Raw genomic sequence first — 72,089 nt, forward strand, 5'->3', positions numbered from 1 at the left:
GGACCATTGGAACTGCGAAGTGAACTAGATAGTTCCATATAGTTCCTTTGGCACAACTCTACCCCCAACTGGACCACCAGACCTTGAAACGTGGATTTTTTTAAGAATATTTTTTCATGGACCACCAGACTTTGAAAGTTGGATTTTTTTTAAGAATATTTTTTCATGAACCACCAGTCCTTGAAACGTGGATTTTTTAAGAACATTTTTTCATGGACCACCAGACCTTGAAACGTGGATTTTTTAAGAATATGTTTTCATGGACCACCAGACCTTGAAACGTGGATTTTTTCAGAATGTTTTTTTCATGAACCACCAGACCTTGAAACGTGGATTTTTTCAGAATGTTTTTTTCATGAACCACCAGACCTTGAAACGTGGATTTTTTAACAAATATTTGTTTATGGAAGTGTGGAGTTTTTTAAGAATATTTTTCATGGACCACCAGACCTTGAAACTTGGATTTTTTAAAGAATATTTTTTCATGGACCTCCAGACTTTGAAACGTGGATTTTTTTAAGAATATTTTTTTCATGGACCTTGAAACGTGGGTTTTTTAAAGAATATTTGTTCATGGACCACCAGACCTTGAAGCGTAGATTTTTTAAGAATATTTTTTCATGGACCACCAGACCTTGAAGCGTAGATTTTTTAAGAATATTTTTTCATGGACCACCAGACCTTGAAGCGTAGATTTTTTAAGAATATTTTTCACGGACCACCAGACCTTGAAACCTGGATTTTTTAAAAATATTTTTTCATGGACTACCAGACCAAGAAACGTGGACTTTTTTAAGAATATTTTTTCATGGACCACCAGATCTTGAAACGTGGATTTTTTAAAGATTATTTTTTCATGGACCACCAGATCTTGAAACGTGGATTTTTTAAGAATATTTTTTCATGGACCGCCAGACCTTGAAACGTGGATTTTTTAACAAATATTTGTTTATGGACCACCAGACCTTGAAACGTGGATTTTTTTAAGAATATTTTTTCATGGGCCACCAGACCTTCAAACGTAGATTTTTTAAGAATATTTTTCCATGGACCACCAGACCTTGAAACGTGGATTTTTTCAGAATATATTTTTTCATGGACCACCAGACCTTCAAACGTAGATTTTTTAAGAATATTTTTCCATGGACCACCAGACCTTGAAACGTGGATTTTTTCAGAATATATTTTTTCATGGACCACCAGACCTTGAAACGTGGATTTTTTTAAGAATATTTGTTCATGGACCACCAGACCTTGAAACGTGGATTTTTTCAAGAATATTTTTTCATGGACCACCAGACCTTGAAACCTGGATTTTTTTTAAGAATATTTTTTCATGGACCACCGGACCTTGAGACGTGGATTTTTTAAGGATATTTTTTCATTGAGCACCAGACCTTGAAATGTGGATTTTTTAAGAATATTTTTTCATGGACCACCAGACCTTGAAACGTGGATTTTTTTCAGAATATTTTTTCATGGACCACCGGACCTTGAAACGTGGATTTTTTAAGAATATTTTTTCATGGACCACCCGACCTTGAAACGTGGATTTTTTCAAGAATATTTTTTCATGGACCACCAGATCTGGAAACGTGGATTTTTAAATAATATTTTTTCATGAACCACCAGACCTTGAAACGTTGATTTTTTCAGAATATTTTTTCATGGACCACCAGACCTTGAAACGTGCATACTGCGTGAACACAACTCCCAGTGAATCGTCGTCATAAGAATACTCGACTCCCCCGCAGTTCCCAAAACAGCAACCGCACACGCAGAACTTAACACCAACCGCTGTTGTTCCAATCCCTGGAAATGCATCCTTTTTCCAATTTAATTGCAATGGACTCCGGGATAAGATCGAGGAAATAGTGGATTTCATGAGTCGGAAGAATATCATGGTTGCGGCAGTGCAGGAAACCAAGCTCAACAACTGTAGCTTACAGCGTTATGATGGTTACAACGTACTGAGGAAGCATCGTACCAAAAGTAGAGGTAAGGGATTACCTTTCCTATTGCACGAATGCAGATCTGTCTCGATTGAGCCTGGCTCTAATTACCCGTACATGGAATGCATGGGTGCAGCAGTCAGCTGTGGAACTGCCGAAGATACATAAGGCTGATAAATAACTGTACTCTAGCACTACATATGTTTACATTTACGAAATCCACTCGATTTCAACTGTCAATTCCATTGCTCAAACGTCAAATGGAATCCACTCGATTTCAGATGAGTTTTCATTTGACGTATACGCAAAGGAGTTGACAGTTGAAATCGAGTGGATTTCGTAAATGTAAACATAAGCTTTGTTCCCGTACTTTTTAATATTAAAACTCGTAAAAGAGAGAAATATTTGCTCTGTTCCGGAACCTGCAAGAAGCTACTATTTTTTACTACGATAACATTTTTTCCATTATGTTATCGAAAAAAATAGTAAAAATTAGTAGATTCTTGCAGTACTGGAACAGACCAATTGTTGTCATACAAAAGTTTTTTCAAAAAGTTCGGGAACGCAAATATGGAAAAAACGTCAAAAAAGCTGGATCAAATGTCAAAGTCGGCGCATCAGCCAATCAGACGCCGGCATCCATGTTAATATTAGCTCTGTTCCTTTACGTTCAAGAATCTTCAAGTTTTACAACTTTTTACTCGAAAAGCGTTCCTTTTCTTTTGACACAATACAATTCATATGGGAGCAGTTTTAAACTTTTACTACTTTTGCCGGTTTTACCATTTTCAGAAGTAAAGGAACAGACCAATTTTTTACACGCTCAAATTTGTCGAGTAAAAAGTTTTTAAAGAGAGCGTCATTCAGCGCCATTTTTGTTTAAAGAGAAGAGAACATTTTACAACTTTTTTGTGTACGGAAACGGGGTTTCGGGTAAAATGTGTAAAAGTCGTAAAAATTTTAAAAACTTTTTAGTTCTGGAACCAACATTAGTCCGCTTTTAGAAGGTCATAACCGTCTGGTGTTGGGAGACTTAAATGTTCATCATGAGTTGTGGCATTCGTTGCTCAGAAACCGGCTCTGAATCGTTCGATTGCAAGTTCTTTAATTTTTATACAAATACATGCATACATACACCGAAAAGGAATAAACAACAAAAGATTAGCTCTGTTCCAGAACTAAAAAGTTTTTAGAATTTTTACCACTTTTACACATTTTGCGTTCCCGTACACAAAATTTATATGAAAATCGTTTACAACTTTTACCACTTTATAAAGTTCGGGAACAGGCCAATTATTTTAAACAACAACAAAATACATATGTACATAGGTATGGTGTAATTAAATTTTTAAAATTTTACATTTTTATTTTAAATTTTTAAATTAAAACAATTTAAAGTTTAAAAATAATAAAATACTAAATTTTTTTTTTTCAAAATAGTCAGGCTTAATCCCATAGTCGTTGTTTTAATATTTTATAAAAACAACTTTAATTTATTGGTGGGAAAAAATTGGCGATGTTTACCAAGGGGTAAGGCAGGGAATACTATAGTTTAGATCTCGCCACAGATCTTCATCAGTTCCCTTATTTCTTGTTTTTCAAAAAGAAACTTTTTATACCCAAGTGTCAATTGCTAGCTCAAATAGATACGTGCGCAAAGAAACACTCTGATCGAGAATTTCTTTGGCACTACCTAAACTCTAGCAACTTCACTTGTAAACAAAACCAAATTTTTCCCACTGCTATGCGTTCGTCGATTCTCGACGAAAAAGCACATAACTACTTTGTTGGTATTGCATACTACAGCAATAAACAACATTTTGACGGTGCCCGGTCTCACAATTAGGAGGGTTGGCGTTTTTTGTTTGCTGTCTACTGGTAAACACAACTAGTTACCACCCAATCTAATCGCAATGCTATATACTGGTGAATTTAACATGGGGATGTCATTGGAGGGAGTATATTGTCCCTACACTGCATTACCAGTAACCAACCAATTCGATAGTCTTTGAAAAGTCGATTGTCTCTTCATTGCATTACCCGTAACCAGTCAATTACAGATAGATAGTCTTCGGAAAGCCACTTGTCCCTTCATTGCGTTATCAGTAACCAGTTAATTTGGTAGTCAGAAATACAGTGGCTGTCAAAATTAATTGGAATGTGAACAAAAAATGCAAAAAACTATTGACCTTTCAAATGAATATGTATGTTGATGTTATAAATACACAAAAAAAAGAAATTTTACTGTTTTCCAAATTTTAACAAAACCTTAAAATTATTTAATTTTTAAAAGCCATATGGATTAGAATAAAGGCCTCGACACATAAGAAGCATGGCATTCTTGCGTAAGTCATATCTGATAAAAGACTAAAGACCAAGTTCGACCTAATAAAAAGATTTCAGAATCACATTTGAATTAGGTCGAACTTGGTCTTTAGTCATTTACCAGATATGACTTAAGCAAGAATGCCATGCTTCTTATGTGTCGAGGCCTTGAAGCTGAAAACAGATACAACGTTTGAATAAAGTTTTGTGTCGTTTTGGCCGTTTTTACACTGTTGGGCATGATGCCGAAAAATTCAAATTTATTTGAAATATATGCCGGCAAACACATCACATCGTGGTGCAATGGTATGCACACCCGCCTTGCACACATAAGGTCGTGGGTTCGATTCCCCGGCCAGGCAACATCAAAACACTTTTCGACGGTGGCAAAATACCCCTCAGTAATGTTAGCGACATTTCCTGAGTATTTCAGCCATGTAAAACTTCTCTACAATAGTGGTGTTTTAGACACGCCGTTCGGACTCGGCGATAAACTGTAGGTCCCATATCATTGAGCTAATATGAATCGGGGTGCACTCATTGATATGAGAGAAGTCTCCCTTGCCCCTTATGGGATGTTTGTGGAACACAAAAAAAAAACACATCAACGCCGGACTTTGATGTCGACGTCGCCCTGTTGTTGTTGTTTTTTTTTTGTCAACGCCCAACGCAAAACTTTACTCAAACGATGTATGTGCTTTCAGCTTAAGGTAGAAACACAATGAAATACGCCGCTTTTTTCACGCTCAGTTTTATGTAAAGGATTAAAGGCCAAGGGTGTCACCGTGGTGCAATGGTATGCACACCCGCCTTGCACGCTAATGGTCGTGGGTTCGATTCCCCGGCCAGACAACATCACACATTTTTCAACGGTGGCAAAATACCCCTCAGTAATGTTGGCGACATTTCCTGAGTATTGCAGCCATGTAAAACTTCTCTAAAAGTGGTGTCTTAAGACACGCCGTTCGGACTCGGCGATAAACTGTAGGTCCCATATCAATGAGCTAATATGAACCGGGGTGCACTCATTGATATGAGAGAAGTCTCCCTTGTCCCTTCCGGGATGTTTGTGGAACAATTAAAGGCCAAGTACTACCTAATTCATTTGAATTAGGTAGTACTTGGCCCTTAATCTTTTACTTTAAACTGAGCGTGAAAAGGCGGCTTATTTCATTGTGTTTCTTCCTTAAAGGCTTATTTTTTAAAGTACGTTTTTGTGGTTTTAAATAAAAGAAATGATGAACTTATAGTATTTCTTTACTAAAATACTATATGCCGACTACTGGAACATGTCATGCCGACCATTGGGAAATGGTGCCGACTATTGGCAAAAAAGCACTATTTCACTAAATTCGCATTTTTCTCATCTTTTATAAGAAATAACTCAAAAATTTTTTATTTCAACGAAAAGTAAACAAAATTTCGAAGCAGTTAAGGGGTGAGTACATAAGCTGCCTTGCCTGCTTACCTTGCTTGCTTCTGATAAAAGAATAAAAAAGAAAAGGGCAACCCAGCTCGAAATTTGCTCGGCCTTCTTTATTCTTTTATTTTTATTATGTCAGAAATGAAGCAGGAAAGCAAGGCAATCAGGCAAGGCAGCTTATGCACACAGGCCTTTAAGCTTTTGTTCATAGCAATTGGAAAAATTTACTCGGAATGGTGAATGATTAAAATTATGCCAAGTTTACACTTGCGCTACAAAATCCACTGGATTTCACGAAATCCTGAAATACACCCCGGTGTTTACACTTATTTTTTGTTGATTTCAAACATATCACAATGATCAAGGTAGATGCATATGAGCAGCTGATCGAACATGAATTTTCAAAACAAGTTGTTGTAAATTGAATTAATCATCAAAAATATACGACAATATAGAACTTTACAACTTTATTTGGAAAATAATAGTAAAATTATCTAAATATATACCGTATTAATTGTGTATAGTACTAACAAATGAAGAAATAAAAAAATGATTTTATCGTTAAGATATCATAATAATAAATTTTGATAGATAAAAGTTGTGCTCAGAACGTGTACAATATTAGTAATTGCAGTAGTTTTCCCGTTTAGTGCTAAAAATGCGTTCCCGTACTTCGAAATCTAGCAAGACTTGAACTTCTCTTTAAACAAAAAAATATGCCCTCTTCTCCTGTTTTCTGACATACAATTTTGGCCTAGTAGAAACTAGTGCTAAGTTTACATTTACGAAATCCACTCGATTTCATCTGTCAATTCCATAGCTCAAATGTCAAATGAAATCTCATCTGAAATCCATTGGATTTCATTTGACGTTTAACCTATGGATTTGACAGATGAAATCGAGTGGATTTCGTAAATGTAAACATAGCATAGCAGCAAGCATGTTCATTGGCATCAGAGAACTGCGTAAGTAGCTGATTTTGACACTCATAAGCTACATGCAAAAAAACAAGCGTATGTGCGGCTTGCTACTCTAAAAAATAAATGCAAGTGTTGCTTGCCATTCTCAAAATATGTACGAGTGTGGCTAGCCACTCAAAAAATAAGTTATTTAAAAATGGATATTTTTTGACACTTGCGTATGCTTTGCCAAGTAGTTTTAAATACGCAATTACATTTTCTGTTTTACTTTCTTGCTCATCGCACATCAAGTGTTGTTTTCAACCCTTGTAATTCAACCGTTTGTCTTATGTTCTCCGAGAGAGTGAGAGCAAAACTAATTTTCTAACACTGATTTTCAAAGGTTAGAAGAGCATTCGAAAGCACGCATAACATTCCAAGCAAATAAAGAAAATCACACACAAACGAAACAACAAAAAATAAAATTAGAAATGTTTATTTTTTGTAATGTTGTGTGTGTGCTTCCACTTGATAAGTCACTTGGCAAACTATCTACGATTGCGAGTTTTGTAACAGTGCAAAATATGATGAATACTTGTTTTACTTATTACGCACAAGCAACGGTCTTGATGCGTCGCAAGTATTTTTGGTGGTGGTGGAAAAAATACAGAGTGCAAGAAAACACACGCATTAAAAAAGCAAAAGGCCCAAAAAACTTGTGCGTGCACAATTGGCTTACGGGGACAAGTACCTCATTGATGATCTCTGATTGGCATCTAATATGATAGCTGAAAAGTTGATTTTGACATGTATGCTGGAGTTTTTGCAATTTCCGTAATTTTTCCGTCCCCGTATTTTTTAAGAAATTTGTATGGGGAAGCAGTTTTTAACAATTTGCTCTTTTTTTCTAACATTACCATTAAAAAAGTATGGGAAAAAATATCGTTGTAACAAAGGAATTTAATACTTTTTTTCGCATTGTTTACAAATTTTGATACTAAAATTTTTTTGTGCAGCAATTGATCATCTACCTTGTTTATTATGATACGTGAAAAGTGTTGCAACCAAGATCTATTTAACAGGTCACGTAAGTAGCACAAATACAACACTGTTTTTGCCAAAAATTCTTCAATATGTCAAAATGTTTGTTTACGTTTTCATACAATTTATTCACAATAACAAAAAATTTGACAGATTGAAACCAATCATCTGGTCATTTTACGCCACCTTATTATTTCATCATGGTTGCAACTTTTGGTACTTTTTTAGGCAAAAACAGGGTTGTATATCATGTGTACGGTGATTTCGATGTTGATTTCGCTGAAATCACGAAATGAGATGATTTCATTTTTGTATGATAAATCATGATAAATTTCATGATAAATCACGAAACGCCTTCGAAACCACGAAACGACGCCGAATGTAAACCAAGCATTAGGCATTTCCTTAAAGTGCCGACTATTGGTGCACTTACCCTATATTATAGCACATTTACATTTACGAAATCGAGTGCATTTCAACTGTCAATTTCTTTGTGTATACGTTAAAAGAAATCTCATATGAAATCCATTGGATTTCATTTGACGTTTAAGCAGTAGAATTGACAGTTGAAAAAGTGGGGTTCGTAAATGTAAACCTAGTCCCGGGCCACACTAGAGTAATTTCAATGAAATTTTGACATGAAACTTTGCATTTTTCGGGAAAAATGCATAATTTCAAGAAACACGGTTTCATGAGTTCTGCAATTTTGCTTTGTTGCAATATTCGTATGAAACAAACCGACCGTTTTATTTTACATTTTCTTTTACTTTCATGTCAAAATGTCAGTGAAATTACTCTTAGTGTATTCTAAGATGGGAAAAGTCAATTCAAGGCGAATTTAACAAGGTGATCCAATAGTTGACGTTAGGTTGTAGTCTTCATTTGCTGTCAAATTTTTTTTTTTGCGCGAAATATCCACAAAAGTTAGAAGAAAACGTTAAAATATTATTCGCGAAGCTTAAACAAAGATGTTGTACACAGATATTTTTTATAGAAGCGAAATATTTGTTATTTATTTTTGATTAAAAATATGTTTTGACAGCAAATGAAGACATAGGTTGCTATTATTGTATCACCTTCTTTCTTACACCATGAGTCAATTGTGAAAAATTGACTATGGGTGGAGTTAACTTCTGTTGTTACGATATCATAACAACATTCTGAAATACATGTATTTTGTTTTTTTTTTTTTTTAAAACGCACACGAAAAGTTAAGGGGTGTTTACACTATCTATGAATGTCATATGAGATGTCAAATTTGCTACCTGTGAATGTTGTACACATATGGCCTGTTCCTTTACTTTTGAAAGTGGTAAAACCGGCAAAAGTAGCAAAAGTTGTAAACTGCTCCCATATGAATTGTAGGTGTCTGAAGTAAAGGAACGCTTTTCGAGTAAGAAGTGGTAAAACTTGAAGATTCTTGCACGTAAAGGAACAGAGCTATAGTGTAACCGCTATAAAAATTTTCATCTATCAAAATGATGTGGCAACTCATATGTAAATTTTTCATTTAGGGAGCGCTCTATTCGGCCACGTATTTTCGTATGCAGTTGAAAAACTAATTGTTAGAAGAAAACAATTTTACCAAAAAATTGAGGAAATAGGTAAAGAAAACGAACATGTGAGTGCAGCGTTGTCAGTATTGGGGATTTTTCCCCAAATTGGGGAATTTTTATTTGAAATGGGGAAAAAAATTTCGAATTGGGGAATTGGGAAAATGTTAAGGAAATCTGAAAAATATTTGGGGATTTTTGGGGAATTTCTTTTTTGACTAATTACTACACATTAGGTCTGTACGATAACCCAAAAGTTTGTGCAAATTTGCACAAACTTTTACAAAATGCTGTTCGATAACAAACTTGCAAAGTAAAAGAGAGAGAATTTGGAGACAATTGTAAGAGAATATTGGAGAGTTTTGGAGACTTTTGTTTACAAGTTTTTGCAAGGAAAATTTTTCTTGTAAGAATTTGCAAGTTTGATCAGCTGATTTAAATTCGAATGTTTTGTGGCGGACTTCTTGGCAAAAACATAATATATATAGATTTTAAAAAAGGAAAAATTATTAAATAAATTATGGAAAACGGTAATATAATGGTCTGTTCCAAGAATCTACTAATTTTTACTATTTTTTCCGATAACATAAAGGAAAAAATGTTTTCGTAGTAAAAAATAGTAGCTTCTTGCAGGTTCTGGAACAGAGCATATGTAAAATAACTTATTTTGTAGTTTCTGGTGACTATTTTTTTATTTTAAAGGTATCAAATCTCAGCAAAAAGCAGTGCATCCATGGAGTAGGAGAAACACAATATAGACGGCCAGGTATTTCCAACGATATCAATAAATATGTATGCCAAACATCGCACTGCGTTCCAGTATGTTTTATATTTGTGCATTGCAAAGGGAATTATAGTGGTAGCAACACTAAGGGCCTCGTCACATAAGAGGCAGAAATGCTCTCAGCCAGAAACCCAGGCTTCTTATGTACCGAGGCCTTAACACGATAGCCGGGTGGAACTCAGTTCCGGATCATTGGCGCAAGTCAAGTCAACGGGTTTGCCTGCAAAAGTCAATCGACCACTATCAAATAAGAACGTGGAAGGAGAGCCACTATATTTTAAGGCACAAGCTACAACACCATTGGATTTTCGTGTCTTGGATTTCCGTGTTGCCCTATCTGACAAACTATTGTCATAATCCAATCCGCATTTTCGCACTCAGAACAAGATGTAGGAAAGGCCAGAGAAGGAGAGAGGAGTATTTTCACATCTGTTGACACAAAATCAAATAATATAGCTGTTAAGTGTGTACAAGATTTTATGGATCGAAGAAGAATTTTAAATGGAAAATAAAAAAAACAAAAATGGTACCGACGCAGAAAATTATGAAAAAATTACCGCTGATAGTGCTTTTTATCCCGATTCCAACCATGTATTGCTTTTGTTGCGAAAATGCATACAGTCAAAACTGATCGTGTGTACTAGAGCTGGCAAACCATCGATATTCCCAACATTAGATATTTTCGATATAATGTTTTAAAATATCGATTGCTATCGATATTATCGTTAAGTTGTCATCACCATTAATTTAGAGATGAAAATGGCGGAAATGTCAACGATTTTCTTGAAATTTTGCAAAAGTAGTTCACAGAAATGTAAAGGAGAATAAACAACTGTTTTTATTTTATAAAAAAAAATACAATTTACTTTACCGAAAATGTGTACGTGTGACTACGGACTTACTTTCTTACACACACATAACCGAAAAGCAACGAAATTTCTATTTATTTCAATGAATTTCAGGTTAGGGGTTTTTATTTCGATAATATCGATAGGCAAAACTATCTATCGATATTGAATTTTTATATAATAATCGATATTATCGATAGTGCCATCGATTTTTTGCCAGCTCTAGTGTGTACCCTAAAGCTATCAAACCATCGATATTCCCAACATTAGATATTTTCGATATAATGTTTTAAAATATCGATTGCTATCGATATTATCGTTAAGTTGCCATCGCCATTAACATAGTGGAATAATAAGGTGTTGTGTTGATTAAAGCTGGGTACACATTGTCAGTTTTGAATGTCGATATTTCACAATTATCGATAACTGTCAAACCGTCCAGCAACCACAAAACATTTTGTGGTTGCATGATGAATGACAAAAATGAACGGCCACACTAGCAAGCAACAACGAAGCTGTCATTCAAAACTGACAATGTGTGCCCAGCTTAACGTTTGGTGTGGTAAATGACCCGATGTAACACTTTTGCTCTGTTCCAGAACCTGCAAGAAGCTACTAATTTTTACTACGATAACAGTTTTTCCTTTATGTTATCGAAAAAAATTGTAAAAATTAGTAGATTCTTGCAGTACTGGAACAGACCACTTGTTATTCCGCCATGGTCATTAATTTGGAGATGAAAATGGCGGAAATGTCAATGATTTTTTTTTTTTTTGAAATTATGCAAAAGTAGTTCACAGAAATGTAAAGGAGAATAAACAACTGCTTTCATTTTATAAAGAATGTAAAAAAATACATTTTTTATTCCGATAATATCGATAGGAAAAACTATCTATCGATATTGATATTTTTAAATAATAATCGATATTATCGAAAGTGCCATCGATTTTTTGCCAGCTCTAGTGTACCCCGCATAGTCGAAGGTCACATTATGTCCAATTTACATTAGCAACTTTTTCGTCATTTAGAGCTGTTTCGTCATTTATTTGCTAAAACAGGCAACATTTTGCGTCATTTACCATACAAAAATAAATGACGATAGCTACGTCATTTATTCTAAACAACGCACGAAAACACCATACTTTTATACGCAACCCTGCTTTTTCGTCATAAACTACCAAAAAATGCAACTGTTTTAAGATGTCTTTTTTGTTTGTTTGTGTGTGTTGTAGAAAAACAAAAATACTCAAACGCTGACAAAAGTGAAAATAAATGTTTAAAAAAACTTGCAAAAATTATGTTTTTTTTTGTTTTTAGAATTAATTTAAGTTATTTGATACACATTTGTGTTGTGAAATTCATATTATTCTGAATAAATATATTGTGTGAGTGTGTTTGTGTTATTGTATATGTGTGTATGTGCGATTGTGTGCGTAAGCAAATGACGCAAAAAAACAGATGTAAATGCACTTCATTTGATTCTAGGATTTCGTAAAACGAAATAATTTAATGTGCATATGTAAATTGGACTTAAACAACGCACGAAAACACCATACTTTTATACGCAACCCTGCTTTTTCGTCATAAACTACCAAAAAATGCAACTGTTTTAAGATGTCTTTGTTTGTTTGTGTGTGTTGTGCTTCTGAAAAAAGTCAAAAGCAATTATGGACCATAGATCTGTTAGCTTTTTGACCTTCAATGTCAGATCTCTTGTCGACAGAAGTCGGCAAATTGACCTATATAATACCCTATCACAAAATAATATCGATATTGCCTTCGTACAAGAGTGCCACTTGAGAAGGAACAGAAAAATTAAAATTCCTGGTTATCATTTCATATATGACTATTCATCAGTTGGTGTTGCAGTTGTCATTAAAACTTCTTTCATATACAATCGGGTGATTCCTGAAAACCTGGGATTTTTAACGTCTTTAGTACAGATTGATATAAAATCCAACAACGAACTTAAAAAGTATATTGTTGGATCTGTATATGTGCCATGTAACTATAACACACAACATTTTGAGTCCGACTTAAATAACCTCGGCAGTCTTCTTGAAAATTACGACGGTTTCATCATTGGAGGCGATCTGAACTCACGTAGCCCAGACTGGGGGGACTCAGTTGAAAATTCTAATGGCAGAGTTTTGAAAAAATGGCTAGATGACAATATCTTAAATGTAAATAGGATCTGTGATTCTTCGCCGTCATATCCCAATGGTCCTTCATATCTGGATCACTTTATTGTCAGTTCAAACCTGGTACACAGTAATCTGGAAAACTGTAGAATATCGTCGTTACCCAGTTTCTCAGATCATTTTCCAATTAAACTTATTATGGATTTTAGACGACTTGAGTTTATTTTAAAGCCACCTCGAATCTGTACCTCGTATAAAAATACAAATTGGGAAAATTTTCAACGCGACATAGATCTAGAAATGGAGAGATTAATGCCTTCTAGCAGTGCTAACTTAAGCAACCAGCAGATTGATGGCTTAATACATGAGTTCAATGCCTCTTTCTCCACACTTCACGCAAATCATTCAACCACTATTGAAATAAAAGACTCCAAATTTCCTCTGTCCGAACGAACGAAGAAATTATACAAAATGAAGCACCAGTGGCAAAAGGAGCTAAAAAAAATCTTCCACAGAACCGGAAACAGACTTAGCCGTGAGTATGCTATCTTATCTAAGCAAATACAATTACTTAAGATAATCATAAAAGAGTCGGTCAACATAGAGCAAGCACAACATTTTGGTAGCAGACTAGAAAACATAAAACCAGGCCCGACTGCATTTAAAGAAATATATCGCATTTCTGGCAAGAAGAAATCTCCATTTTGTCAAAGAATAGTTCATAACAACGGGATAGTTACCAATTCTAACGAAATTGTTGAGTTATTTCAAAATCATTACTCTTCTGTTTTTCAACAATCAGCCCCCCAGCAGCATATAGCTGATTTGGACCTAAGGGTACTCGCTGTCACTAGATCTGTGCCTCAGCATATTTACTTCTTCAACGGTGACTTTGATGCCTACAGTAACCCTGACAACTATCACTTCACAAATGCCAACAAAGTCAGAAACATTATCCAAAACATCAACAACAAAAAGTCGTGTGGATTAGATGGTATATCTAATTATATTATCAGAAAACTTCCCGAAACATGCATTAAGTTTCTGACAATATTGTTCAACAACTGTATCAATAACGGCTACTTTCCAACAGAATGGAAAGCAGCTAAGATCATTCCAATCAAAAAGAGAAGTGATAGCGAAACTATGTCCGATTTTCGGCCGATTTCACTGCTGTCTAATATCGGTAAAATTTTGGAGAGAGTTTTAAAGGAGAAGATTGAAAATGGTTTCATAATTGACCCCATATCTAATTTTCAATTTGGGATTAAACAATCACACTCAACGCAACATGCACTCCTTAAGTTTCATCACGATATCACTACTAACTTAAGAAGCCAAAAATGTACAGTAGCTATATCATTAGATATAGAAAAAGCGTTTGACTCTGTATGTCATAGTGGTATCTTATACAAACTAGTAGAACTGGGAACAGACCCATACATTGTAAAACTGATACAGAGCTACCTGAATAATAGAACATTTACTGTACAAATTCAACATGAATCCTCTTCAACTGGTTCTGTGAACAGTGGGGTCCCACAAGGAAGCGTACTGGCACCATACCTCTTTAATCTATTTCTCAACGATTTCCCACATGTTGTACAAAACTCTCAGGCTATATTATATGCAGACGATTGTTTAATATATGCCCATGATAGTTCCCCTGCAGTAGCATTAAATAAAGCTGCATACCACCTAAGAGTGATTAATGACTACTATAAGACCTGGAATATTAAAATCAACGCCTCTAAATCGAAAGCCATTTGTATTAGGAATGCATCAGGAAAATGTCCCAGATACGTAGTTCCTCAAAGCAAAAGACTGCAACTCCTGCTTGATGGAGTAGAAATTCCATTCCACAATGACATTAAATACCTGGGTATCCAGTTCGACAAACTCTTAAAGTTTAATACCCATGGACGTTCTGCGTTACAAAAGGCAAAGCGTCTCGCTGGAGCTTTTTCTTACCTCTTCAACAACCAATATTTGCCACAAAAAACAAAGCTTCTTATTTATAAAGTGGCAATAAGACCTGTTTTACTGTACGGATTCCCAATCTGGTCCACTATTTCCCCCATAGTGGCCAAAGAATTGGAAATCTTTGAAAGGAAAATCATCAGAAAGTGCATAAGCAAACATTATGAACATCATCACAAGAAGTACTCCAATAATTTCGTCTATGAAACATCTGGAGTTCAGCCACTATGTAATTATGCATTTTATCATCAGAAACAGTTCATAGAAAGATTGGATACACATGAGAATGATTTGCTAAAAGAAATCTTTGAATCCGAAAAACTTTTGCGTTGGTCTGGATCGGCATATATATCACCTGTTGGAATCATAAATGAAGATCTTGACAACGGTCCAGAAACTTACACCCTACCTGATTTTTTTAAAAAAACGATGCCCGGTACAAACCGAGGATAACCAACTATAAAAGTTAACAATTTACATTAAAATGCATCATTTATTTAAAAACAAGCTCAATTTCAAGTACCTGAGCATTCGCTTAAATTACTTTACACTAACTTACTGTGATATTAATAATTTACTCTACTTAAATTTTAACTTAATGTTAAATTCATACTTCTGTTGTCTATTGCATTAACAGATCGTTGTTATTTAATTGTTTAAGTATTGATTAGTTTTAAGTTATTTATTTGTTTTAACAGTCGTAATAGCGCTGTACGTTATAGTAAAGGCAGCGAGCAAGCCTTGTATGAATCTTCAGCTTCAAAAAAAACCAAGTGTTGTATACACACTCAATTGTGCATAGTAGCATACTTCTGTGATATAGTGTATTAGAATAAGACAATTATAATTCATAGTCCCAATTTACATTAGGCGAGTTTACTTGCGGCAATTGTCAGTTTGTAGGTGAAAGAGGGTGCTGAGAGGCAAAGGGTTACCATATGCCTCACCTCTCTTTCCTACAAAATGACAATTGCCGCAAGTAAACTCGCCCAATGTAAATTAGGACTAAGGTTATATGTTACCATTCGATCTGCATTACAGTTTGTCATTTAGAAAAAGAAGAAGACTCGAATAAAAAATACTACTACTACTACTTGTGTGTGTTGTAGAAAAACACAAATACTCAACGCTGACAAAAGTGAAAATAAATGTTTAAAAAACTTGCAAAAATTATGTTTTTTTTGTTTTTAGAATTAATTTAAGTTATTTGATACACATTTGTGTTGTGAAATTCCTATTATTCTGAATAAATATATTGTGTGCGTGTGTTTGTGTTATTGTATATGTGTGTATGTGCGATTGTGTGCGTAAGCAAATGACGCAAAAAAACAGATGTAAATGCACTTCATTTGATTCTAGGATTTCGTAAAACGAAATAATTTAATGTGCATATGTAAATTGGACTTTAGAGTGGTTTTCGTGAAACTTTTAGGTATTTATAGATCGAGTTCCCCACTACAGCAACTTTATGATATCACTCTTGGCCTGTTCCCGTACTTTATAAAGTGGTAAAAGTCGTAAACGATTTTCATATAAATTTTGTGTACGGGAACGCAAAATGTGTAAAAGTGGTAAAAATTGTAAAAACTTTTTAGTTCTGGAACAGAGCTTCTACTGTGAAACTCGACCTAGGAACCCTAGTTTTCATGAAATTGTTTCAATGAAACTCTCTAGTGTGACCTTCGACTTAAAGCTGGGTACACATTAGCTTTATTCCTTTACTTTTTTAATGGTAAGAGTGGTAAAAGAGAAAAGTGTCAAAATTGCTCTCTCATGAGCATTCTTACCAGTGTTTGAATTTGCTACCAGCACAGCACTGAAATCACTAAAAATATGCTATTGCTATGCTGTGCTGTTTTCAAAAACAAAATCGAAAACTGTTGCTGTGCTATGCTGCGAACATAAAAGTAGCACAGCACATGGTCTATGCTGTGCTTCTGAAATCTTCACAGCACATAGCATAGCATAGTCATCAAAATCAAAAACGAATGCTGTTGCTATGCTGTGCTGCGAACATAAAAGTAGCACAGCACATGGTCTATGCTGTGCTTCTGAAATCTTCACAGCACATAGCATAGCATAGTCATCCAAAATAAAAACGAAAACTGTTGCTGTGCTATGCTGCGAACATGAACGTAGCATAGCACATGGTCTATGCTGTGCTTCTGAAATCTTCACAGCACATAGCATAGCATAGTCATCAAAATCAAAAACGAATGCTATTGCTATGCTGTGCTGCAGACATTTTAACAGCATAGTAAACAGCCGCAGTCAAGAAAACAAAAACGAAAACTGTTGCTGTACTGTGCTATGAACAAAATCAACAGCATAGCATCAAACATAACCCAGAAAAATGTTTGATGGCAAAGAAGTATGTATTTTTTGACGTTTCTTCTATTTTTACATTACCATACGTTTTGGACAAATATGTTTGTTGAACTTATTTTGCAACGTTTACAATTAAAAACGTAGGGGAACACACATACAATTCATTTATAAACAAGTCCACCAACAATATTTTGCAAAAAATTCGACTTATTTGCCATTTTTCGACAACTAATACAAAAAATGTATTCGTTTTATTGACAAACTGTATATTTCTCCCTTACGAAGATTGAAACAAATAGCAATAGAAAATAACGGACTACGAAGCTGTTCTTCGTAGAAAAACAATGAGAGAGAATTTTTGAGAGTAAAATGCCACTGTTAAACATCTGCTGACAAAGAAAAAGTTATGGTATGTTTACGAAATCCACTCGATTTGTCAATTCCATTGCCTATACGTCAAATGAAATCCACTGGATTTTAGACGAGTTTTCAATTGACGTTTACGTAAAGTTGAAAGCGATTGGATTTCGTAAATGTAAAAGTACTATCAATTGGTCTGTTCCTTTACTTTAAAAATGGTAACAGTGGCGAAAAATGGTATGCTCATATAAATTTTATGCTTTGTAAAGTAAGCGTTCCTTTGCAGGTTAAAAATTATAAGAAATCGTAACCTCAGGCACGTAAAGGAACAGAACAAATATGTTGCTACGACAATATATTTATGTATTTGAACTGCTGTAGATTTGTCGAATGTTATTGTGCGAATTTACACATTTGGTTTTAAGTTAATTTACAAAGAAATGAAAGAAAGAGCGATATCGATAAATATTTGTATACGTTTACTATTTTTTAAAAATCATCATTTAAAGACTATTTTTTTGTATACTCGTATTAATTAATCTAACAACGTATTTTGGATTAGATAAACCATTTATCCCAAAAAACTTTAATAAAAACCGTTGTTATAGATAACAAAATTTCAAAGAAAATATTGAATAATTGATCGTTCTAAAAATGTTCTTAGGACAAATATAAAAACATTTCGAAAGACCGCTAAAATATAACAAATTTGACACAAAATATTATAAAAATATAGTAACAATAGTTTCTTGCAACTAATTTATTTAGTCGGGAATCACACTAGCATGAATTTCATTAAACAACTTAATAACATTTTGAGTTTCTAGATCAAGTTCCACAGTAGTGTAAAATCGTGAAATTGCTGTAGTGGAGAATTAGATCTAAGAACGCCTAATTTCATGAAATTTAATAAAATTCTCGCTAGTGTGGTCCATGGCTTATGGAAGCGAATTTCGAGTTTATAAATGCATGTTATTGCCACTTTTACTTTTTTAATATATGTACTAGAGTGGTTTGAAAAATCGATGTCGGATTTTTTATGCGGCACCTCCTAAAACTTTTAGTTTTGTTAAAAATTAAGACACGTTCCACTGGAACCTCAAATCTACTATGGGCCCTTTATATAGCCAAAATTAAAATCTGACCCGATTTTCAAAAATGTTTGTGGTATTACCTGTTTAGCAACTTGTAAACTGTTTTCATCGATTGGACAATAAATGTGATGTGTAAAGTGAATTTGTGAAAATTCGCCAATACAAATTAAAATTGGGCCCCCCTTTTATAGGGCCAACGGCGAATTTTCACAAAATCACTCTATAGACCACATTTGTTATCCAATCGATGAAAAAAGTACCATGTATTATAAGTTTTCTTTTACTATTGGATGTATTTCAAAACGCAAAATAAAGGAATTTTAAATGCCAAGAAAGTTCTCCTTGAAATTGAATGATCCCTTTTAATATTATTTTAACCGGAACGCTAAAAAATCTGATCGAAAAATCCAAACTATAACCAAAGAATGCTTATTTATAATATGGGGGTTAGTGAGTTTGCTGGGTTAACATTAATTATGCTATGCTATGTAGAAATGTTTACAGCATAGCATAGCATAGCAATCGTTTTTCGATTTCATGACTATGCTATTTGCTATGCTACATTTATGTTCGTAGCATAGCACAGCAACAGTTTTCGTTTTTGTTTTTGAAAACAGCACAGCATAGTAATAGCATTCGTTTTTGATTTTGATGACTATGCTATGCTGTGTGCTGTGAAGATTTCAGAAGCACAGCATAGACCATGTGCTATGCTACGTTTATGTTCGCAGCATAGCACAGCAACAGTTTTCGATTTTGTTTTTGATGACTATGCTATGTGCTGTGAAGATTTCAGAAGCACAGCATAGACCTTGTGCTATGCTACGTTTATGTTCGCAGCATAGCACAGCAACAGTTTTCGATTTTGTTTTTGAAAACAGCACAGCATATCAATAGCACTCGTTTTTATTTTTGATGCTGTGGCTATGTGCTATGCTGCGTCACTTTCACAGCGCCAGCATAGACCTTGTGCTGTGCTGTGAAAAACTAGCAGCAAATTCAAACACTGATTCTTACAAGAAAAGTAATAGTACGTTTATATATAACCGGATTTAACAAACCCACTGGGTTTCAAATGTCAATTCCTTTGCGTATACGTCAAATAAATCCTCATTAAGAAGGTTAACCCTGCAAAAGGCTATAATATAAACATGACCTTAAGGAACGGAAAAATTGTAGATCTGGCAGCAATGTCAAAAAGAAACATAAAAAAATCAATTTTCGTCTTTTATTTCACAGCTTTTAATTTAGTTTTGTCAGCGTTCGACCCTTTCTTCTGTTTTTCGTCCATTTTCTTCTTCATTGTGAAATAATCGTCAAAAAAATCAATTCTGCCATTTTTTACCTGCAGAAATTTGTCTGGTAGCCTGTGGTAGAAAAGAAAGCCATTTTCGCTCTCTCTCCACTCTCACTCTCTTAAAAATTGCTTCCAGTTTTGCCACTTTTCGGGGTTAATACTATGTTTACATTTACGAAATCCACTCGATTTCAGCTGTCAATTCCTTTGCGTATACGTCAAATGAAAACTCATCTGAAATCGATTGGATTTCATTTGACGTTTGAGCAATGGAATTGACAGTTGAAATCGAGTGGATTTCGTAAATGTAAACATAGTATAATGCTAAGTTTACATTTACGAAATCCACTTGATTTCAACTGTCAATTCCATAGCTCAAACGTCAAATGAAATATCATCTGGATTTCATTTGACATTTAACCTATGGATTTGACAGTTGAAAACGAGTGGATTTCGTAAATGTAAACCAAGCATAAGGAACGCTATGCAGGTTAAAAATTTTAACAAATGGGAAAAATGTTAGCCTCAGGTAAGTAAAGGAACACAGCTATTATGTTAAATTCAAAAGCCATTCACTGAAGAATGATGGCAAAAAAATGTCTTATCTTGTTGTATTTATGTCTTTGACCGAAAAGCAGCGAAATTTCTATGTATTTCAATGGATTTCAGGTTAGGCGTTTTTATTCCGATAATATCGATAGACAAAACTATGTATTGATATTGAATATTAAAATAATAATCGATATTATCGATAGTGCCATCGTTTTTTTTTTGCCAGCTCTACCGCTTAATGTTGGGTATATCGATAGTATGCCAGCTCTACATAATAAGTCGATTATCGATAGTAACCAGAGTTGAATGGCGTTGTCATTTGTACAGTTGCCTGACGCCGGCGACTATGTTGCCTAACGCCGGCGACTTCAGTAGGCAGTCAGCCGTGCTTGTTTACAATTGAATAAAGAAGAGAAATTGAAAGGTAAAAAACATTTCCATTTATTTTATGTTATTTTGTTAAATATTTTATATGTTTTTTGATGTTTTAGTATTCATAATGGTAAAGATTACTACGCGACAACAATTTGAAATGCTGTTTGAAAAAATGCAAGAGCACCCGAACTTGGCTCGCGGAGTCAGAGCCATTGGTGAAACTAAAGCCACTTTTAATGAGGTGTGGAAGGATATTGCGAAGCAATTAAATAGTTGTGGTCCACCAACCCGTACACCACGTGAATGGCACAGAGTTTGGACTCATTTTAAATCCAAACTTAAGAAAAAACTGACTACATATAAGATGATATCTTTGTCGCCAATGGAGAAGTCGATAGTGGACTTATTGCAATTTAACGAGGTATCAAAACCTACAGGTGCGATCTACGAAATTGTAGAGACATGGGATGATAATAGCAGTGAAAATGAGCATTCTCAAAATCGTGTAGAAATTGACGACAACGTAGACCAAAATAAGAAGAACATAACAACTACAGGAGGTGGTAGACCATCACAAGGAATATCTTTGTCGTCGTCAATGCAATTTAATGCGGTTTCAAACCCTGCAGGTGCATTCTTCGAAATTGTTGAGACATGGGATGATAGTAACAGCGAAATTGGACAAGCTCAAAATCAAGAAGAAATTGACGACAACGTACGGTCCACTACTCAGAGGAAATCAAATAAAACGGAAGACCCAAAGATGCGCATTCTTGAGGAGCAAACTGCAACACAAAGCCAACTTTTAAAATCTATAAACTCGCTTGTAAATGCTATAAACAAACAGAATGACATTTTAACCGAAACAAAAAACTTGCAAAAAGAGCAAAATGATCTTTTAAAAGAAACTAATAATTTAAAAAGGAAAAAATTAGACATTTTAAAAGAACTTAAGGATATGAAAAAGAAGAAATATGACGTATATAGCGAGGATCAAGAAATTAATTTTGAAATGAAAAAATCCAAGCTGCAACTTCTAAAAATCATGATGATGGACGAGTTGTAGTTGTTCTTCTTGCAAATAGCAGGAGCGAAACCTAAACGATGATGAGAGCATGGAAAGCTTAGAATTTCCAATTGAATGTAAAAAGGGATGAAGTTTTATTTTGGCTCTGCCACATAAAAGTCAATCAGAACAGTTGTTACCAACCCATAATCCCCACCCCATTGAAATTACCAACTCTATTTTTATTTAATGAATAAAAAACGTATGATTTTGTTAGAAAAATATAGTTGCTTTATTTATTTTATTGGGAAAAGAGAGCTAAGGTAATATTTTATGATTAGGATAAGAATTGAAGCATAAAGAATAATTTCCAGAACCAACAAGATCAAGAAACGTAGACTTTTTGAAAAATATTTTTTATGGACCAACGAGCCAAGAAAGGTGGTCTTTTTAAAGAATATTTTTTCATGACCCATCACAATAAGAAACGTGGATTTTTAAAAGTATATTTTTATGGACCTACAGTGAAACGTGGGGCCTAATTATGTGATTCGATTCGATCGAGAATTTACTCGTTAATAAGTTTTCGACACGAGAAAAAAACGGCATGATAAGATTCGATCGAAATCACTGATCGAATGTTTCGAGAGTAACCGGTAATCGAACTGTTTGTTCTTTGGGAAAAGTAATGAAGGTAGACGTCAAAAAATGTGTTTATTTCAAATCAAAAACTAAAAAACAAAATTATGAATGAAAAAATGTATATATTTGTGGAATTTTTTGAACAATACATTGAATAATAATTTCGGAATGAAGTTGTGCTAAGAAAATATGAAAATTATTAATGTTTGCAAAATTGTTTTGTCATTCTTGTTACAGATTGCTAATACATCTACCTTAATAATTCTCTCTCAAAATAAATGAGAGAATTTGGTGGGTGTTTTGCATTAGCCTCTCTGAGAGAGTATTTCCTTTGGTAAACAACGGGGGATGAACTATTTAAAATGCACTTTATTAAAAGTTGTTCACCTATAAAATAAAGCCTATTAATATTAAATAATTTTTTGTTTTGCAGAAATGCTTATTTTTTCAACTTATATTTTAACAACTGCAAACACTAATTTTTGGTTAATGATAGCATGCATATGTATTTATTTTAGTTATAATTTTATCACAATTTCTTAAAACGACTGAAAAGGACTTTTCCCAATTTCTCTTATTTTGTGTAAAAAATGCTCACAATTATATACTAATATCATTTTTCCTCTATAAACCGTCAATAAACAACAATTTTTTACATTTTAAACACAAACACAATAAGAAATCTTTCATTTTGTTTGTTTACGATAGGCCATTTGGCTACGAGAAATTACTCGCAAATTTATGCTCAATTTCTCGATAATTTTACTCGATAACGAATGTTGTCATCCCAACTTTGAGTACTCGGGTCGAAACAACTCGATGTCGAATCACGTAATTAGGCCCGTGGATTGTTTTAAGAATATTTTTCATGGACCTCCAAACCATGAAACGTGGATTGTTTTAAAAATATTTTTTCATGGACCTCCAAACCATGAAACGTGGATTGTTTTAAGAATATTTTTTCATGGACCTCCAAACCAAGAAACGTGTATTTTTAAGAATATTTTTTCATGGACCTCCAAACCATGAGACGTGTATTTTTAAGAATATTTGTTCATGGACCATAAATTGTGGATTTTTTTAAGAATATTTTTCCATAAAACTTGGATTTTTTCATGGACATCCAGACTATAAAAAGTGGATTTTTTTAAGTATATTTTTTCATGGATCATCAGACGTGGAAAACAACCAACTTGTTCCAGAATAATTGTTAATGATGAATCGACAGCAGCACGAGTACGCATAGAAATTGGTTTTAATATTTTTTTTTATATTTTGAGACCACTTGAGATGTTGAAGATGACACCTGAGGGCCGGGCTTCAATAAATTGTTTAATAAAAAACTTACAATTTTGTTAGAAAAATATAGTTACTTTATTTATTTTATCGGAAAAAGAGAGCTAAGCTAATATTCTTTGTAAACAAGAGAAATGGGGTTTAATTTGTATAAATTTAAAAAAGGGCGGAAAATAATACTAAACTTAGTATTGGAGTTTAACAAAGACTTAAAATACTACAACAGAGACAGAAAAGGGGGACAACATACAAATCGAGGCACAGAAATAGCCCACGCACCGAAAATATAAATGTAATTTCTTTTCATTTGTAATGCAAAAGTAGTAGTACAAAATTTATACTTTTAAAGTATGTTGATGTTTTATAAGTTAATTTAAATAAATAATGCGTCTAAAACTAATAAATAGTGAATGCATATTGCGTTTGTGTATGTAAATACTGTATTCAAAATGAAGATTTAAACAGATGAGCCAATAGCTCAGGTTCCGATAAATCCATTTTGTATTTTTGTACGATATCTTGAACCTTTAGGCGGCGACGAACGTGAGGTGGCTGGAAACTGAAATAAAGAAAGAAAGAGGATGATAAAGAAATCTCATATGTGTTAGATTTTTTATAACATACTTGTCATTGTCCAGACGCCTTCTCTTGGCCATATTATGTGCAGTTTGTCGTACAAGATTACCTACAACACGACGACTTAGCACCATACCATCAACCAAAGGTGTGGCAAAACTCATGCGTCCAGGGGGACCTTGTAATTTTACTCTCAATAGTCCAGATTGTAGCGCATGTATGAAGATTACATGGACATCTGCTGCCCTGGGCAATTGTAGAATATTTGATTCTTCCCCAGTTTTGGTATAGGGCAACAATTCCTCTAGTACAAGGGAGAGAGAGAATTTCATTAGAATCGGAACGGTGAACCTCATTGACTAACTTACCAATGGGGAAATTCAAAACATCTTCAAATGATTCCAACCAAACCAAGAAAATTTTGGCTGGTGGTTGAGCCAGTAAGCCTGGTTTCATGGCATTTGCCTTGCGTCGTGTAGGTGGCACGGGATCCTTGGACTTATCCAATTCCAAGGAAAGGTTGCGAGAACGTTGTCCAGCATTTTTATTAGCATCAGCTATGTTAGCAACATCTGCTGAGGCACGAGACCACACATTGGTCTCACCACTGCCAGATGACAGACAACAGCCATCAACTTCAGAACGGAGATTCCATTCAGTTGGCACCACAAAAGCAATTTCCGATGAAACATCAGCCCAATACAAAACTTTGGATTCACCATTGAATTTGAAATCCATTGGTGCCGTTGTTGAACGATTTTGCGATTTTTCTTCACTCTTGCTGGAATTGGATTTCAAAAACCACGATGTACTGACCAAGCCAGACCAACCAGAATGTTCGTTAATGTCCACAGGCCAACCTAAAAGGAAAAAGAATAAAACAACCCCATATTAAAATTTTCCAAAAATAATCCTTTCTTTCTTAACATACCCAGTGTCATTAGCATATTACCAAAATGTGGATCCAAGGACCGGACATTTTCCTCACTCATATTACCCACAATCTCCTCGGCAGTTGTTTGTCCCGCCTTAACGTAAAAAACATGGACCGTATCAAAGGTACGTGCACTCAATTTATCCAAAGAATTTAACTCGGCTGCAAAATTGGAACGCTTGGTGTCCAAAACAATCAGCGGTCTTTGTGGTGGAGCACCCAGCGTTTCAGCAGGGCTATTGGGATTCCTTTCTTCGAATGTCAAAAAGCCAAAATGTGATAAGAACAATCGTGCCGCCTGAAATTCATGACACACTGGTGGCGGTACACTCTCCTGGGCATGTGATAATGAATCGGAACTATTATCTGTCTCAGCCCAGGCTAATTTTTCATGAATGGTCTGATTTTCAAGCATAGTCTCCAATTGTTTAATACTTTCCGAGCCATATTGTTCACGAATTTGTTCGAAAGTGGGTATTGAAAAGTCCGCAACGCAAGGTGTTACCTTTTCAACACCTTCGGGGAAATGTTTTTGATCGAATTCAATACGTTGTGGTACCTCATTCATTGGTATTGGACGTCCAGGATTGACTGCATGATATTTGGTACCCGATTTACTGCGTGGCAAATGTCTCAATTGCATAGTCCAGGCATGGCGACCAAATGGACCGCGAATAAGTACTGTGTGAGGAAAAAGTGCAATAATTAGGATCAATATTTAACATAGTATACATTTCATTAAGAAGGCCTTTTCCAAGACCAACATAAGTGGATTTTTTAAGAAAAACTTTCACTAACCATCACAACAAGAAACGTGGATTTTTGAAAGAAAACATTTTTTCGCCCACCATCACAACAAGAAACGTAGATTTTAAAGAATATTTTTTCAGGGACCCTCAAACCAAGAAACTTGGATTTTTTAAAGAATATTTTTTCATCCACCATTACAACAAGAAACGTGGATTTTTGAAAGAATATTTTTTCTTCCACCATCACAACAAGAAACGTGGATTTTTGAAAGAATATTTTTTCATCCACCATCAGAACAAAAAACGTGGATTTTTAAAGAATATTTTTTCATTTACTATCACAACAAGAAACATGGATGTTTTAAAGAATATTTTTTCATCCACCATTACAACAAGAAACGTAGATTTTTAAAGAACAGGGACCCTCAAACCAAGAATCGTGGATTTTTTTAAGAATATTTTTTTCATCCACAATAAGAAACGTGGATTTTTTAAAGAATATTTTTCCGCCCACCATCACAACAAGAAACGTAGATTTTAAAGAATATTTTTTCAGGGACCCTCAAACCAAGAAACTTGGATTTTTTAAAGAATATTTTTTCATCCACCATCACAACAAAAAGTGGATTTTTTAAGAATATTTTTTCATCCACCATCACAACAAGAAACGTGGATTTTTTAAAGAATATTTTTTCATCCACCATCACAACAAGAAATGTGGATTTTTTAAAGAATATTTTTTCATCCACCATCACAACAAGAAATGTGGATTTTTTAAAGAATATTTTTTATCCATTTTCATTTAAAGAATATTTTTTCATGGAACATCACAGCAACAGACGTGGATTTTTTTAAAGAATATTTTTTCATCCACCATCACAACAAGAAACGTGGATTTTTTTAAAGAAATTTTTTCATCCACCATCACAACAAAAAATGTGGATTTTTTAAAGACAATTTTTCATCCACCATCGCAACAAGGAAAGTGGATTTTTTTTAAAGAAATTTGTTCATCCACCATCGCAACAAGAAACGTGGATTTTATTTAAAGAATATTTTTTCATCCACCATCGCAACAAGAAACGTGGATTTTTTTAAAGAAATTTTTTCATCCACCATCACAACAAGAAACGTGGATTTTTTAAAGAATATTTTTTCATCCACCATCACAACAAGAAACGTGGAACGTGGAAAAGTGGATTTTTTAAAAATATTTTTTCATCCACCATCACAACAAGAAACGTGGAACGTGGAAATGTGGATTTTTTAAAAATATTTTTTCATCCACCATCACAACAAGAAACGTGGATTTTTTAAAGAATATTTTTTCATCCACCATCATAACAAACAGTGGATTTTTTAAGAAAATTTTTCATCCACCATCACAACAAGAAACATGGATTTTTTTAAAGAAATTTTTTCATCCACCATCTCAACAAGAAATGTGGATTTTTAAAGAAATTTTTTCATCCACCATCGCAACAAGAAACGTGGATTTTTTTAAAGAAATTTTTTCATCCACCATCGCAACAAGAAACGTGGATTTTTTTAAAGAAATTTTTTCATCCACCCTCGCAACAAGAAACGTGGATTTTTTTAAAGAATATTTTTCATCCATTTTCATTTAAAGAATATTTTTTCATCTACCATCACAGCAGTAAACGTGATATTTTTAAAGAATATTTTTTCATCCACCATCACAACAAGAAATGTGGATTTTTTAAAGAAATTTTTTCATCCACCACCACAACAAGAAACGTGGATTTTATTAAAGAATATTTTTTCATCCACCATCACAACAAGAAACGTGGATTTTTTAAAGAATATTTTTCATCCACCATCACAACAAGAAATGTGGATTTTTTAAAGAATATTTTTTCATCCACCATCGCAACAAGAAACGTGGATTTTTTAAGAATATTTTTTCATCCACCATAACAACAAGAAACGTGGATTTTTTTAAAGAAATTTTTCATCCAGCATCACAACAAGAAGTTTGGATTTTTTAAAGACATTTTTTCATCCACCATCACAACAAGAAACGTGGATTTTTTTAAAGAAATTTTTTATCCAGCATCACAACAAGAAATGTGGATTTTTAAAGATTTTTTTTTAATAATTTTTTCTATTTTATTTTTTAATATAATTTTTAAATTAAAATACTTACATGTCACCGTTGGCTGTGGATCCTGATCATTACCCAATGGCTCCTCCAATAGTGCCAATATTGTAGAATTTTCCGTTACGAAATATTTAAATTTCGATATTGCCTGTTCGGTACTGATCGATGAACCATTTGCCGCATCCAACGAATTGCAGTGTTTCATCAATGCAACCTCATCCAGCAATGATGATATCGATTCTGGTCCACATTCACTTGGAAAATAACCAACTTGTTCCAGAATAATTGTTAATAGTGCTTCAGCAGCATCACGAACACGCATAGAAGCTGGTTTTAATTCTTTTTCATCTTTAAACTTCGGTATATCACCAGGTTTTCCAATACTCTTGGTACCCGATATACCCAATTCAACCACTTCTAATACGGTTTGTAGACAATCTTTATCCTGTAACAAGTAGGGATGTTGCATCAACCAGGCCGATGTACATTGGAATGCAGCAACAATGGTACTGTGCAAATCTTTACTGTGGGCTTGTGGCGGTCTTGAACACTGATAGCAGATATAATCGCAAATCCATTTAACGGCTCGCTTACATTCCAAGGCGTCTGTGGAAATTATCGTAAGATTTTGACTTGGTTCTTCAATTTTGACTAATGTATCTATGTTTTTGTTGTTGGTTGGTTGTTTTTTGTGTATAGTATATGATTGGTATGGTTGTTTGTTTTGGTTGTTGCATTCAATTTGAAATTGTATTTTTACAACATTAAGTTTTGTTTCGGTTTCAACCAAAAATTAGGTTGAAATATGTGTATGTGGATATATTTTCAGATTTCATCCGATTTTTTTTATTGTTTCGGATATATTTTTTGTTTTTCAAAAAATGTACAAAGAAAAAAATATGGAAAATGTTTTGTGATAATATAACCCAATTCATGACCCAATGATATATGTTTTGAATTTATTTTAGAAAAATTATTAATAGTTATAGAGATTAGGTTCACACATGAGACCAGAACAGAAGTGAAAAATTGGAGAATTTTTTGTTGGAAAATTGTTTGCAAATGACGTGTATGTTTGTGTGTGTGCATTGTTGAATTTTATCGAAAAAAAAAATTGTGTTATTAACAAAATTGATTTTGTGAAAAAGAGAAAGAAAGAAAACAAAAAGAAGAAGAAAAACAACCGATGTTAGTTAAAAATGATTGCAATGTTCATTACCATTAGTAAATTTCCGAGCTGCAGCAATTTTGTATTTTATTTTAATGTTTAATTTTTATTGTACAATATAATATGTGGATGGGTGATCGGTTGGATAATATGAATGAGTGGAATGTAAGTTTGGTGTGTGTAAATTTTATACAGTAAAAAGTCCATTATATTACACAAATATTTTTGTTTATATCAGGTGATTTTGTGTTGTATGGATGAAATGAATGGCAAAACAAGTACATTATATATATATTGGTTAATATATTTAAAACAAATTCCCAGGATTAGTAGTTTTTCAAAAGGAAGAGAGAATAAAAATAAGAAAGAAAATTCTTTTGTTAGGGTTGATTATACATTTGATGAAGATGATGAAAATTTTGATTTAATGGAAAATTTAAAATAAGAAATTCTTATAAATCCATTTTATATAAAAAAAGTAAAAAGTATCAGCCAGCTTTGCTGACAGAGATATAACCTCAGTCTGTTACTCTACAACAACAAAAAAAAAGGTAAAAACGCGTCAAGGGGTTATGGCCACTTGCAAATTTTAGGGGGGTTATGACCACTTAAATTTAAAAAAAAATAGAAATTTATTTTATTGACTCATTTTAAAGTACAGGGAGAATAGAATACGTTGCAAAAAATTTCGAGATGCAAAAAATTTCGGACAAATTTGGTGTTTGGCATGGAGCATAGAAATAAAAAGCGCGTCTTTTCCAAAAAAGGATGTTCCCATCATCATATATTTTTGTGGTAATATTAAAGTCATACAAATTTTGTCCTTAAGCGGGATACTTTTTTTAAATAAACATTTTTTGACGTATTTATGTCCGAAAAACTATGTCTTGTGTCAGGCTATGAACATTTTCATGAAAATGTTTTGAGCTTATGCGTTAGAAGGGAGAAAGAGAGCTCCTTTCCCTCCGCTCTCTCCTACCTAAAAACTGATATATTTTCATGCGTTATTTTCAGTTTCTGGCACAAGAGTTAGCCGGGTCGAATTGTATATTAACAAGTAAAAAAGTATCAGTCGGCTTTGCCGACAGAGATATACCCTCAGCCTGTGTATATTAAAACAATTTTTTTCCCAAAATACGTATTTATTTAGGGAGTTTTAAAAATTTTGGGCGTTTGAACCGACAGAAATGTTGATTAGGATTAAAGATCAAACGTTTTGCTGAGGAGATACTAAAAGGAATGGATCGACATTGACCGTTATGGAAGTGGATCTCCAGGCTCAACATATGGTGCCATAGGGGGTTTTTACACTCTTCGGGCTGTGTGCTCAAGAAGTATGGACTTGCCCCTACAAAAACTTTAACCATCGTAATTGAGGCAGCGAATACAAGTTGCTTCAACAAAAATCAATGTGATTCGATATTAGGTCTTAAAGTGAACTTATCCGGATGGAGTGGACAAATATAGTCCATACTTGAACCTGATCTATATCTGGTAGATATATTAGGATGTGTAAAGTCCACACTTTTCAAGAGTTACCGTACGAACAATTTTTCCGAACATTTTTGAACTTTTGTGGGGGAGGTACTTGAAGGAGTGGACCGATATGGCTTATCTTCAAACTTAAACTATGTTGGGACAAAATATTACTAAGGTCATATTTTGGACCGAATCGGCAGATCCGTTCGAGAGTTACCTTGCGCTCCAACCACCTCACACGGTGTCATAGGGGTTTTTTTGCAACTTTCATGCTGTTTTCTCAGGAAGTATGGACTTGCCCCTTATGAAACTTGTACTGTCGTATGGACGGCAGTATATACAAGTTGCTAAAAGAAAAATCAACGCGATTCGAGAGATGGCCCTAAACTGAACTTTTCCGAAATTTTGTGTGGGAGGTACTCGAAGGAGTGGACCTATTGAGACCATATTGGAAACTCATATTACTCTGGTAGAAAGTTTACGCTGTACAAAGTATGGACCACGTCGGTCACTCCCTACAAGAGTTATCGTGCGTACAAACTTTTCGAACATTTTCGATCTTTTGTGGGGGAGGTACCGAAAGGAGTGGACCGATGTAGCTCATCTTCGAACTTAAACTAAGTTTGGACAAAATATTACGAAAGCCAAAATTTGAACCGAATCGGTTCATCCGTTCGAGAGTTATCGTGCGCTCCAGCCAGCAGGACAGACAGACAGACGGACGGACGGACATGGCTAGATCGACTCCATATTTTCTGAAACACATTTCATCCAAACATACTTGGGGTCTAAAACCATCATTTCGATGAGGCATCAAAGTGTATATACCCTCCTTAGCCTAAAGGCTGAGGGTATAATTATAGAAATGATGACGAACCACCGATCTCAATGAACAACGATATATCCAAGATCAGTGTAAACCACTCTACGGCTGACTGGAGCTAAACTCAACTGTCGTCTATTGAAAAAATAGAAACAACAGAAGAGCTTCGAGTTTTATTAATATAAACCTGATGGTACATGGACAGACTCTGGCCTTGAGACTCTAAGCCTCCTAGCGGGACCATTATAACATTTGGTCCCCACGGGGATATCATATTTCTTGTGTCCCTGCCAAATGTTATCCAGCAATCAGCTTGACGTTCTAGGTGTTCTTTATCCTCAAATCCTTTTATTCAATAATAGTGCCCGTTACCATCAATAATATATTCAAGAGCTTGAGGTGGCTGATACGGTGCAACCTGTAAAAAAAGAATTGCTTCTCCGTCGGATCTTTTCATTTTTTTTTTTTAATTTTTCACCAACAATATGGTTGATCAATATGGACCGAAAGGTCTCCGTAGTCACATAAATGCTACTCATCCCCTTAACTCGTCGGTGTCATGCTTGCTTAAGTGCTCCATACGCAATTTGTCAGATTCGAGAAAAACTCAAGTTAATGTTTGAGCCCATACGGATTAAAAGTGGTGCAAAAATCCAATACTTTAAGAGCTCAGTTCTACTCAACTAAACTCAAGGAATATGTCAGTAGTTTATTTTGGTCAGACATCTTTGATGGTCTAGAAGTTCGATCGGAACCGATTTTTCCATTTCTAATGTAACATAAAAACTTTAAACGGGCTTTTTCAAAAAAACATTTTTGTAGTCGGTGTCCACATTAGCTTCAAGACAAATGAACGTATCTGCCTGTATTTTTGTGGGCTTAAATCAAAATCATGTCTTAAAAGGAGGGACTTTTTTATAGGAAGCGTTACCTTAAGCGAAAAGTAATTGTGGTTTTCATATAACATTACACTATTCAAAAATATTTAGACTTAAAAACTAGTATTCCTTATTTTTTAAGCCCTGTCATTTAAAACAATTTGTTCCACACGCCACATTGTTCGTAACTTAACAAAATTGGGCAAATTTTTGTTCCAAACGCCATGATTTTTGGGACGGAACAATTCGATTTTGTCTCTTTTTGTTCCATACGCCACATGACATGGATATGGAACTAAAAAGTTCAAAGTTATTTTGTTCAATACGCCAGGAACATAAAGACAGGATTTTTTGCGTCACAAAGCGGATATGGAACATATTGACATCTTAATATCTCAAAACTATAGGAGATCTAAACCGACTAAAAAAGAGCATGGTTTAAAATCTAGTAAGGTACCTTTATCTTAAAATGTCAAAAATGGCGTATGGAACACTTAAGCATGACACCGACGAACTGTCAGAAATGCTATTAAAGTAACACGTAGTTGAATTCCCCCTATTCTATATTTTCGGATAAGTCGTTTATACTTTATATAAAATGGATTTAAAAATAATTACAACAGAACTCATATACATAATCAAAAACACGCACATACACACACGTCTCTACAAATAAATTACATATAAATATTTGTACACTTGTGAAAGGAAAATAAATTGAAGGGTTAATAACCCAAATCAACCGAAAGGAGTAAAAAAAAGAATGAAACAAATGCTGGGAATAAATAAGAAAACACAACATAAACCAATCAGCCCAAAACCAAGGATTTGCAAATGTGATATTAGCAAATAACGAAAAAGGATATTTGAAGAAAACAACAAAATAAAGAAAAATGCTGTTCATTTAAAAGTCTTACCTGTATCACGTATAAAGAGACGTGCTAAACCAGAAAGTAATTCCAAAGCGGCTAGGGAAACATTCAGATCCGTTCTCCATGATGATATCAAACGATGACATACCAAATAGGTGGCATGCACAAACAATGCATGGGCATTATCTAGAATGTTAAGTTAATTAATGGTATATTCAAAATATGTTATTAATTTTGAAATTTTGAGTAAAAATAAGCATACACAAATATTACAAATAATATAAAATGAAAGAAATCAAACTTAAAACAAAATCATAATTATTTACCATAACCAGTAGCTGTTTCATATTCGTGCAAAACTTCCAATGGTAAATCATCGAATACCGATAAACTGGGATATTCATGTTGGGATGCATTATCACGGGCATTCAATGTACCCGAACCATGATACGAATCAGCTGCTGTTGAACCAGCGGCAACAGAATTGCCAATAGTGGCAGTACTGTGAGCACCTAAACTAGAATTACCAACACTAGCTATTGAAGCGGATCGTTCAGAACAAGCTATATTCTCAGCAGTAAATGGTGATTGTTGGATGCGAAAAGTATAATGAAATAAAGGCCAGTAAATATAAAAAAGAAAGAAAAAAATAAAACAAAACATAAACAAATATAGAAATTAAAAAATAAGAAAAAATATAATATAAGCAATATTTTATAGAGAATTTAATTGGGAATGAGGTGTCAAATGGCTTTATTGTGAACCTGTTTACGTTATAACGGAACGTTTGTTCATTTAACCGCATGCACTTATTTTTTCTCGAATCATCATCTAAAATTAAGTTGAAGTATAGTTTGGCGGTATTGGTATAACGTGAATGGAAGAACCGTATTTCAATGAATTAGTTTTTTACTCTCCCCTCGTTTATATGGCTCAGATTTTGCTTGAAAAATATTTATTTAAATCCATGTTTATGGCTCGGATGTTCCTTGGAAAACATGCTTTAAAAAATCCACGATTATGGCTCAAATGTTCCTTGAAAAATATTCTTTTAAATCCTCTTTATGGCCCAGATGCTCATTGAAAAATATTCTTTTGAATCCTCTTTATGGCCCAGATGTTCCTTGAAAAATATACTTTAAAAAATCCACGTTTATGGCCCAGATGTTGCTTGAAAAATATTCCTTAAAAATCCACGTTTATGGTCTAGATGTTGGTTGAAAAGTATTCTTTTAAAAATTCACGTTTATGATTCAGTTGTTGCTTGAAAAATATTCTTTACAAAATCCACGTTTATGGTTCAAATGTGGGTTGAAAAATATTCCTTAAAACATCCACGTTTATGGATCAGACGTTGATTGAAAAATATTCTTTAAAAATTTACTTTTATGGCACATATGTTGATTGAAAAATATTCTTTAAAAATATCGCGTCTATGGCACAGACGTTGGTTGAAAGTATTCTTTAACAAGTAAAAAAGTATCAGTCGGCTTGGCCGACAGTGATATACCCTCAGCCTGTGTATATTGAAACATTTTTCCCCAAAAAACGTATGTATTTAGAGGGTTTCAAAAATGTTGGGCGTATGAAACGACAAAAATGTTGATTAGGATTAAAGACAAAAAGTTTTGCGGAGGAAATACTTGAAGGAATGAATCGACATTGACCATTATGGAAGTGGATCTTCAGCCACTACATATGTTGCCATAGGGGGGTTTTTACACCCTTCGGGCTGTTGGCTCAAGAAGTTTGGATTTGTCCCTGAAAAAACTTTTACCATCGTAATTGAGGCAGCGAATGCAAGTTGTTGCAACAAAAATCAAAGTGATTCGATAGCAGGTCTTAAAGTGAACTTATCCGAAATTTTGTTTAGGAGGTACTAGATGAAGTGGACAAATATAGTACATATTTGAACCTGATCTATATCTGGTAGATATATTAGGATGTGTAAAGTATGGACCAATTCGGCCACTCCCTCCAAAAGCTGCCGTACGAACAATTTTTCCGAACATTTCTGAAATTTTGTGGGGGAGGTACCTGAAGAAGTGGACCGATATGGCTTATCTTCGAACTTAAACTATGTTTGGACAAAATATTACTAAGGCCAAATTTTGGACTCAATCGGCAGATCCGTTCGAGAGTTATCATTATCATGCGCTCCAACCACCTTACACGGCGTCATAGGGGTTTTGTGCAACTTTCAGGCTATTTTCTCAGGAAGTATGGACTTGCCCCTAATGAAACTTGTACCGCCGTATGGAGGGCAGTGATACAAGTTGCTAAAACAAAAATCAAAGTGATTCGAGAGCAGGTCCTAAACTGAACTTATCCGAAATTTTGTGTGGGAGGTACCCGAAGGGGTGGATCGATTGAGTCCATATTGGAACCTTATCTAAGTCTGGTAGACATTTCACGAGTTGCAAATTATGGACCGAATCGGTTACTTCCTTCAAGAGTTATCGTACGTAACAATTTTCCGAACATTTTCGATCTTTTGTGGGGGAGGTACCGGAAGGAGTGGACCGATATGGCTTATCTTCAAACTTAAACTATGTTTGGACAAAATATTACTAAGGCCAAATTTTGGACCGAATCGGCAGATCCGAACTTAAACTAAGTTTGGACAAAATATTACGAAAGCCAAATTTTGGACCGAATCGGTTGATCCGTTCGAGAGTTATCGTGCGCTCCAGCCAGACAGACAGACGGATGGACATTGCTCAATCGACTCCAAATTGTCTGAAACACATTTCGCCCAAACATACTTGGGGTCTAAAACCATTATTTCGATGAGGCACATTTTATATACCCTCGTTAGCATAAATGCTGAGGGTTTAAAAATCAAAGTGATTCGATATCAGGTCTTAAAGTGAACTTATCCGAAATTTTGTGTGGGAGGTACCGGATGGAGTGGACAAATATAGTCCATATTTGAACTTGATCTATATCTGGTAGATATATTAGGATGTGCAAAGTATAGACCAATTCGGCCACTCCCTTTAAAAGTTACCGTACGAACAATTTTTCCGAACATTTTTGAACTTTTGTGGGGGAGGTACCTGAAGAAGTGGACCGATATGGCTTATCTTCAAACTTAAACTATGTTTGGACAAAATATTACTAAGGCCAAATTTTGGACCGAATCGGCAGATCCGTTCGAGAGTTATCTTGCGCTCCAACCACCTCACACGGTGTCATAGGGTTTTTTTGCAACTTTGGGGCTTTTTTCTCAGGAAGTGTGGACTTGCCCCTGATGAAACTTGTACCGTCGTATGGAGGGAAGTGAATACAAGTTGCTAAAACAAAAATCAAAGCTATTCGAGAGATGGCCCTAAACTCAACTTTTCCGAAATTTTGTGTGGGAGGTACCCGAACGTGTGGACCGATTGAATCCATATTGAAACCTTATCTAAGTCTGGTACACATTTCACGACGGGCAAAGCATGAACCAAATCGGTTACTCCCTTCAAGAGTTATCGTGCGCACAAATTTTCCGAACATTTTCGAACTTTTGTGGGGGAGGTACCGGAAGGAGTAGACCGATACAGCCTATCTATCTTTAACTAAGTTTGGGTAAAATATTACGGAAGCCAAAATTTGAACCGAATCGGTTTATCCCTTCGAGAGTTATCGTGCGCTCCAGCCAGACAGACAGACGGACGGACATTGCTCAATCGACTCCAAATTGTCTGAAACACATTTCGTCCAAACATACTTGGGGTCTAAAACCATTATTTCGATGAGGCACATTTTGCCCGTATGAAAGTGTATATACCCTCGTTAGCATAAATGCTGAGGGTATAAAAAATCCACGTTTATGGCAAAGATCTTGGTTGAAAAATATTCTTTAAAAAATCCACGTTTATGGCAAAGTTGTTGCTTGAAAAATATTCTTTAAAAAATCCAAGTTTATGGTTCAGATGTTGCTTGAAAAATATTCTTTAAAAATCCACGTTTATGGTTCAGATGTTGCTTGAAAAGTATTCTTTATAAAATTCACCTTTATGATTCAGTTGTTGCTTGAAAAATATTCTTTAAAAAATCCACGTTTGTGGTTCAGATGTTACTTAAAAGATATTCTTTAAAAATCTACGTTTGTGGTTCAGATGTTGCTTGAAAAATATTATTTAAAAAACTCACGTTTAAATTTTAATTATCTTGAGAATTCCACATGCATTTAAAAATTCACTTTCCATCTCCTAGCCATTTGACAACACACTCTCCCTATGGAAAAAGAAAAACAAAACTTCACAACTTACCTGAACTCAAAATATTCGACTCAGCATTGCCATGTCCCGGAGATGGAGAGCCACCATGAATATTAGGATGATCACCCAAACTTTCAGTTTCTTCAAAAGTAACAGCATCTTGAACAGTCAATAGAAGACCACCCAATAGCATGTGGGTATTTTGAGCATCTGTTTCAACTTGCAAGGCATTCATTAAAATATTTATTAAACGTGGTTTCAGTTGGATAAAGGTGATAACCCTGGAAATTGATAAGGGGATTTTTAAATTTCGTTCAATTTAAAGATAAAATTCGAGTTACCTTTCCGATGCTTCATTGGTTAAATCACGTATGGGCAGTGTTTGAAAATGCAGCGGTAATGTTAGAATCGATAACAAAATCTGTATGGCAGAACGTCTCAATTCAGTTTTATTAAATTGCATAGCCTGATTTTTAATTTTCAAATCTTTGGCTGGTAAAACTATTTCCAGTGCTGATATAAACGAGGGCAACAACACATGGACACCATCTAAATCTAGGCGGAACAAGTCGGCAGAATTCAATAGAATACTGGCCAATGTTTCATCACATTCTTTCGATTCGGTGATTTTCAAACATTGTTGCAAAGCCATATAGAATCGGGCCAAATAAACGGGTAATATTTCTTCGCCAGTCTTCTTGGCACAAAATATTTTACACAAAGTGCCAATAGCCTCTGCACGTCCCGACTCATATTTATCAATTGTCAATGTAGGTGGTAGACTGGATGGGTCATTTAGAGAATTGGGTTGTGACAAAGAAATGCTACCCTTGCGATTTTCCATGATCATGGAAGAAGGGCGTTTACTTGCCTCACTGGCTTGTTCTGAAAAATGTGGTAGAAGAGTTATTGATACGAAAGGGACATTTTAATAGAATATTACTTTTGGTGTTCATTAGCCAAGCATCGCCACCAATGTGGGCCGCCTCAAATAACCATTCACCAAAAAGATGTAAAATACTGTTACATTTAGGTCGTGTTGCAGCCAATGGTGGCCTTTGCTCCACTCCCAAGGATGGTAAAGCTAAAAAGATAAATAGTATTGACATATTATTTTAAATCTTTGGCAATTTCTAGCTCATTCGTTAGTACATACAGCCCAAGCTACTGCTCGATGGGGGTCCAGATGTTGGTGTTAATGGGGCTGGCGCTGCAGTTGCTGTTGAAGATCTTGATGTTGTCAAGCCAATGAGAGCAGATTTACTTAAGCCTAAAAATGTAAGCAGGCATATTATAAAATATTAATAACTCAAGATGCAACACAAAAACAAGTAGGGCTAATTGGGGGTGCATGTTAAAAAACACAATTTTACATCAAAAGAGAGGGTCAGAGAGGAAAGTAAACGTAATCATTTATAACTTCTTGCCTACAAATAATAAAAATACATTGAAATGCATTCCATTTCTCTTTGTTAATAATTTTACACAGTCATTGATTGCTCAGACCTCCGGCCGCATGTACGTAATCGCCTTTGAATTTAAATTTCCATTTCCATTGATCTTCAATACATTACCTCTACAAAATAAATTAAGAAATTGAGAATACAACTACAAAACTTTCTATTTAAAGAAAAACACCAACAACAAGGAAATAAAAGTTATTGCATTTAACACTTTCCTACTGAGCCACTTTAAAATAAACAAATCTTTTCAATTGAAATGATTCACACACAACTCGCCTCAAACCTCATTTGTAGTAATAAAAATAATGAAGCGTTTTGCTCGACTATAACTTCATAACTACTGATCTATCTCTCCTCAATTCGGTCAGTAGTACAAAAACAATAATAGTAACAAGTAGACTAGCCGTTTAAATGGGTTAGCGGCAAAATGATAATTTGTTGTTTTTTGGAATTACCCTTTTATGGATTATGGTGACGTGTTCTATTAATTGATGCCAAACTATGCATATCAATCACCTGCTTAACAGACAAAAACGAAAAGATAAAAGTAATGGAATAAAAAGATTCACATGCAGTAGCCAGGTTAAAATTTAACGGAAATTTTGGTTCTTTAATAAAAAAAACATTCTTTATAAAAAAAACATTTAATAGGTGCAAAAGTTGGCAAATTGAGAACATAGAAAAGCAATCGATACGACATAGTCAAAATTGAAGGGCATCCATAGCTGATATTTATGCAACGAATCAATTTCTGTTTTCTATACGAGGGTTACTATATAAGTTTCTGGCCTAATAATGAAAACGCGAATATTTATGATCAAAAATAGTTTTATTGTTTTAAACATTTTTGCATGCGCTCAAACCAATTGTTGAAGCACTTTTTCCACTCCCATTGAGACACCTCCAAAACGTGTTTTTTAACGCTCTACAGCGAGTGCTGTTTTTTCGGGCTCATACGCATAATTCCATAATTCGTCACCTGGGACCATCTTATAAACGTTATTTGAAGTATGTACCGCAATCGTATTTTTATACTCTCAGCATTTATGCTAACGAGGGTATATACACTTTCATACGGGCAAAATGTGCCTCATAGAAATAATGGTTTTAGACCCCAAGTATGTTTGGACGAAATGTGTTTCAGACAATTTGGAGTCGATTGAGCAATGTCCGTCCGTCTGTCTGGCTGACTGGTGCGCACGATAACTCTCGAACGGCTAAACCGATTCGGTTCAAATTTTGGCTTTCGTAATATTTAACCCAAACTTAGTTTAAGTTCGAAGATGGGCTATATCGGTCCACTCCTTCCGGTACCTCCCCCACAAAAGTTCGAAAATGTTCGGAAAATTTGTGCGCACGATAACTGTTAAAATGTTCAGTTTAGGGACATCTCTCGAATCGCTTTGATTTTTGTTTTAGCAACTTGTATTCACTGCCCTCCATACGACGGTACAAGTTTCATCTGGGGCAAGTCCATACTTCCTGAGAAAATAGCCTGAAAGTTGCAAAAAACCTCTATGACACCGTTTGAGGTGGTTGGAGCGCATGATAACTCTCGAACGGATCTGCCGATTCGGTCCAAAATTTGGCCTTAGTAATATTTTGTCCAAACATAATTATGATTTGAAGATAAGCCATATCGGTCCACCCATTTAGGTACATCCCCCACAAAAGTTCAAAAATTTTCGGAAAAATTTTTCGTACGGTAACTATTGAAGGGAGTGACCGAATTTGGTCTATACTTTACACATCCTAATATATCTACCAGATATAGATCAGGTTAAAATATGGAATATATTTGTCCACTCCATCCGGTACCTCCCACACAAAATTTCGGATAAGTTCACTTTAAGACCTGATATCGAATGACTTTGATTTTTGTTGAAGCAACTTTCATTTGCTGCCTCAATTACGATGGTAAAAGTTTTTTTAGGGGCAAGTCCACACTTCTTTAGCAAACAGCCCGAAGAGTGTAAAAAACCCCCTATGGCACCATATGTTGTGGCTGGAGATCCACTTCCATAACGGTCAATGTCGATCCATTCCTTTTAGTATCTCCTCAGCAAAACTTTTGGTCTTTAATCCTAAACAACATTTTTGTCGGTTCAAACGCCCAACATTTTTAAAATCCCCTAAATAAATACGTATTTTGGGAAAAAATTGTTTCAATATACACAGGCTGAGGGTATATCTCTGTCGGCGAAGCCGACTGATACTTTTTTACTTGTTTTTTTTTTATTTCTTGCACCGATCGACATTAGATCCAACGAGAACAAACCTTTTTCGGCCTGGTGTGCATGCCCAAGGATGCCTCTATTTCACGGTATGTCAGATGACGATATTGCATTATCAGTTCACGCACGACATAAATATTCTCTGGCACAACGGCCGTTTTTGGACGACCCACACTGGTCGAAACCACTGATGTAGAGGTGCGAAAGTCAAAAATCAAACTATAAAGTTGCGAAAGGTTTTCCATTGTATCGATTACAGACACTCTGCTGACTAAAATGTTTTTTACATTTTTGTTGTTGTAAATATTCATTCAGCTATTCGCTATCAAATGCAAGAAATTTTGATGCTTCATATTTTAAGAAAACAACTTATAAGAACAGTTATTCACAGTAATGAATTAAGTTCATCGATGTACTATTGCCGTGATAACCAACGTCGAAAGTTGTGAAAAGTAATCGGACGAAAATATTTACAAGTTAATGAGTACGTTAATGCTAAGAAAAGTCAAAATTTCCAAAGAAAATGTCAGGCCTGAAATATATATAGCAGACCTCGTAGCTATGTCCACAGTTAACGAGATCTACGTTGAGATAGCATATCGTCACCATAAATGCCCGAAGTCGTATCTCCAAAAAATAGTTTTTTGATTGAATCTAATACATAAGACGTAAGTACATGCTCTTGCAAAATTTCAAGCTTCCACGTTAAAAAATAACGATCCTATTCAAGAAAAGCCATTTTTGTTGTAATCGCGGATCCCAAAACCAGGTGTTTCCTCGGTTTTGGTTTTATTACAAACACCCATTCGTATGTGATTGATAATATCCCAAATACTCTTCCATAAAACAGTTTTTCATTTTATAACATTTTTTGCTTCTCCCGTAAAATTATTATTTTGTTAGTTACGACTTTGGCATTTATGGTGACGATATGTAACCTGGATACAGCATGTCCAAAGCAATCTGGCCGGCAATCTCACAAAGAAGAACCATTTCTCTTCTCTCACTCGATAAGTCAGGGATGAAGATTACTGTGAAGATTATCGCTACTTTCAAGATAGAGACGGTAGAGCATCTACATTGCAGGTGTCCCCTGATGCACACAAGAAGACACCGACTACTGGCAGATAAGAGATATATTCAATTATCCTGCTTCAATTTGCTTTATGTCTGTCATTAGTTCATCTTCAGGGGTAGAAGTGCCAAATACTAGGTGCTTCTAATGTCCAAACCTTTTTTAAATAATGTTTTTTTTTTAATTCTCTGGTTCCAAAACAGTAGCAGGCAATAGCGTATAGGATTAACACAATCAACATTTAGGGTTATATTTTCGTTATTCAAATAAACGTACAGATATTTTTAACCCAAATTTCCAAACCAAAAATATGTATTCCAATTAAATAATATTGTCACCTTAAATCTGTTTTTGTTATTGTTTTTGATCATCATTGAAGCGCGACTTGCACATACACAAACAGACATTCACAAATGGAAAATAATTGGAAATAATTACGTTTACCTTCTCTCCGTTGTTTTTTTGTTTTGTTGTCATTAAAACTGAACGAACAAAATAATACTGTGCATATTATTATACAAAACAAAAATTGATGCTGTGTTAAAAAATAACAAAAACAAAAAATTCATCAACTACAACAATTGTGGGGCGTCAATTGTTACAAAAAAGATAATGTTGGGAGACAATATATTGATAAATATAATAAAAACAATTGATAGCAGCTACAAAAATGGGGAATGTAAAACAGTCATTATCTTATAAGCTAACTAAACGAAATGGTTGTTATTAACAAAAATATTATGTGAAAAAAGCGAGAGAAATACACATAAAAATCTATTAAAAAAGTTTAAATATTATATAAATAACGTTTAGAATTATTGAAAAATATTATGAAAATGATATAGTCGGCTGGCCGACAAGATAATATTCTACACCACTATGCAGAACTTTAAGACAGTCCTCGTTAGAGGAAGAAGAAAGAACAAGGCTAAATATGAAGTAACTAATGACAGAAGAATTCGTTCCGTTCCTCAAAACAATATTATTTAAAAACCACGCTGTTAATCTGATATCCTTCAAAAATATTTAGAATAAACGTTTCTAATAGTCATAAGACAAAATATTCATACAAAAAATATTCCTAAAAAATTATGTATGTCTATTGAAAGTCACTAAAAAAATATTCTTAAACAAGTAAGAAAAGCGTTAAGTTCGGCCGGGCCGAACTTTTTATACCCTCCACCACAAATTTCAGCCATTTCGGTGGATTAAGTGACCACAACCTTCAAAAAACCGAAATTCGGAAGGTACCGTTCTATGGGGGCTATATGATGGCGTGGACCTATACCTACAAATTTCTGGGGGAAAGATTTATAAGCCTAAAGAAGACTAAATACCAAATTTCAGCCATCTCGGTGTGATAATGAGGCTAAAACCTTCAAAATATTGAAAATCGGGAGATATCGTATTATGGGGGCTATATCAACACGTGGACCTATATAAATATTGTATGGTAGAAATGTTTCGTAGCCTCTGGAAACACAAATACAAAGTTACAACCGATTCTTTGGTCAAATGGGTCTGATACATTCAAAATATATTAAAATGACGCATACTTTATATGGTGCCTTTATGGGGGGTATACCAAAACTTGGACCTATATAACCCAACTTTGGTAGGAATGTTTTTTGGCCTCTGGAGACACAAAATACCAAATTACAACCAATTCTGTGGTCAAGTGGGTCTAATACATTCAAAGTATATTAAAATGACGCGTACTTTATATGGGGCCTTATATGGGGGCTATACCAAAACGTGGACCTATATAACCCAACTTTGGTAGGAATGTTTTTTGGCCTCTGGAGACACAAAGTACCAAATTACAACCAATTCGGTGGTAAAATGGGACAAATATCCTAAAAATTCCTTAAAACGACGACGCGTCACGCGTCATTTTGTATGGGGGCTATACGAAAGCCTGGAACTACATAGCCCGCTTTCAATACCAAAAGTCCTACGTACATATAATATATTTTCCCAAAGTTTCATCAACCTACGTCAATCCGTTCGGACGCTAGAGTGATTTCCACAGACGGACAGACGGACGGACATGGCTATATCGATGTAGAATTGCACACTGATCAAGAATATATATACTTTGTGGGGTCTACTATGATTATTTCGAGTAGTTACAAACGTAGTGACAAACTTAATATACCCCCATCCTATGGTGGAGGGTATAAAAAGTCCCTCAAAAAATATTTTTTAAAAAAGGTGTTTCTTGCTCTGAATGTCCATCTAAAAATATTCTTTAAAAAAGGCATTTCTTGCTGTGAAAGTCCCTCTAAAAATATTCATTAAAAATCCAAATTTCTCCTCAAAAAGTACTCTTAAAAAAACGCATTTTCTCCTCCTTTAAAAATCCTCATTTCTCCTCAAAAAAATATTCTTTATTCTGAACAACCAAATTTCTTCAAAAAATCCACGTCCCCTGAAAATCCGTCGGAAAGTATTCTTCAAAAAATCCACGTCCCCTGAAAATCCGTCGGAAAGTATTCTTCAAAAAATCCACGTTTCTCCCCCGAAAATCCATCGGAAAATATTCTTCAAAAAATCCACGTTTCTGCCCCCGAAAATCCATCGGAAAATATTCTTCAACAAATCTTTAAAAAATCCACGTTTCTTCCCCTAAAAATCCATCGAAAAATATTCTTCAAAAAATCCACGTTTCTCTCCCTAAAAATCCATCGGAAAGTATTCTTCAAAAAATCCAGGTTTCTTCCCCTAAAAATCCACCGAAAAATAATCTTTAAAAAATCCAGGTTTCTTCCCCTAAAAATCCATCGAAAAATATTCTTTAAAATAAAAACACGTTTCTCCCCCCGAAAATCCATCCAAAAATATTCTTTAAAAAAATCACGTTTCTTCCCTTGAAAATCCATCCAAAAATATTCTTTAAAAAAATCACGTTTCTTCCCTTGAAAATCCATGAAAAATATTCTTTAAAAAATTCACGTTTCTTCCCCTGATAATCCATGAAAAATATTCTTTAAAAAATCCACGTTTCTTCCCTGAAAATCCATGAAAAATATTCTTTAAAAAATCCACGTTTCTTCACCTGAAAATCCATCGAAAAATATTCTTTATAAAATCCACGTTTCTTTACCTGAAAAATCATCGAAAAATGTTCTTTAAAAAATCCACGTTTCTTCCCCTGAAAAGTCATCGAAAAGTATACTCTTTAAAAATCAACGTTTCTTCATCTGAAAATCCATCGAAAAATATTCTTAAAAATCCACGTTTCCTCACCTAAAAATCCATCGAAAAATATTCTTTAAAAAATCCACGTTTCTCTCCCTAAAAATCCATCGGAAAGTATTCTTCAAAAAATCCACGTTTCTCTCCCTGAAAATCCACCGAAAAATAATCTTTAAAAAAATCCAGGTTTCTTCCTCTAAAAATCCATCGAAAAATATTCTTTAAAATAAAAACACGTTCAACACAAATCCATCGAAAAATATTCTTTAAAAAATCCACGTTTCTTTACCTGAAAAATCATCGAAAAATGTTCTTTAAAAAATCCACGTTTCTTCCCCTGAAAAGTCATCGAAAAGTATACTCTTTAAAAATCAACGTTTCTTCATCTGAAAATCCATCGAAAAATATTCTTAAAAATCCACGTTTCCTCACCTAAAAATCCATCGAAAAATATTCTTTAAAAAATTCACGTTTCTTGCTCTGAAAGACCCTCAAAAATATTCTTTAAAAAATCCACGTTTTATCTCTAAAAGTCCCTCAAAAAATCCATCGAAAAGTATTCTTTAAAAAATCCACACTTTATCTCTGAAGGTTCCTCAAAAAATATTCTTTGAAATATCCATGTTTCTTCCCCTGAAAATCCCTCGAAAAATATTCCTTAAAAATCCACGTTTCTTCCCCTGAAAATCCCTCCAAAAATATTCTTTAAAAATCCACGTTTCTTCCCCTGAAAATTCCTCGAAAAATATTCTTTAAAAATCCACTTTTCTTCCCCGTAAAATCCATCGAAAAATATTATTCAAAAAATCCACGTTTCTTCCCCTGAAAATCCATCGAAAAATATTCTTTAAAAAATCCACCTTTCTTCGCTGAAAATCCATCGAAAAATATTCTTTAAAAAAATCCAAATTTCTTGCTCTGAAAGTCCCTCAAAAAATATTCATTAAAAATTCCACGTTTCTTGCTTTGATAGTCCCTAAAAAAAATATTCTTAAAAAATCCACGTTTTATCTCTAAAATTCCCTCAAAGAATTCCTTTAAAAAATCCACGTTTCGTGCTTCTTCAAAAAATATTCTTCAAATAATCCACTATATTTTTTTTGATATTTCCTCAAAATATGCTGCTAAAAAATCCGGGACAACAGGTATGATAGTGGTGTAGAATATGCATAAATAGGATTTATGTGTTGTGTAGAAATAAAAATTGTAAAACATGACAAAATTTTATAAAAAAGAAACAAAATGAGATAAAATAAAACAACAAATGTGAGAATTAGGAACATTTAAAAATAGTGTAAATATATGTATGTATATAGTACTGGCCAATATAGCGCACCCTTTTGTTGTGTCAAATTGGGAGCAACACTAAAGCTTTTTGCCAAACGTCTTTGTAATGGTGGTGTTGGTGAGTGTGGCAAATGTTGTTGCTGATATTGTTGTTGATCTTGACCACCACTGTTGTTGGCTGAGGGCAAACCAAATGATATGGATCCCAAAACTCCAGCAGATTGACTGCCACTAGCCGCCGGGCCAGAGGAATTGTTTTGTGGAACATTAGCTAATGCTGTACTCAATGTCAAAGCTGAAGCAGCAACATTACTATTGTTATTATTATGGTTGGACGTAGCAGCTGCAGCAGCAGTACCATGATTATGATAATGATGTCCCATTAAAGCATTTAGGGCAGAACTAGCTGGACCACTTATGAAATTGTGTAAATGTGATTGTGTATGTTGTTGTTGCTGCGGTTGTTGTACTGCCGCCGAATTATTGTTTGTATTTTGTTGGTTTGCTGCAGCAGAATTACTGCTATTCATGTGGATACTAATACTGCCATGATGATGAAAGAAACTATGATGATGGTGATGATGCGATGCATTACCGCCACCAGTGCTATTACCACCACTGCCCGTAGTTGTGGCTTCATTTAATGCGGAACGTATATCCATTAGATTTGTTATGCCATCATCGCCAGAACGTTGAGGCGCTACATAAATACCTAGTTGTTTTTTTGGAGGATTTTAAGGAGGTTTTTTGTTTGGTTTTGTTTTTGCGTGTGATAAAGTTTGGAAAAAGGGGTGCAAGAAGATAAACAGTAGAGGAAGGAAACGTGATAGAGAGATGATGAAAAAATGTATTTTAAATGTTTATAATAAATAGGAAAATAAGTATTACCTACCCTCATTCATTAAAGGCAAAATTAAGGATGTTTACAACGTTTACTCCAAGAAATCGCTCAAATAACGGTTCTGCAGGTGGGGACAATATAGGAAACCTCTCACATAATTTAGATTGTGAAATTATGAGAAATTTTCATGATCTATGGGGCCGAGTTGAGGGGTTACCATAACAAACTTCAGTAGTTCAGTAGAAAATATGTAGTTTGACGGGTTAGCAAACTTCATGCGGTTTAAGAAGAGCGTCCAACCTCACCGGTTCTGGAGGAGACGGTTCTACCAAGTCTAATTAGGATATCTTGCCTCATCGGAATGGTGTAAACGCCGCAATTCGTAATAGTGGCTTTCGTAAAAGGTATTTCAATGTTCATTAAGTCATATGGGATTTTGTCAAAGGGTATAGCGATGACGTATTGGATAGCTAGCTCTGCTTTCTTAGCTGTGAATGAGAACGCTGCTACCAGGATTAGAGGATAAACGCTACACTGCGTTAAGTCTGGGAATGTTAACTGACCTAAGATCAGAAAGTACCAATCAACGCTTTAGGAATTATTAGATTACATTAAGTAAATCCATATTTCCAGCACATGCTGATGAGTTTTGGGAGCTATGGGAATAAGATGAATTCTTCGCAATATTTACTTCACTCTCAATCCCGCATTATTCTGGGATGTTTACATATGTATTTCTCCCTTGACGGAACGTCGAATGTTTCCTTATCACAACCCTAGGAAGTGCCAGCTAGTGCTTTGAGGACTTTATTCCTGGCATTCACTTTCTGGTTTTTATAAGTGGATATAGACTGTTGGTAAATGCCTTCCTAAGGTGAATATATCTACTTCTAGGTTTACTCCTGGCGCCCAGGAAGTGAAGAGTGTAACGGATGACATGGTAGAGGATAAAATAAGATTGCGCTCCCGAAAGATTTTATTGACGGTGGCTAGATAGTCGAAAACCTGAGCACTTAGGTCATGAATAGTAACGCTTGCTACAGGTGAAAAAATCAGGGCTCAAAATTCTACATTGGTAGCAGATTTTTCGGGGTTCAGAATCATAATAACTCCTGCCACCTTGCAGATATACTGAATAACTGGGTAATTGACAACTCTAGAACAATGTCGTGCTTTGATATTGTTAAAGTTACGAAGTTTTTCGGCAATTCACACACACATGACCCGAACGCAACGAAAGACCACACAAATGTTTTGATTTGTTTTTGTTTTGCAGCATACGTGCATACAACGTTACTAACACACTGTCAAAAGTTGCAAATATTGAGAATTTTGTGTGCCCTCTTCTTAGTCGGCTGTGCTCTAGAACTGTTGTCAGGTAACCCAAGACTGTTGCACGAAGCTTCTACAATGTTAACATACAGATGCCTTCTGGGTTAAGAGTTTTGGATGGTATTAGATATGGAGATAGCTGCCTTAACTTCAACGGATATGAAGGAGGAGACTGGTTACAACAAAATATAAACATAACAGTTGTATTTTTAATTTGTTTAATGAAGGAAATATTGTATATAGACTGAAAGAGAATATTCCCATCGTTTGTTCAGCTTACGGTATGAGGTATACGCTGGCAATAGCATATATAAGTATTTGATATATGAACCTATTGACAATTCACTCAAAATTGCATTGGAAAGCTCAAATGAAAGTGAACAATCGAGCCATTATGTTAAAAGTACAAAACGAAGTTGCTTGGAAGTGTACCACAAGTAACCATCTACAGAAGTGAGTTATGCAGGAAGACAATAATAGACCGTCTAAGTAAAGATCGTTAATTTTGCCTTTGTACATGTAAAAAAATTAATCTTAGCTACCAATTTTTCCTTAACAATCTAAAGAACTGGGTATAACAATTATAATTTTTAAAATATTACTTTAAAATACAATAACAACTAGTATGTATTTACAGTCTAAACTGAAAAAACCACTCTAATGAAAATAACCCTAAGACACAATCAAATTACAATCCTCCTCCACATGTGTATGTATGTATCGCAAGAATAAAAAACTTACCCAAGAAAGCATCAACTTGATTTGATATGCCCTTAATGGTTTTTAGGAATATCAAGGGTAAAGCTTGTAGACATGGATGTTGATAAGTTTCGGCGCCTTTGTCGTGGGTTAGGGCCCATTGAACAAAATGCGATGATTTACTAATAATATGAGGAGAACACAATGCTATGGGGTTGCCAATTGTGCGTAAGAAGCGATACCAAGTTTGAGCAACACAGTCATTGGTCATTCCTTGGGGTATAAGTTGGGCATCCTCATCAGCTAAAGGAATAAAATAATTATTTTCTGTGTAATTGAAAAATAAAGATAAAAATGGAAACTTACGAATTTTCAATTCCGGAAACGCTGCACCATAAGTAAACTCCAAAAGTCGTGCAGTTAATGCCATATTAACACGATTCCATTGATCCACCAGGGCCACCCGATGTCTCCACATGGAACATGATTCTTGCAATGTTTTCCACAACGAGGGAGAGGGGAAACAACGTACACAGGCCAACAACCATACCTCAAATAGTACCTGCAACAATCTCTCACATAATTGATCTCCAACATCATCTTTAATAGTGGGTGGTGCCAGCAGAGTCTCATTTATGGCCAATAGAAATAGCAACAATGACTCCCATGTTTCCCTTTCCATAGTTTGAGAAATTTCAGCAGTTTGTTGTAAGGTTCTCAGGACTCGATGACACAATACAGCTTGTCGACGTATTGTATCAACACCTTTAAATTCAAGTGAATATAATATTAAATAAAAAATTGCATATTGAATAGAATGAAGTTTGATGTAAAAAACAAACACTAATGTCTAGCATTGCAACACCTACCAAGCTCTTTTTGATATATAAATGGTAAGACTTGAAAAAGGAAAATGAGTGGAAACGTATTTTAGTTAAGTTGTCGGTGTGTGATTGATTTTATGATACAAATTTTGTTTTCTATTGCAGAGCTGTTGCTACATTGTGAAGTGTTAAAAAAGTGTACGTGTAGGGGATTAGAATAGGATGGATCGAAATGTTATACTTACTTTCTCCATGCCGCGGCACAAACAGATTGTGAAAATGATTGATGATTTTACGACAATACATGTTGGCATCTTCACATATTGGTTTTGGTACACTTATTTTCGGTTGTGGATGTAATGCTGTCATCCATTCACAGTATATATTAACACAATCTTTAATTGTTTCATGTTCTTGCAATGGCAATGAAAGACCAAAACAAATTACATCCATACACCAATTAACCTGGAGGGACATGAAGGATAAGAAATGTTTAAGTATGAAGTGGAAATTAATTAAGTGGATATTATTATGGAAGACCTAACAATGCTCTATACAATCCAATTGTCTTCTTAATTATACAAGACCTAAAATTCTTGGATATGAAGTCCTAAAGGTCTTCTATATGAAGAACCAAGGGTATTTGGAGCCAGTGGCAATGTCCAATGATCTACTGGAGTCAATTGATAGCAGTTGAAAAGTAGCAGTATGTCGTGTGGGTATGTGCCTCATGCTAGACAGATGTTTTGCCCGATGACATCCATCCTTACGCTATAGGAATTAGACGGCTGCGTAGATGAGCAAAAACTGTTCTAGTTTGTCGAGGCATCTGACGTTTCTCAGCTGCGATAGATGGGGACGTTCTACGAGGGTCGAATTTACACGATAAGTGCTTTTGGCATCTGTGAGTGCATACGTGTAAATGCTATTTAAACCTGCTCTCTTTTAACGTTGGACCTCACTCTCTAGATCATGAAAATTCCCACTGGTATGCCTAGGTGACGGGGATCTATCCACCATATGGTGAATAGAATGACTCTCACGGTGACACCCGAGCAAGTACTGAAGAAGAATCGTTGTCTCCTCATGTAGATGGTCCACTGAAGAAATGAGGAGGCACCCTGTTGCAGTTCTCAGGACGACATTCTGATAGGCTGGAATATTTTTCCATCGCGTTGCACTTATATTCGCGGACCATACTGGCGCCGCATTGCTTACCACAAACCGACCAATCGCGTTATATGTGGTCAACAAGGTTTCTTTATCTGCACCCCAAGTGCTGCCGACTAGGGACTTGAATGCCCAGTTCCTACATCTCAGCTTGTGGTATATAGCTTTGGCATGCAGGGACGACATGAACATGCTGTCGAATGTGACCCCTAGAATGTTGGGGTAGTTTGTAGTCAGAATTCTGCCATAATCGACCATTACATTAAACTCTGTTCTCACCTCTGCCGTCCATGTGATGAAAATAGTGGGCGTAGATTTAGTGGCGGATATTTGCATATTTCTGGAGTGGAAAAAAGGTGGTAAGATCAGTCAAATAGGAGTTCAGTCTTTCACAAATGACATCAGGAGAGGTGCATGTCACCAAGATCGTACAATCATCCAAATACGTTACGATCGCAATGACGTCTGGATAGGTCGGAATACATCACCACACCTATGGATACTCGTTTCACTCTATGGGTCTTCCACTCCTTGTTCCAACGTTTCAAACTTGGCCACATGGTAGTCTGTCTGTCTGCTAAATGTCCTCAATGAAATGCTTGACAGTATCATTGCTTTTGATAAGCGTCACCAGCACTGTTCAATCACATGGCTTGCTCTGGTTATGTCCTCAACTGATATGTGTGGAGATGTTGTTATTCCTTTTTTCCAGGGGTTCCAGCAATGTCGTAAGACACGCAGTTCGACTCGGCGATAAAAAGTAGTTTTCATATCATTGAGCCGATATGAATCGGCGTGCACTCAGGGTCTTATGTATGAATACTTAAATGGCTTCTATATGACGACCTAAACGTTTTCTCTTATGTGAATACCCAACGGGTATACTATATGCAACCTAAAGAGACTTCAATATGAAGCGCTAAGGGTCATCTTTATGAAGACCTAAGGGTCATCTCCGTGAAGACCTGTAGGTCTTCTTTATCAAATCCTAACGGTTTCTACAAAGCCTAATGGTCCTCTATAAGAAGACCTTATGATCCTTTATAAGACCTAAATGTATTTTATACCAAGACATAATGGTTTTCTATAAGAAGATATATAATGGCCTTTTACACGCAGACCTAATGGTCTTCTAAAACAAGACTGAGAAGACCTTATTACCTTCTATAAAAAACGTAATGGTATTCTTTGAGAAAACCTAATCATCTCCTATAAGAAGACCCAATGGCCTTCTATAAGAATACCGATTGGTATTTTATAAGAAGACCTTATGGTTATTATATTCTATAAGAGGACCTAATTGGCTTCTACAAGAAGACTTCATTGGCTTCTGCAAGAAGACCTATGGGTCGTCTATTAGAAGATCTGATAGTCTTCTATAAGAAGGCCATAGGATCTACTATTAAGGGCCTTCTATAACTCGACCTAATGTTATTGGCAAAAATAACTAATTATCTTGAATAAGATGATTTTATTTTGTTCTGGGTGAAGGTGAAATCTTCTAAGAGAATATCGTAACTCTTCCATTGTTTCCAAAACCTACAACAAAAACTTTCATTTTTAATAAAAAAAACTTTCATAGTTAATATTCATCACCATACTAACCTCTTCATCTTTTACCAAATGACTTGGTTCGGCATTCTGAGTAATGCCAAGATTAACCGCCAATTGTTTAACCACAGATACCGTCACCTCACGGCCAGAACTGGCTGGAAATTTATTTAAAACACTGCAACTTTGTGCCGCACAACTGTTTGCAGTTATTTGTGAAGACAAAGATACCCATTCGCCATACATTTTGGCATTAATTTCTTTTATATGATGGGTATTTTATTTTAATTTTCCTTCTAATTTTCTGTTTATTATGATATCTCAGCAGCCTTTCACTTGTCACTCTCACGCGTTGTTTTGTTTTCTTTTATTTTTTTCAGTTTGTTTATATTTTAACAAGTGTCCTCTCTGTTTATAGCGGTACTTTGTAAGATTTATGATAATAACAACAAAAGCTGATGTCAATCAATCCACTGCTTCATCTATTAAGAGAGTGAGAAAACATTGGCATCCACTGCTACTTCATCTATTAAGAGAGGGAGAAAACATTGACACACACTGACACATTTTTTCACATCATTTCATTTTTCTGCTATTTTGTTTTCATTTTTTCACGGCTTCAAATCATATTTTCAAAGAAAATGTTGTATTATTATTCGAATTCGTTGTTTAGTAATTCTTTTTAACACAAATTTAACTATATATGTGTAGGATTTTGCACATTTTTTATTAAAATAAACTTCGTCTGCAAAATTACACACAGTTTTCTATTTTTCTGCACCCACTTTGTAAACGTCAAATATTTCACTTTAATACATGGTTGTATTTTACAGTACTATCATGCACGGCTGCCAGATTTGACGATTTATCGTCATTTTGACGATTTTTTGGTCAAAAATTAATAAATGACGATTTGACGATTTTTACCTAAAAAATGAAGATTTTTGGATATTTTGCTAATGCAGTCAAAAAAATGTTGTAAAACATGAATTTGTAAAAACTTAGTTGATTTTAAAATTTAATTGTTAAACAATAATCGCAATAATCGTTATTTTTGAACGTATAAGCTTGAAATTTTGCCAGAACATGTATTTTAGCTTTATGTATCAGATTTCATCAATGGTTACGATATGTTTGGGTTCATATGCAAAGGAATTTTTAACTAGAACCAAACTGAATTCAATGAAAACAAGAAAAATAATATAATTGCACTGCTCCAGAACCTGCAACAATCTGCTATTTTTTGGTAAATTTATAAAGGAACAAAAAGTCAAAATTTCAACAATAGTAGATTCTGTTCTGGACAATTGACTGCGTTATATTGAGCTTTGTGCAGAAATTTGAAAAGTTTAATAGATTTGATTTTGAAAATAGTTTTATTGATTTTTCGACATCCTTAATGCCAAGTTTATACTTGCGCTCCAAAATCCACTGGATTTCACGAAATCCTGAAATACACCCCGGTGTTTACACTTATTTTTTTGTTGATTTCAAACATATCACAATGATCAAGGTAGATGCATATGCGCAGCTGATCGAACATGAATTTTCAAAACAAGTTGTTGTAAATTGAATTAAGCATCAACAATATACGACAATATAGAACTTTAAAACTTTATTTGGAAAATTATCGTAAAATGATCTATATATCGTATTAATTGTATATAGTACTAACAAATGTAAATATCAAAAAATGATTTTATCGTTGAGACTTCGTTATAATAAATTTTAGCTCTGTTCCAGAACTAAAAAGTTTTTACAATTTTTACCACTTTTACACATTTTTGTTCCCTTACACAAAATTTATATGAAAATCGTTTACGACTTTTACAATTTTTACCATTTTATAAAGTACGGGAACAGGCCGTTTGATAGATAAAAATTGCGCTCAGAACCTGCAAAATATTAGTACTTGCAGTAGTTTTCCCGTTTAGTGCTTAAAATGCGTTCACGTACTCCGAAATCTAGCAAGACTTGCACTTCTCTTTAAACAAAAATAGCGCGGATAACACCCTCTTCTCATGTTTTCTGCCATACAATTTTGGCCTAGTAGAAACTAGCAGCAAGCATGTTCATATGTTCATTGGTATCTAATATTATAGCTGATACATTGATTTTGACATTTCTGCTGGAGTTTTTGCAATTTCCGTTATTTTTCCGTTCCCGTATTTTTTAAGCAATTTGTATGGGGAAGCAATTTTTGACAATTCGCTCTTTTTTCTAATATTATCATTAAAAAAGTACGGGAACACAATGAAAAATAGCATTGTAACAAAGTAATTTAGTATTTTTTCACTTTGTTTACAAATTTTGATACTAACATTTTTTGTTGCAGCAATTCGCACATCTACCTTGTTTATTGTGATACGTAAAATGTGTTGCAACTTTTGGTACTTTTCTAGACAAAAGCAAGGTTGTATATCATGTGTACTGTGATTTCGATGTTGATTTCGTTGAAATCACGAATTGAGATGATTTCATTTTTGTATGCCAAATCATGAAAAATTTTGCTGGATTTCGCGCGAAATCGCGAAAAGCCAGCGAAATCACGAAAAAGTTGCAAATGTAAACTAAGTATAACGAACATTCACATTTTGTCAACAAGAAGGAAAAGCAAAAATTGGATTCAGAATTTCGTGAACTAAAGCTTTTTGATTTTGAGGAAATGTTTGAAAATAATGAAACGGATTTATTTCGCATTTTAATATATGATTTGAAACCTGTTGATGGTTCATATGTTTTTCCTATAATAACAAAATTTTTAATGAAAATAATGATAGGTATTACCACATTCGCTAGCAAATGTTAAACGTGTTTTCAGCCAAGTAAATCTTCACAAAACGAAATTTGTATCGAAATTCTTTTCATAAGGATTCAATGTATAGTATACTTAACAAAATAAATTGTTTGACACATTGATTAAACACGACTTGTTAAGAATGTTAACTCAAATATTTATTTACAAAATCGTTTAATTAATCATTTAATTTAATACTGATTTGAAGTAAAAATATGTTTACTAACTCGAATAGCCATTTAATGTTTATTTTAATTAAAAATATATTTAAATATTACTTAATATTACCATTTTAATTTTTGACGATTTTTTTGACGATTTTGTAAAATAGATTTGACGATTTTAATATTAAAAATCGTCATTTTGACGATTTTCCATAAAAATAATCTGGCAGCCCTGCTATCATGTGAGATGGTAAAAAAATTGTATGTTTTCAAGCAGTGTTGGAAAAGATTGTTTTGATAAAAAATATTTTGAAATACATTCAATGCGATTATAGATTTTTGAAGAACGATATTTTTAAAGAATATTGTCGAGCTACAAACGTGGATTTTTTAAAGAATATTTAAGAATATTTTTTGACCAATAAACGTGAATATTTTAAAAGAATATTTTTTGAATATTTAAGAATATTTTTTGACCAGTAAACGTGGATTTTTTAAAGAATATTTTTTGAATATTTAAGAATATTTTTTGACCAGTAAACGTGGATTTTTTTAGAGAATATTTTTTGACCACTTCACGTGGATTTTTTAAAGAATAGTTTTTGACCACTAAACGTGGATTTTTTTAAAGAATATTTTTTGACCACTTTACGTGGATTTTTTAAAGAATAGTTTTTGACCACTGAACGTTGGTTTTTAAAGAATATTTTTGACTACTGAACGTGGATTTGGCGCCACCGCGGTGCAATGGTATGCACACCCGCCTTGCACACACTAAAGGTCGTGGGTTCGATTCCCCGGCCAATCAACATCAAAAATTTCAACGGTGGCAAAATACCCCTCAGTGATGTTGGCGACATTTCCTGAGTATTTCAGCACTGTAAAACTTCTCTACAAGTGGTGTCTTAGGACACGCCGTTCGGACTCGACAATAAACAGTAGGTCCCACATCATTTACCTAATATGAATAGGGGTGCACTCATTGGTATGAGAGAAGTGTCCCTTGTCCCGTATGGGATGTTTGTGGAACAATTACTATAAACGTGGATTTTTTAAAGAATATTTTTGACCACTAAACGTGGATTTTTTAATGAATATTTTTTGACCACTAAACGTGGATTTTTTAAAGAATATTTTTTGACCACTAAACGTGGATTTTTTAAAGAATATTTTTTGACCACTAAACGTGGATTTTTTAAAGAATATTTTTTGACCACTAAACGTGGATTTTTTAAAGAATATTTTTTGACCACTAAACGTGGATTTTTTAAAGAATATTTTTTGACCACTAAACGTGGATTTTTTAAAGAATATTTTTTGACCACTAAACGTGGATTTTTTAAAGAATATTTTTTGACCACTAAACGTGGATTTTTTAAAGAATATTTTTTGACCACTAAACGTGGATTTTTTAAAGAATATTTTTTGACCACTAAACGTGGATTTTTTAAAGAATATTTTTTGACCACTAAACGTGGATTTTTTAAAGAATATTTTTTGACCACTAAACGTGGATTTTTTAAAGAATATTTTTTGACCACTAAACGTGGATTTTTTAAAGAATATTTTTTGACCACTAAACGTGGATTTTTTAAAGAATATTTTTTGACCACTAAACGTGGATTTTTTAAAGAATATTTTTTGACCACTAAACGTGGATTTTTTAAAGAATATTTTTTGACCACTAAACGTGGATTTTTTAAAGAATATTTTTTGACCACTAAACGTGGATTTTTTAAAGAATATTTTTTGACCACTAAACGTGGATTTTTTAAAGAATATTTTTTGACCACTAAACGTGGATTTTTTAAAGAATATTTTTTGACCACTAAACGTGGATTTTTTAAAGAATATTTTTTGACCACTAAACGTGGATTTTTTAAAGAATATTTTTTGACCACTAAACGTGGATTTTTTAAAGAATATTTTTTGACCACTAAACGTGGATTTTTTAAAGAATATTTTTTGACCACTAAACGTGGATTTTTTAAAGAATATTTTTTGACCACTAAACGTGGATTTTTTAAAGAATATTTTTTGACCACTAAACGTGGATTTTTTAAAGAAAATTTGTTTACCAGTAAACGTGGATTTTTTAAAGAAAATTTGTTTACCAGTAAACGTGGATTTTTTAAAGAATATTTTTTGACCACTAAACGTGGATTTTTTAAAGAAAATTTGTTTACCAGTAAACGTGGATTTTTTAAAGAAAATTTGTTTACCAGTAAACGTGGATTTTTTAAAGAATATTTTTTGACCACTAAACGTGGATTTTTTAAAGAAAATTTGTTTACCAGTAAACGTGGATTTTTTAAAGAAAATTTGTTTACCAGTTAAAGTGGATTTTTTAAAGAATATTTTTTACCAGTAAACGTGAATTTTTTTAAAGAATATTTTTTTACCAGTTAACGTGGATTTTTTAAAGAATATTTTTTACCAGTAAACGTGAATTTTTTTAAAGAATATTTTTTACCAGTAAACGTGAATTTTTTTAAAGAATATTTTTTTAACCACTATCCGCGGACTTTTTAAAGAATATTTTTTGACCACTAAACGTGGATTTTTTAAAGAAAATTTGTTTACCAGTAAACGTGGATTTTTTAAAGAAAATTTGTTTACCAGTAAACGTGGAATTTTTAAAGAAAATTTTTTTGCCATTAAACGTGGATTTTTTAAAGAATATTTTTTTTGCCAGTAAACGTGGATTTTTAAAGAATATTTTTTTTCCCAGTAAACGTGGATTTTTAAAGAATATTTTTTTTTTTGCCATTAAACGTGGATTTTTTAAAGAATATTTTTTGACCAGATCTAGAACATCTTCAGATGTTTAAAAGAAAGGATTGAAATACTAGTTGGTCTGTAGTAGGTCCCATAACCTCATTCAACGACTTATGTGCGATAACAGAAGTCTAGATTGGTACCATCCGCTCTGTGGGATTTGCGTGCCGGAATGTGTTTATCGCCCATAGAATAATTGGTGATCGATCCTCCACAAAATTGATTTAATTTAAATTGTTATTAGCTTCATATTACTCATCTTAATTAAGTAGGTCATAGTAGACCTATTTAAACAAATGCATATCTACATTGATGCACGTAATTTCAAAAAGTACATAAAGATAAAGAAGGCAATCGTACGACCACCAATTACTCCATGACTGATTGCTGCCCGACTTACTCTTGGTAACACAATGAAATTTCGTACGAGATAAGATTTTATACTTGATTAAATGAAATGCCACAAAGATAAAGATTCAGTATTTAACTTTCTTGATTTTGTTCTTAATCGTGTTTTCTTTTATTTTTATTCTTGTATGCTTGTTCATTCCTTCTGTTGGGTAATTTCCTAGGGTTTTTTGTTGCTTATTAGGCAGCATATTAAAACTATATGTAGGTATGTTGTAGTAGGTATAAATACTTGTAAATTCCATTTTGTTGAGAACAGATTTGGTACACAAGTGAGTGGTACAAAAACAAAACTAAAAGTAGAACAAACGAACGAATATTGCTATTGAGTTATTATGATATGCGCATTTTAATGCATTTGGAATATGAAAAACAAAAACAGAAAAGAATTACTTTTAAGTTTGGAAAATAAATTAAAAATAAATTGGCATATTAGATGAAAACAACTTCTAATAAGTTTTCCAAAAATACACAAGATCTTGTTTGTTTTTTTGTATTGTTTTTGTTGCTTTAAAAATATAAATTATATGAACTACATGCTGATTAAATATATTTTATACAGATGCAATTCATTAAAATCTCCTAGAAATTTACATTTTCTATAGTAAAATGCTAAAAAAAAACATATTTGTTTAACGCAAATGCTTGTCATAACACTATCATGTAAATTACATTAATCCTTTTTCTTTTCTTGTGCAGTTTTAGGAGTATCCTTGACGGCTGGTGTTGTGCCTTCCAGTTTCTTTTGGGCTGCCTGTTCAGCCATTTCGCCAGAGAAACCGAATTCATTGACACGTTTAAGATCCACACGATATTGCCAACGTTGGTAGAGGAATACGAAGAAGATAATGTCATCGCGGAAGCAACCTAATCTATACATGGTGGGCATTTTTATAACAAATGCAAATATATCATCGATAAAGGTGTTGAGGAATTTATAGGTCATCATGCGCCAAGGCATATGGGCCACCGATTTCAGTTTATAGTTAATAAACAGCTGTGGTGTCATCATAATAAAACCAAATGTCAACAAATAACCATAGAGCATATTCAACACAAACGAGTACCAGCCCTTGTGTTCATTATAGACCAACGAATAGACAAAGTATCCAATTAGCAATGGGAAACAAACCCAGCTCAGATATTTGAAAGCTAAATTATCATATTCTTTGGTTGAGCTCTCCGAATAAGAGCCTTTGTCTTTGAAGGAAATTTTTGGGAACAAACCCAAGATTTTTTGGTCACTGTTATAGTTGATGTCAACCACTTTGTGGATTTTCCACACTTCAATTCCCAAGCCAACAAAACAGGATACACGAATCATGAAATTAGTTTCATTATCCAAAACATAAAGCAGCACGACCAGCGATTGGAATACACCAAAGAAGACAGAACGAACGGAGAGACCTTCAAGAGATTGGCGATTATTCCAGAATTGAATGTCGTTTTTGAAGGCCAATAATTCGAAGACTGAATGCAAGATGGAGACGGCAATTGTCAGACCCAATAAGTAGATATTGGTTTCCAACATGGTTTCTTTGAGGGAATCTTGGTCTTCATCGGATTCCTGAAAAAAAAAATAAAATAAATTATATAAATAGTCTATGTTTCATTTAAAAATAATTTCTTCTTACCTCTGCACCACCTGAAGCCATCAGCTCTCCCAACATATTGCCGGCAAATTTATTCTTCATTTGTTGGGCAGCATACAATTGCCATTTGAACATACCAATGGGTTGGAATGTCAAATGCAATGGCAATTCCGGTGTTGTCTCATTGATGGGATAATAGTCACGTTGCAAATTCCAATAATCATTGATGAAAACAATGGGCAAATAAGTTTTGCCGCCATCAACAAATTTCACATATTCATCCAAAGGTGGTGGTACTGTTCCCTGTAATGTTTACCATTTATTCCAATTAAATAATTTATTAGGCATTTTCTTTTCAATTGTTGATTTTTTCTTCTCGACGTATAGAAGAAGCATTTCGTCACCTAAAATGCCCGAAGACGTAACCCTCAAAACATAATTTTACAAGAGAAGCAAAACCGTTATAAAATGAAAACTGTTTTTATAAAATATCAAGCTTATGGGGGAGAATACTTTGGACATTTCAATCGTGTACGAATGGGAGTAAATAGTGAAAACAAAACCGTTTAAACGTTTTATTTTACAAAAAATCTGAAATCTTATCACATTTTTCGAAATGCCATTTCCTGAATAGGATAATTATGTTTCACCTAAGAAGCTTGAAATTTTGCCAGAGCATGTATTTTGGCTTTATGTATCAGATTCTATCAAAAAACGAATTTTTATTTTCATGTCTGTTACGTCTTCGGGCATTTCTGGTGACGATTTGTTTACTTTTTTTACCTGTGCCCAATTTGTTTGATCAACAACCAAATTAACAGTTAAATTTTGATGCCAATGCGACACAATGGTGTCCTTCAAATTAGCTTGGGCCAATTCTTGTTCCAGTTTCTCCTTTTCACTTGACAGTAGGTTATAGTTACGATTGACGCGTATCTTTTTGAATTTATTCAAACGTCTGGATTGATAACCAAACACCCCATTACGAGCATAATTCGGTGAATTAGGATCCGGCGATTCACCTTGTTTGGTAACGTATGTATGTAAATAAATGGAGCCGTTATTCATTAGAGATGGTGTAGCCTTAACAGTGGCATGATGATAATAAAGACCATCACGATTTGGCCCCGATCTCCAATCACCGTATACTAAATCTTCTTGCAGCCATAGTAGATTAGATTTTTGTTGAAAATTTACACGATCTGGATCTTCGGACAACCATACATGTAAATCAAAAAGTGTACCATTTTCAAAATAATTCCATGCATGTAATTTGGGTCCACTTGCAGCAGGTGATTTATCATTTGCATTTTGATTGGCAACAGGTTGACCTCTTCTAAAGAATGACGAGACAAAGTATATGATAAGGGCACGTAGAATCAAAGATTTTGTCATGGCAAAAAATGATTCCATTTTAGATTGAGGTTGTTGCTGTTGTTGTTGGCCTTGGCCTTCGACTGGGGCCTCACCATTTGCTGCGGGGGCGACCTTAAAAAGAAGAAGGAGATAAAATTAATAAATTGAATTGAATTGAAAATTAGTTTTATGTGAAAAAGAGGGACCTGGATTTTTAGAGATATTTTTAGAAGCAAAGACGAGAAGAAATGTGAGAAATACGGAACATGTGCAGTAGAACTTATCTATAACCAACGTCCCTATAACAAATTTTCTTTTAGACCAAAAATATAAATCTCTACGCAAAAAAGTTTTATATATAACAAAGTTTCTCTACAGACGTTTAATTTATGTGGTCATGATGAAGCAGTTAGATGAACCTGGAATAAAGATCAAGCTTCTCAAAAGTTTCCTAACCTATAGTTTCCGTAGTCTAGGAAATGCATTAGGTTGTTCCATCAACTTCTTGCCGAATGTGTAACATTCGATCTTTAAGTATGTTTCGCCAGTCATATAAGGAGTTCAAGAATGCGAAGTCATAGTGAAATAGCGAGTTACGTCAGAATAAATGACTACATCGCTGCTAACCCTCTCAATTTTTTTCACTCAAGGAAACTGGGAAAAATCAACAGCAAAGTTTATAGGCACGATTTTCATCAAATGGATGGAGAAAATTGATAGGTCCTTGTATGTAGGCGTCGGAGGACCACAAGTTATCCCAAAATTTAAGTGGAGTCACATTCGTCTATTTATGTATATTATAAGCGTTCGCCAGAGCTGTCTGCCATTGGTTAAGAAATAGAAACAATATCCTCAAGTCGCTAGGAAATCTGTAGGTGCATATTAAGATACCTTGTTGACAATGACATCAATTCCTATTTAATGCCAGTGGTTCCGCTGGGCCTAAGGCTGTCTGGAGTTGGTGTCGGACCGGTAACAACGATATTACAGAAGCATATGAGTCATACTGCAGATGACTGATTCGTTACAGGATATTTGGTCTGCGATTTGAAACGATCCGAATCATATTGACGCTACTGGGATCTGTCCGTCTCAATTCGTACGTGTGTTCTGCTGACCCAACCAATTCAATACATCTTATTTCCACGTCTATTTGAACAAATCCATTTAACTTTGTATTCTTATTCCCATTAGAGGGTGCGGTACTTGCAAGTGAACATGTATTAAGAGAAGAAAAAAGAAAATGTACTTGTACCCAAGATTTGTACCTGTCCATAGGTGAAAGTATTTAATCTTCGTCCAAAACCCGGCTATTTAGAAAAGAAATCATTATTATTTCAAAAATAGAAGTAATAAACAAGGGAATTTTCGGAACCCTAGATGTCCATATCTCGGAAAGTATGGAGGACTACCCCATACATATTTGGAATGTTGTTCCATTCCTGTTTAGCGCCCGGTCCCGGATCTTGACGATATATATATATAGATAGCCCTTGGGGTCCTGAATATAACGATATAAATTTTGTCTTGCACAAGTCCATAGTTCCCGAGATATGGGCCTTCAAAGTTCCACAAATACCAATGGTTATTCTCATATTTTTACAGACGACCAATGCAATATGTATGTGTATCTTTGTAAAGGCCGCATTAAAATTTCCTTTCAAAATTAAAAGTTAAATGAGTGGCCGGCCTTCGGTCGGGAATTTCAGACATTTACCTATGGGCAGGGTCCTACACCGGCTACGCGGTTAAAACTCCCTTTAAAAACTAAATGATTTTTTGTGTGGCCGGCCTTCGGTCGGGAATTTCAGACATTCACCAATGGACACGGTCCAATTCCGGTTAAATGTTCCCTTTAGAAATGGAATGTTTTTCCAACACTCGCTAGTTGGAATCAAAACCTCCAGAGCTTTATGAGAAATATTATTGATATTTACAAAACTTGTGCAAGAAAAAAATTATAGTCATACTCAGGAGCCCTAGGGCTATCTGCTGTCCCTTAACTCGACTTATGCCATGCCATGCAGCGCATATATTTAAATATTTAATAAACTCTTGGCTGGGTTAACAATAAAAATTTCTCAATGGAGACACATGACACGCTAATGAATTTCGAAAATTTGATGCAGCATGACTGACTTTATTGTATTTTGTCTTCATTAAATCTCCAATCATCTAATTATGACTGACTTCATCTAAACTACAGACCGACCGCCACCCGCATAAAAATACCTCAACGTTTGTGTTCCAATTCTAATGACATAAACGTCATAGCCGAGAAATCATAATAAGAGTACGTGTTCATTTCGTTGACGATTACATTGACCTTAACACAATTCCTCCATTCTAACCAAGATTTTTTTCAGTTCACACAAAATATACTTTAATTCACTTACCTCTTGCCCCGCATCTTGAGGTTGTTGCGCTTCTGTGGACATGCTTATCTCTGCTTATTGTAATAATTTATTAATTATATGCGTTCTTTATTCAGGTTTCTCATTGAAAAAATTGCATTTTTTTCTGTTCGAAGAAATTTGCAAACGGTGTATCGTCGTCGAAGTTTGCCTTTTTACACCACCACGTTGTCTTTTCCACTGCTTTCGTTGAAAATCAACAATTTCTTAAACAAAATACAAATGTTGTCTTTTTTATTGGAGGGTTTTATTCGATTTTCTGCCTTACTGCATGATTTGCTGCGGGTATTATTTAACACAGTCTTTTTTCCTTTCTAAATGCAAATCATCATTTGCGGCTTGAAATCTTTTATGAATGATTTTTGCTTAAAATCAGTCACTCTTTCCTCTCTTTTTTTGACAGATTTGTTCTCGGATTGGGGTGAATTCTTTTTGACATATTGGGGTGGTGAATATCTTATCATATGTTAAAAATACCCTGTGAAGTTAGCTGCAATTACAATCAAAATAATGGGGAAATTGTATATTGAGTTGCCAATCGTATTGGGATGTTAACAGTGGATACTCTTGATGTTCATTCACATTAAAGGAAATCTGATGGCAAGGCACATGAGGGTAGGGCAGGGGCTCAATTCTGTTTCTGTGAAAATGTGAAATGAAAACTTTTATAATGGAAAAACCTGTCAAATGAAAAAAAATATAAAGGAAATATTTTTCATTTCAAATTTTCATAGAAACAGAATTGAGCCCCAGGTTCGTTAAAATTTATGAAAAATATGGTCTGGGTTAAGGCACATTAATATAATTTACAAAAAAAAAAAAAAAAATTAAAAATACAGCTTATTGTCACTAGCTGTATTTTTAATTTTTTTATTATTATTTTTTTTTTTTTTTTTTTTTTTGTAAATTTTGTTTTCAAAATGTAATAGGGTTTTCTCATGAAATTTGAAACTTCGAAACGTGTAATGACAATGACCTACGACAGTTCTGTATGCTTTATATTTACATTTTGATTCAAATTTGTTCTATTTTAGAGGGTTTTCAAAATGTATTTATGTTTTTCCTGTAGTGGGATTATGTAACTCATTTTTGCCGTTACCGACAAATATCGGTGAAATTAAATCGCAAAATTATGACTAAAAACATAAAGAAAAGTTGGCATCACTGTTTGTGTCGGTAGAGGCTAGCGACTACTTTTTATTCATCGTTAACTTACCGAAAATTTTCGTTAATTATCGAAATTGTAAGCATTTTAATTTTACCGACAATTATCGATAACAGCAAAAATGAGTTACAGAATCCCACTACTGAGAAATTTTTAGAACGACCCCATTATTCAATATTTTCGTTGACGTTAAATTTTCAATAACAAAAATTTTGTTTTTATAAACTTGTTGTTGTAATTCATGCATTTACCTTATAAATTTGTCTAGGCCTGGGTGTAAAGGCCGCGGCACATGCGGTCCGTTGTGCGTCGCGTCACGCGTTAAAAACAACAACCATATGAAAAATGTGTAAGTGATGCCATGTTTGTTCTTGAAGTTTTCATGTGGTTGTTGTAACGCGACGCTCAACGGACCGTATGCGCCGCGGACTTAATTCTTAAGGCGAAAACATTTCTACGAATTTGTTATAAAATAAAGAAATAAAAACTTAAGTTGTTAACATTGTTGCGGTAATTCACGAGACGGACATTTTTAATGGAGTGGAGTCATGGCACAATAAGAAGGTACAGCGCCAAAAACAGCTGATTTTCAGACTAGTTGTCAAAATGCATTATTGTGAATAAAATCTCATACAAAATGTAAACAAGCAATTCACAGCACTGCATTATTGTGATCAAATTTGACGTTTGGTATGATTTGATGTAACACCTTTTTATTCCACCATGAGTGGAGTCCAGTTGAAGTCCATGTGGAAAGCCATGGTAGAACAAGAAAAGGTAGCAGCAATACCCAGCTGACTGAACTGGGCTGTAATTTTAGTGTCAAATTCCATACGACATTTTTTATATTTATTTCTACGTTCGAAGTATATTAGAGATATATATTTTTTAAAGAAAAAATATATTCATCAGAAGAAAAAAAAATATTTCCCATAAAGACTTCTTCATATCAATGACATGTGACCTCCTTCAGGAGCGACGTGCCGCACACTAAAACACCACTTATAGAGGCGGTACAACATTTGCTTACATGGTGTGGTATTTTGATAAGTTTGAAAAAAACAAAGCCCTAATAAACATGTGTTTTTTATTTCAAAAACAAAAAATTTTCACCGACCTCAAGCATACATATTTGCAAGAAATATACTTTCTGCGAGAAATAATGCACTTAGTGGAATGATATGGAAACATTTAAATTGAAAATCTAATGAGTTTTCATTCATGTTTTCCAAAATATTCAATCAAATGTGAAAAATATTAGATTTTTAAATTCCAATAATTTATAGACATTTATAGACATCTTTGACACTACCCAGCAAAAAGTTTGCATCCGCGCATGCAGTTAAATCACTAGAACAATTGCCGCTGGAGTACATCTTTTCCTATGAATTTTACAAGAGAGCGCGCAGCTAGGATGCACTCCATTTTGCTTCCACGGCACACAGCTAGGATGCACTCCATTTTCGATCCAAATCACAGCCTTTGATGTAGTGTTTTGGATTGAATTTAAATGCAGTATAAAGATGTTATAAAATGCAAGCCATTGCAAATATCCCAAAATAAATAAAATACATTGCTTATTCGTGTAAAACAAGAATATTAACTTTATTACATTAACACAAATTATAAAAATTCTCCATTAATACTATGTTTACATTTACGAAATCCACTCGATTTCATCTGTCAATTCCTTTGTGTATACGTCAAATGAAAACTCATCTGAAATCGATTGGATTTCATTTGACGTTTGAGCAATGGAATTGACAGTTGAAATCAAGTGGATTTCGTAAATGTAAACATAGTATAAATTTGATCGTTACTAAGTTTACTTCCTCTACTCTGCTTTTTATGACATCGAAATTTATATTATAGCACGGTTACACTACAGCTTTTTGCCGGGTTAACCCACTTCATGAGGATTTATTGCTTAATCTGGTCAAATCTGACCAGATTTGCCATACAAAAATTAAATCCTCTCACGACTGGGTTTATTTTAAATCCGGCACAAATCCACCAAAAATACAGTGTTGTATTCGGTATTTGTGCAAAAATATCCAACTCTTCTCAAAAAGTACCAAAAGTTGCAACTGTTTTTGCAACAGAGTTAGTCGTGTTTTACACGTTTACGATTGGTCACATGAGATTTTATGGAGTTAATAAATCTAAAGTTATTTGAAAATTATAAAATTATTTATTTTTTACATTAGACACTTTTTTTAGCAAAAAGTACGCTTGATACCATGATACAAAAATGTATCCCTGTGTGTAAAATATGCCAATATGAGCATACGAGAAATTGTAAAAGTGTAAAACACGACTTTATTAGTTATTTTGTATGTATACGTAAACAAACATCAGCTGACAGCTTATACCCTCGAAAAGATAAGTGTAACCAGCAAAGATTAACCCACTGGATCTATTAAACCCAGTGGGTTAACCTTCAATAGTGTAACCGGGGTATTAGTTTGTATTTCTTTATTTTTTATAAAACAAATTTTTAGAATTTTTACACTCTTTCTTGTGTTCAGAAAAAAAGACTGCGACTGTAGGGATCAAAAAATTGGCTTGCTTGGCTAGGGGTCTTTAAGCGAGTGCTTCCAAATGTATCGAGCGCAGTGCATTTTCATAACTCCGTGTGGACTGCATCGACAGATGTATTAAAATCATAACTCTGCATTGCAGTATTTCCAAACTTTTTTGCTGGGTACTATTAAAGTCGATCTAGAGACGCATAGTTTCATGCAATTTTTTCAATGAAATCACTCTAGTGTGGACCGGGACTATGTAACTCGATCTAGGGACACATAATTTCATGAAGTTTTTTTAATGAAATCACTCTAGTGTGGACAGAGACTAGGTGATGACTTCAAACTCTGCTTTATTGATTTTTGTCATTGACAACTAGAGTTGTGCCAATTGAACTATATTGAACGACCTAGTTCACTATCTAGTTCAATGGACACCAAGCGTTTGTATCATGGCAGAACTACCAGGTAGTGGTATCACACCAGTAGTGGGATTCTGTAACTCATTTTTGCTGTTACCGACAAAAATCGGTAAAATTAAATCGCAAAATCATGACTAAAAACATAAAGAAAAGTTGGCATCACTGTTTGTGTCGGTAGAGGCTATAGAGTAGAGCTGGCAAACCATCGATATTCCCAACATTAGATATTTTCGATATAATGTTTTAAAATATCGATTGCTATCGATATTATCGTTAAGTTGTCACCGCCATTAATTTGGAGATGAAAATGGCGGAAATGTCAATGATTTTCTTGAAAAGCAGCATAATTTCTATTTATTTCAATGGATTTCAGGTTAGGAATTTTTATTCCGATAATATCGATAGGCAAAACTATCTATCGATATTGAATTTTTAAATAATAATCGATATTATCGATAGTGACATCGATTTTTTGCCAGCTCTACTATAGAGCTGGCAAACCATCGATATTCCCAACATTATGCCTTGTTCATACTAAAGCTAATTCGCTCTCTATTCGTTGTTCGACCCCAAATTACGATATAATTACTTAATTTCCTATACAAAATTTGGAGAACGAACAAAGATTTTTGAACATTGTTCAAATTAAATTACCCTCAGAATGACGATAAAATATCTCTAGCAAATGAGAGAATTTATCGAAATAAATTAATTATGACAGAAAAAATACAAAATTTAAAAATTTATTAAAAACCCAAAAATTTTTAGAAAAACTGCAAAATATGAATGAAAAGTAAACGGTTTAACGACTAGTATACATTCAAATCATAGCAAATTTTGTCTTCTCTTTCACTGCAGTTGCATTTCTTGTCCATCGTTTCAAATTCGCGTACAAACTTAGAAACAAAAATCAAATGCCTGCCGGAAAGTCTGTATACCAAAAAGTTATTTTGGCAGGTCTCTCTCTCGTTAATTTTTAAAATAGAAAAATTTGAAAATATACTGAAAACACCAAAATTGTGAGAAAAAATAGGAAACATGAATGAAAATAATATAATTTATTATTAAATAGATATCTGAAAGAAGGACAAATATTTTTTCAGTTCATATCAATTAGCTTTACTCGTATTTTGGCTGAAACTTTCTTTAAAATCAGTAAACAAAAACTGTGAAAATATGAATCATGTTGCTATGAAATGTGTACCATGTCGTATGAACGGGTTAATTCGTGTACGTAATTATGAGAACGAACGACGTGATTCAAATGCTGGTATGAACATGGCATTAGATATTTTCGATATAATAGTTAAAAAAATCGATTGCTATCGATATTATCGTTAATGTGCCACCACCATTTATTTGGAAATGAAAATGGCGGATCATGACTAAAAACATAAAGAAAAGTTGGCATCACTGTTTGTGTCGGTAGAGGCTATAGAGCTGGCAAACCATCGATATTCCCAACATTATGCCTTGTTCATACTAAAGCTAATTCGCTCTCTATTCGTTGTTCGACCCCAAATTACGATATAATTACTTAATTTCCCATACAAAATTTGGAGAACGAACAAAGATTTTTGAACATTGTTCAAATTAAATTACCCTCAGAATGACGATAAAATATGTCCCATCTCTAGCAAATGAGAGAATTTATCGAAATAAATTAATTATGACAGAAAAAATACAAAATTTAAAAATTTATTAAAAACCCAAAAATTTTTAGAAAAACTGCAAAATATGAATGAAAAGTAAACGGTTTAACGACTAGTATACATTCAAATCATAGCAAATTTTGTCTTCTCTTTCACTGCAGTTGCATTTCTTGTCCATCGTTTCAAATTCGCGTACAAACTTAGAAACAAAAATCAAATGCCTGCCGGAAAGTCTGTATACCAAAAAGTTATTTTGGCAGGTCTCTCTCTCGTTAATTTTTAAAATAGAAAAATTTGAAAATATACTGAAAACACCAAAATTGTGAGAAAAAATAGGAAACATGAATGAAAATAATATAATTTATTATTAAATAGATATCTGAAAGAAGGACAAATATTTTTTCAGTTCATATCAATTAGCTTTACTCGTATTTTGGCTGAAACTTTCTTTAAAATCAGTAAACAAAAACTGTGAAAATATGAATCATGTTGCTATGAAATGTTTACCATGTCGTATGAACGGGTTAATTCGTGTACGTAATTATGAGAACGAACGACGTGATTCAAATGCTGGTATGAACATGGCATTAGATATTTTCGATATAATAGTTAAAAAAATCGATTGCTATCGATATTATCGTTAATGTGCCACCACCATTTATTTGGAAATGAAAATGGCGGAAATGTCTACACTTTTGTTGACATTTTGCACAAATAGTTCACAGTAATCAAAAAGGAGAAAAAACAATTACTTTCATGGTTTAATAAGAAAGGTTAGCCAAAGCTTTATGTCAATTTAAATTTTTTCATTTGAGTATGCCTAAAACTTCAAAACAATATAAACAAACTGTGTATGTGTGTGTGGTGTTTGAATAATATGCCAAACAATTTTAAAAACAATCGAATTCAATGATTTTTAAAATTGTTTTTAGACCATTGGTGTGGAAGTAATTGGTGAGATTTGCATTGAAACAATCAGCTTATCATATTCACAACTCGATTATGTGGAGAAAACTTAACTCTTCATTCATTTTTCGCGTTTTTTATAAAATGCTCAAAAAATGCATTGTAAACAAACCCACTTGTTGCTTTTATTTTGAAGTTTTAGGAATTCAAGAAAAACAAGGGTTCTATAGATTTTCTTCATTTAAATCTACCTCTTTACTTATACCATGATTACTTTTATTTAATAAAAATACATTTTACTTTTTCGAAAAATTTGTACGTGTGACTACCAACTTACTTTCTTACATCCACAAACACGAAAAGCCGCAAATTTCTATTAATTTCAATGAATTTTAGGTTAGGAGTTTTTAATCCGATAATATCGATAGACAAAACTATCTATTGATATTGTATTTTTAAAAAATAATCGATATTATCGATAGTGCTATTGATTTTTTGCCAACTCTAAGAGGCTAGCGACTACTTTTTATT

At 34.1% G+C, this 72,089-nt stretch overlaps 3 protein-coding genes across 49 annotated transcripts; 1 reads left to right on the forward strand and 2 right to left on the reverse strand.

Annotated features, from left to right (window-relative positions):
• Nucleotides 1-20,638: 20,638 nt before the first annotated feature.
• On the forward strand, nt 20,639-22,240 carry LOC141394854 (uncharacterized). The gene is made up of 2 exons (XM_073969919.1): nt 20,639-21,001; nt 21,069-22,240. The coding sequence occupies exon 2, from the start codon at nt 21,077-21,079 to the stop codon at nt 22,016-22,018; it is 942 nt and encodes a 313-aa protein (XP_073826020.1). The 5' UTR covers nt 20,639-21,001; nt 21,069-21,076; the 3' UTR covers nt 22,019-22,240.
• Nucleotides 22,241-23,950: 1,710 nt separating this feature from the next.
• LOC141394851 (ral GTPase-activating protein subunit beta) lies at nt 23,951-54,216 on the reverse strand. Of its 47 annotated transcripts, none has more exons than XM_073969870.1 (19): nt 54,101-54,167; nt 53,434-53,905; nt 50,904-51,123; nt 50,704-50,733; nt 50,201-50,599; nt 49,877-50,137; nt 47,012-47,674; nt 38,862-38,975; nt 38,649-38,789; nt 38,047-38,590; nt 37,757-37,986; nt 33,824-34,060; nt 33,543-33,683; nt 29,497-29,514; nt 28,323-28,937; nt 25,404-26,087; nt 24,841-25,332; nt 24,521-24,776; nt 23,951-24,455 (listed from the first exon to the last, which is right to left on the reverse strand). In XM_073969870.1, exons 2-19 carry the CDS (start codon nt 53,623-53,625, stop codon nt 24,341-24,343), a joined length of 5,352 nt encoding a protein of 1,783 aa, XP_073825971.1. In that variant the 5' UTR covers nt 53,626-53,905; nt 54,101-54,167; the 3' UTR covers nt 23,951-24,340. The 47 variants fall into 47 exon arrangements, with proteins under 47 accessions (XP_073825971.1, XP_073825969.1, XP_073825970.1 ...); XM_073969868.1 differs by having other exon boundaries at nt 54,141-54,164; XM_073969869.1 differs by having other exon boundaries at nt 53,434-53,861; nt 53,943-54,159.
• Nucleotides 54,217-59,600: 5,384 nt separating this feature from the next.
• LOC141394855 (putative lipid scramblase CLPTM1) lies at nt 59,601-65,388 on the reverse strand. The gene is made up of 4 exons (XM_073969921.1): nt 64,871-65,388; nt 61,902-62,606; nt 61,161-61,421; nt 59,601-61,093 (listed from the first exon to the last, which is right to left on the reverse strand). Exons 1-4 carry the CDS (start codon nt 64,910-64,912, stop codon nt 60,200-60,202), a joined length of 1,902 nt encoding a protein of 633 aa, XP_073826022.1. The 5' UTR covers nt 64,913-65,388; the 3' UTR covers nt 59,601-60,199.
• Nucleotides 65,389-72,089: the final 6,701 nt, after the last annotated feature.

Source organism: Musca autumnalis, unplaced genomic scaffold, assembly GCF_047663935.1.
Source record: "Musca autumnalis isolate F117 unplaced genomic scaffold, ASM4766393v1 scaffold_2, whole genome shotgun sequence".
NCBI lineage: Eukaryota > Metazoa > Arthropoda > Insecta > Diptera > Muscidae > Musca > Musca autumnalis.

Excerpts from the sequence above, each read along its gene's own strand:
- LOC141394854 (XM_073969919.1), top strand. The coding sequence starts at position 21,077 with ATGGTAAAGATTACTACGCGACAACAATTTGAAATGCTGTTTGAAAAA.
- LOC141394855 (XM_073969921.1), bottom strand. The coding sequence starts at position 64,912 with ATGTCCACAGAAGCGCAACAACCTCAAGATGCGGGGCAAGAG. Across the intron at positions 62,607-64,870 it reads CTCAAGATGCGGGGCAAGAG|GTCGCCCCCGCAGCAAATGG; the intron begins GTAAGTGAATTA and ends CTTCTTTTTAAG. Across the intron at positions 61,094-61,160 it reads TGGCTTCAGGTGGTGCAGAG|GAATCCGATGAAGACCAAGA; the intron begins GTAAGAAGAAAT and ends TTTTTTTTTCAG.
- LOC141394851 (XM_073969870.1), bottom strand. The coding sequence starts at position 53,625 with ATGTATGGCGAATGGGTATCTTTGTCTTCACAAATAACTGCAAACAGT. Across the intron at positions 50,600-50,703 it reads TATATATCAAAAAGAGCTTG|GTGTTGATACAATACGTCGA; the intron begins GTAGGTGTTGCA and ends TTGAATTTAAAG. Across the intron at positions 24,456-24,520 it reads AGGCGTCTGGACAATGACAA|TTTCCAGCCACCTCACGTTC; the intron begins GTATGTTATAAA and ends TCTTTATTTCAG.